This window comes from Pan troglodytes, chromosome 3, assembly GCF_028858775.2.
Source record: "Pan troglodytes isolate AG18354 chromosome 3, NHGRI_mPanTro3-v2.0_pri, whole genome shotgun sequence".
NCBI classification, from domain to species: Eukaryota; Metazoa; Chordata; class Mammalia; order Primates; family Hominidae; genus Pan; species Pan troglodytes.
This window is the reverse complement of record NC_072401.2, coordinates 61080522-61136637: the sequence shown is the minus strand read 5'-3', so window position 1 is coordinate 61136637 and position 56116 is coordinate 61080522. Positions and strand designations below refer to the sequence as shown.

Below are 56116 nucleotides of genomic sequence, written 5' to 3'. Positions count from 1 at the left end.
TTGGAGTAGGAAGTGCACAAACCACCTGCTTCCATTCACAACCAAGCCATCTTTTCCCTTAGCTTATATAGAAGCCTAAATATTGGAAACTTTCAAAGCAAATTTGAGCCTTTTTCCCTGACACTTTATATCCTGCCTTCCATAGCAGGTGCAGGAGGTCTTGGGTCCCTTGGAAGCAGTCCTCTTGAGTTGGGGCTGCTAGAAGAAGATCATCAATGTACTGGAGCAAGACACAGTAACTATTCGGTGGGGTGTAGACTTTAAGATCTGAGGCCAGTGCCTCTTCAAAGATTGTAGCGGAGTTTTTAAATCCTTGCGGGAATCTTGTCCAAGTGTACTGTGATTTACCCCCATTGAAAAACAAAACTAGCCTGACTGGTGCAAACTGGAGACAGAAAAATGCATTCTTTAAATCTAGGACTGTAAATCAAGTGGCACTTGCTGGAATATGTCCCATTAAGGTATGCAGGTTTGACACCACTGGGTGGATGGTCACTGTGGCCTGGTTTTCTGAATGCAAATCCTGTACTGGCCTATGTTCCCCAGACGGCTTCCACACTGGCAAGAGAATGTTGTTCCATGGTGACTGGCATTTGGCTATGATTCCATGCTTATGAAGCCACTCTAAATGTTTGTGGACACCCCGTATGTCCTCAGGGAGTAGCGAGTACTGTCAGACCCGAACCGGAGTTGCTCCCAGTTTTAACTCTATCACCACCGGTGCCTGATTTACACTGGCACCAGTCCAGGAGGACTACTTTCAGCCCAAACTCTGGGAATTTTAGTAAGTAACCCATGCATTTCATTTACTCCTGGTTCCAGAGTCTTTTTTGCATAGTCTCCATTTCTCAGCCTGCAGGACAGTAAGAGTTAACATCATAGCCTCTGGGCAAACTACGTTTAAAGTTACATTCCCTTGCGGCCCAAATGTAATCTGTGCCTGCAGTTTTTGAAGTAGGTCTCTTCCCAGCAAAGAAACTGGACAATTTAGGAGGTATAGGAATTCATTTTGGACTTCTCATCCTCCTATAACACACCTCTTTGACCGACAGGCCACTTTTCAGGGACTCCAGTGGCTCCTACAATAGTTGCACAGTTCTTGGATTGTGGCTCTATAGGTCAGGTCACTACTAAGTGTTTAGTTCTGGTGTCTACCGTAAAGTCCATTAGCTGGCCTCTAACTTCTAATCTGACCATGGGCTCCTCGGGTCCCAAAGAGAAGCAGCCTGGTCTGTCCTACCCTCATATCCTTCAGCCCCTGCCAGTCCAATCAGATCGCTGTCTGGTTCCTCCCTGGTGTGGCAGCCACCAGTAGGTGGCCTTCCTATACTACTGCCCTGGGGTCTCTTTTCCCTCCAGTGGTTCTTGCAAAATTGGTTTTTCCTGTGGCTTTCTTTTTGTCTCTGTGTTTGCCGGAGAAGCTTTCACTTTTTGCTCAGCTCACCCTACAAGCTCCTGTGACTTTCCCTTTAAGTTTGTGTTTACAGGCGAAGCTTTCACTTTGTCTTTGCAGCTGCCAGCACAGGTGATTTCTCTCAGCTCGACCTGCGAGTATCCTGCAATAAGCTGCTAAACAGGGCTGCATTCAGCCATGAGTTAACATAAGGAAATTTGGTCTGAATGCCCTGACTGTCCTCCTTGTTATTATTCTCTGGACACTCATCCTTCCAGTGTCCTTTTCTTTTGCACAGCTCACACTGATCTCTTTCCAGCCTCGGCTGGCCCTCAAATCCCTGTCCAGACTGGCCTCTTCCATGCCCATGTGCATACCCACATCCATGAGGGATGCTGCCAGCAAATCAGCCTTTTTCTTAAGCCTTCTATTAGCCTCCCTCTTTGCCTCCTGATCTTGGTTAATGTACACCTTCATGGCCACTTCAATAAGCTGAGTAGCATTCATCCCTGCAAAACCTTCCATTTTCTGCAATTTTCACTGGATATCCCCCTGGGCCTGCTCTACAAATGCCATGTTCATCATGCACTGGCCTCACCAAGTCTTTTATAAAACTGGCTGGGGCTTTCATCTGCACCCTGATGCCCCTCTGAGATTTTCCCTATATTGATTGCCTGTCTCCCGCCTTCCCTTAAATTTTGCAGGAGTGCCTCTTGGTATCTTGGCAGCTGCTATAGTTGGGCTGCCTCATTTGTTCGGGTTCTAGTGGGGGTCCTCTAGTTTCCAGGAGAGGCATTTGCATAGCCCTAACACAACCTGACTGGAGGTGGCTTGCCTGTTTTTCCTAGCATTTCACCTTAACTTCCTGGAGTGAGGTCTCAGATTTTTCCCTCTCAAGAGAGACTGGGGGCATGTATCCATTTGAGCTTGACTCCTCAGAGGCAGTTAACCTGGGGAAAGCGGGGGTAGATTGGAACATATGGAGGAGGGGTCTCTTTTCCCTCCAGTGGTTCTTGAAAAACTGGTTTTTCCTGTGGCTTTCTTTTTGTCTCTGTTTGCTCACGCTACAAGCTCCTGTGACTTTCCCTTTAACTGTTTACAGGCGAAACTTTCACTTTGTCTTTGTAGCTGGCAGCACAGTTGATTTCTCTTGGCCTGAGCTGTGAGCATTCTTCAATAAGCTGCTAAACAGGGCTGCATTCAGCCATGAGTTAATATAAGGAAATTCGGTCTGAATTCTCTGACTGTCCTCCAACTCAGGTCACCACCTTAAACACACGGCCAATTTTCTCCCTATCTGTAGTACATTTGGCAGGCCAGCCAACACCAAAAGAGGGCTATTCTAATTCACAGAGAGCTCTCAGCATCTGAGGGGTTAACTTGACTCCCTCAACCCCTGCAAAGCCTTTCTTAAAGTTCTTTAACATACATTCCAATGGGGTGGGTTTCGACGATTTTCCTCCCATTTCCCCCCGTTATGATGCAGCACATTCACCTTTCCTTTTGTTTTAGACCGATTGGACCCGGTTGGTCCTACATTTTGCTCGGAGCGTACAGCCTACACTAAGAGATCAGCAGCTCCACACATGTCATTCCCGTTGGTTCCTCCCAGAACTGTCTCTTTCACACGCACTCACACACTTCCCCGCTCCCAGTTCCCTATCCTGGTTGGGGCAGTGAACCGCACTCACTGCATCCAGTTTCCTTCTGAACTAACTTAGCGAGCCACTCTCGCGTCCTGTGTTGGTTGGGGTGTGAGTTTCATCCAAATTGGTGAGCCACTCTCACCGCCCCCCAGCCTCTCTGTGTTGGATTAGTTGTCACTCCCTGGGAGGTGATCAGGCTCCCCTTCTGTCCTTATGGGATAGGTCCTGCCTTGGGCCCCAAAACTTTACCATGGTTCTGAAGAAAGGGCGCCATTCCTGGAACCGTCCTGAAACCCCTCCGGGTTCCCTTGTACTGTCAGGGGAGGGGCACCGGGGACGCGGGAGAGCAGCTCCTTTCTCTGGGCTTAAGTTCCCTTGATGGGTCCTGAAGTTAAGGGTCTCCCACAGCCGAGGCCCCAGACCGCCCACAGGCAAAGAAGCCAGCCAAGCTGCAGTCTCTCAGTCCCATCTGGGTCACCAGGTGTGTAGCAGATCAGGAGGACCCGAGAGAGACCTTGGGGTATATAGAGGAGGATATCTTTATTGAGTACACTCAGACCCAATGGACTTACCATCCAAAGATGGGGCCCCCAACAAAGACAGCACTTGACTTTTATACACACTTTAAAAAAGGGGTGGGCTAACTTGGTGCAGGCTTACGGTGGCACGAAAGCAGGGATACAGAGGGAGAACAATTAATAAAATTGTGACAGGTTCATAACCCAGGATTACACATGACTATTGCTATGCAACCTAGATGACTGTTATCTAGGTTTTGCTCAAAAGAGCCTTGCACTGGTTTATCTTATAACCTTCACTATGGTGCCCAGACAGCTGTAGTTCAGGCGTATTCAGACTTCTCAGGACCTTTGCTGTGCTTTTTAGATAAAGCAGAAATCTTGAGGTTACTAGTTACAGAGAACAAGAATCTGTAAAGTCATACCATAAAACAGAGGAAAATTTGTTTTTCTTCTCCCTGTGTTGAAGGAGTGCTGAGAGAGTCACCAGACCACATTTCTTTGGTGTGTGTCCTGGCTTTTTAGATAGTATTAAGAATTTCCCTGGGTCTGGGCTGCACCCATTGCTGCCTCTGGGACTAGTTAGCCTAATACAGGAAAGCCTATTTCTCTTTTTAATTTTATTTTTCTTTCTTTCTTTAATTTCCTGCCTCAATCTCAGTAAATTAAATTATCCTAAATGTTAACTTTTCAGGGAGAAAATTTTCACCCTTTAACTCTTTACAGAATTTAAGACTCTTAGTTTTCCAACATTATGGCACTGTATTTAATATTTTGTGGGATCTGGGCAAGGGCTGATGCAATCACATCAGCCTTTTCTTCTGTAATGTTATCAACCATCGATCCCAGACAAAACACTGCAATGCTATTTTCTCCAGAGCTCTGGGAAAATGTCCATTTCCTATGAAGAAAGAATTTGCTCCATCACAAAAGAGCAATAACACAGCAAACACTATTGAAAAGAATGCTATGAGCAAATAAGGATGAGATATCAAATATTAGCTGGAATTGCTGGAGTAGAAGCTATGATAAAACATACATAATATGAAATTTTCCAACTTAAGCACTTCTAAGTGTACACATAGTACTGCTAGGTACACAATCTTAAGCAACCAATCTCCAGAACTTTTTCTGCTTTAAAGTTAAAACTCTATGCTGATTAAACAACAACTTTTTATTTTATGGAGTCCTTTTCACGTGGTAGCCACCATTCTACTTTCTTTTCTTTTCTTTTTTTAAATGAATTTGACTAGTTTAGATACCTTATAAAGAGGAATTACAGTGTTTGTCTTTTTGTGACTTATTAACTTAGCCTAATGATACCAAGTTTCATCCACATTGTAGCATAAACCACATAGTGTCTGTCTGTTCATTCCTTTATAGATGCTGGGATTGTACTGTTATGAATATGGATGTGCAAATATGCCTTTGAGAGCCTGATTTTAATTCTTATGGATAAATATCCAGAAGAGGGATTGCTGCATCATATGGTAATCTTATGTTAAATTTTTTGAGAAACTTCCATACTGTTTTCAATAGGACCAATTTTTTAAACAAACCTCATCACTCAGTTCCTTTGGAAGGAGTTAGGTGCTACAACATACATTTCTTCTATTATTAATGCATAGTCTTGCAAGTGTGTGTGTGTGTGTGTGTGTGTGTTTGACTTAGTACATATAATAACAATTAAAATAGCATCTTATACAGTAATGGGGAAAGATACTGTTAAAAAATATGGGACCCAGACTCTTCATTTATAATATTTTAAACACTAATATGGATTCTTAGGAAGACTAATGTTATTTGTTTATTTATCTTTAATTTTATATTGTTATAGTTCTGCTAAATAACTTGTGTTCATTTCAGGCAGCTTTTCTGTTTAGTCATGAGAATTTATTTCCCTGCCTATGAGCACAAAGGAAAAGTTACTTGTGATTGAGAAGACCTTATATATTTCTCTCAACTATATAATCCAACACAAAACATTTTTTCATGTTCTTATTGGACATTTAAATATTCCTTGGTAAAATTCCTGTTTAGATCTTTTAAACATTTTTTGATTAAATTATTTGTCTTTTTAACATTGAGCTGTAAGCTTTCTTTATATAGTTTTTATATAAGTCACTTATCAGGTATGTAACTTGTAAATATGTACTTCAAACTCTGGTTTCTCTTTTGACCTTATTGATGGTGTTCTTTAATGTGTGAAAATTTTAATTTTGATGAAATCTAATTTATCAATTTTATTTTGGTTGCTTCTTCTTCTGGTGTCATATCTAAAAACCTTGCCACATTCAAGATTACACAAAATTTTACTTTGCTGTATATACAGTTGTTTTGGTGCTTTGAAATATTAATGAATTCATTCTTTCAGCAACCCCATGAGGTCGGTAATGCTATGACAATCACTGCCATTTCATTGGTGAGGAAGTTGAAGCAAATAAAGTCTAAGTAACTTGTCCAGCCCCACATCATTATGTAGTGGTTTCTCAGAGGCTTGAATCAAGGCCATCTGGATCCAGAGTGCCAGCTCTTAACCACCACGTTATGCTGACTCTTCTATTTGGGGTACAGATATTTTCAAAATATAATATTCCCTATTTTTCACTTATGTAGCTATATATTAATTGTAATTTTATTACAAATGTATAATTTAAAATATTTAGAACTATTATTCCAGTTATGTATCACTGCATGAAAAATTGTTTTCAAATGTCAGGCCTTAAAATAACTGTAATCATTTTATTACCATCTCTCAGAATCTGTGTTTTGGTTGGGCTCAGTTATCTGTTCCTTCCACAAAGTTTCTTAGGTAGCTACTTTCCTATGGTGCCTCGGTCTATAATTATCTGAAGATCATTCACTTACATACTTAATGATTCAGGTTGAAAGGCTCAGAGTACTAGTGGGCTACCAGGATTTCTTAGGCATATATTTGTGTCTCTCTGCCAAATTGTCATTTATTATGGGGACTACAGATTGAATTGAGGAGGTGTGGAGAGAAAAAGAGACATAAAAACAAGATAGAAAGAGAGAGAGAGAAGCAGAGAGGGAACATGTTGTTTCCAACAGAACTTTGAAAGTTAATCTGCATTATTTCCACTGCATCCTTTTTGTTGAGACAGCTACAAGGTCTGCCAAACTTCAAAGGGAGGGGATATTACTTGACAGGAAAATTGTCAAAGTATTTATAGTCATGCCACAAAATCACAACCATTATAACATTTTGAAGAAGACAGCAGAAGTTATTAAGCAATTGTAAGATTTATAAAATATTAAATATAATAAAATAAAATACAAAAATTTTGTGAATTTAGATTTCTACAGTTCTTGCAATTTTTTAAACATTGTGTTATATTTATCCACAGGTATTTTAAACATGGAACCAGTGTTCTAAAAAAAAAGCTGCAAATGAATGAAATAGTATGTGAGAAACCTGATCAATTCAAATTTTTTGAATAAAACTAATGAATTAATAAAGAGATGTTAATTTTTAGAGCTTCCTGTATTGATTTTATGTATTTATTTCACAAATTAATTTTTGAACCTCATAAATAATATATGAAAATATTGTAAAAAGTTAAATGCTGCAGAATTCTGTAGAATAAAGTCTAAAATTCCCATCCTTGGATTTATGTGTACTCTGCTAGATTTGTTTTTCCTTGTACAAGTTTACATATATTTTATTTCATTGCAAGGAAGGCTTTTTTTTTCTGGAAACTATTTTTTCTATTTAGCAGTGGAATAAACTGTTCTCTGCGATGGCTACACTCACACATTTGTTGGAGGTATGTGTGTTCATTGACTGGAGCCATTTAAGTGCTGGAGGAAATATTCTGTTCATACATGTGCTTATATGGAAGGATTTCTGAATGATGGATTTATAGATGTAGAACTTCAGTTTCAAACTGTATATTGACATTTTATTTTAGAAGGTTATTTCACATTATACTCCCGCAAAAATAGATTTCTCAGGTTTTTATAGGTTGCAAATCTTTACAGCATTAATTTTCCATTGTTTCTATTTTCCTGAGCATCAGGTACTTTATAATCTTTCATATGTTTTCGGTGATTTTGCTTTGAAGTGCCTATTTATATTTTCATTAAGTTTTATATTGGAACATTTCCCTTTTTTGGTTGGTGATCGTAGTTCTCACTAAACAATAGATATCCATCTTTTAAGTATGATGTAGAATAGGTTTAATGTGAATTAATTCAGGCTTATAAGAATGATAACAAAAATTATTAACATTTACCACCTTATTATTTCTGTTTTTCTTTATAAATGTATCAATAGCTAGATGATTTGTATAAAATATTCTCTTATCAATGCTTCCTATAATTTCTTTAACATCAATGTTTTAGTGTGTTTGTGTATAACATGATTTATATATATATGCATACAAATACAAATCTACATATCTAGTGATATATATAGTGATATATATGTGTGTGTGTTTGTGTGTGTGTGTGTGTGTATATATATATATATATATATATATAGTGATATGTATTTAAATCATGCCTTAGGCTCAAGAATATTTGTTGTGAGTCTTGGTTACTTATGGGACTTCTGATCAACAAAGACAACTAGGTTTCTGTCAATTTGGACCAGTTTGATCATAAAGTGCTTCCCTGATGTGCAGATTAAAGGAGGTTTATGGCTTGATTTAGCTATTTTCCACAAAATTTATAAACTTTTTGTATTCTTTGTAGATATATTTTTGTTATGCTAAAAAATTTAGTGTTGCCATATTATATTTATAGGAGGGAAGGATCAAAAGACTGTGGAAAAAAGAAAAAAAATGAATCATGATCATGTAAAGTATAGTTATGTAGAATAATAATTATTATTTCAAACTGTCTTCAATAAACACATTGAATTTCATGACATACCTATTAGATAGTTAAGTGATGCTGTGTTGTGTTTCAAAAGAAATGGACATGTATATGTACATGCATGTTTAGCAGGATTGAAAATTCACTAAGTACCTTTAGAATGCATTTCTTATATTATCACAAACTAATATTAAGAACTTACATTTGCTATTAAAGGTCAAAAAGGAGAATAAAACCTATATGAAATTTAGGATATTTTTTTTCTGGTTCTGTTAAGAATGATGATCGTATGTTGATGAGAATTGCATTGAATTCATAGATTGCTTTTGGCTGTATGGTCATTTTCATAAAATTGATTTTACCCATCCATGAGCATGGGAGGTGTTTCCATTTGTTTGTGTCATCTATGATATTTTTGGGAAGTATTTTGTAGTTTTCTTAGTAGAGGTTTTTTACCTTCTTGTTTGGGTATATTTCTAAGTATTTTATGTTTTTCTTTTTCTTTTTGATTCAGCTGCTGTGAAAAGGGTTGAATTCTTGATTTGATTCTGAGCTTGAAGTCTGCATAGCCAAAGCAAGACTAAGCAAAAAGAACAAATCTGGAGGTATCACATTACCCAACTTCAAACTACTACAGAGCTGTAGCTACTGAAACATGATGGCAAAGGTATAAAAACAGACATGTAGACCAATGGAACAACATAGAGAATCCAGAAATAAAATTGAATACTTATAGCCAACTGATCTTTGACAAAACAAACAAAAACATAAAGCGGAGAAAGGACAGCCTATTCAACCATTGGTGCTGGGATAATTGACAAGCCACATGTAGTAGAATGGTACTGAATTCACATCTCTCAGCTTATAAGATAGATGAAGGAATTAAATCTAAGACCCGAAACAATAAAAATTCTAGAAGATAACATCAGAAAGTCTTTTCTAGACATTGGCTTAGACAAGGACTTCATGACCAAGAACCCAAAAGCAAATACAACAAAAACAAACATAAATCGACGTGACTTAAACTAAAAATCTTCTGCACAGCAAAAGAAATAATCAGCTGAGTAAACAGACAACTCACAGAGTGGGAGAAAATATTCACAAACTATGCATCTGACAAATGACTAATATTCAGAATCTACAAAGAGTTTGAACAAATCGACAAGAGGAAAACAAATAATATGATCAAAAAGTAGGCTAAGATCATTAATTGACAATTCTCAAAAGAAAATATACAAATGGCCAACAAACATAAAAAAATGCTCAACATCACTAATTATCATGGAAATGCAAATCAAAACCACAATGCAATACCACTGTCCTCCTGTAAGAATGGACATCATTAAAAAACCCCAAAATAATATAATATTGGCATGAATGTGGTAAAAGGAAACACTTTTACACTGCTGGTGGGAACATAAACTAGCACAACCACTATAGAAAACAGTATGGAGATTCTTTAAAAAACTAAAAGTAGATCTACATTTTTACCCACCTATCCTATTACTGGGTATCTACCCATAAAAAAAGAAGTCATTATATGCAAAGACTCATGCACCTACATCTTTACAGCAGTACAATTCCCAATTGTAAAAATATGGAACAAACCTAAATGCCCGTCAAGCAATGGGTGTATTAAAAAAATGTGGTATACACACACACACCATGGAATACTACTCAGCCATAAAAAGGAAGAAAATAATGCCATTCATAGCAACCTGGATGCAGCTGGAGACCATTATTCTAAGTGAAGTAATTCAGGATTAGGTAACCAAATATTTTAACTTCTCACTTACAAGTGGGAGCTAAGCTATGAAAATGCAAAGGCATAAGAATAATACAATAGACTCTCAGGACTCAGGGAAGGGTCAGAGTGAGAAGAGGGATAAAAGACTACACGTTGGGCGCTGTGTACACTGCTCGGGTAATGGGTGTGCCAAAATTTCAGAAATCACAACTAAAGAATTTATCCATCTAATCAAACACCACCTATTCCCTAAAGTCTCTTGAAATAATTTGAAATATAAGAATAAAATCGACCAGATGAATATTTTTAAATGACCAGAAAAAATGGGTAAACTGAGGCTCACGGTGAAAGACTGGCTCAAAAGAAGGGTGGGACTGGACCCCAGCTTTCCTGACTTTTAGCCCCGTGTTCTTTCCACCACTCACTCACTCATTTCTTCATTTTTAATTTGTTTTTTTTTTTAGACAAACATGTATTGATTTTCTTGATATCATATGGAAAGTCTGAATTGGTTCATAGAGCAAAAGACTTTGTAAAATAGTTCAATATTACCGTAGGAAGCAGGTAGCAGTTGCTGTATTTCTAATTCCATATACATTCCACTGCGAAATGACTAAAGCTCTAAAAAGTTAAACATTTTGCCATAACTTTTAGGAAAAAAACTGACACTTAAGCAGTATGCACCGTAAAAGCCAAGCAGCAGTACTCATCTCAAAATAACAAAAGCAAGAGAGAGATTTTTATACAATTCAATTGTTTAACAGTTCCTTTAGCAACAGTTAAAATATGAAAATCCTGCTCAAAATGAAGCCAAAGTATTCTGAGTATTTGCAAAACAGTAACGATACTCTTAATACTCTTGTGTTTAAGTACAATATGTGAAATGCACTTAAGCTCAGTAAAAATGTTTTCATGTAACCTGTGAATGGGAGCAACAAATTTCAATATAAGCTCGACAAATTTAAATACAAGCTCATATGGCTTTATACTATTTTATAATTTCGCTAGTACTTTCCTTCTCAACAAAAAGTATTTCTAACCATTAAACAGGTATTAAATCTCTGAAAAACAAATTTTTATTTGACAAGGTAAGTAAGTTTTGAAGAGATTTTCCGTCACAGAAAGAAAGGAATCTTGCTTCATAACCTTTCTTGTTAGAATAAACTGAAGAAGTCTCGTCTATCAGGTTTCCTAGCTTCAAGCTTCAAATACAACTACAGCTAATCTCTTTTTCCCTTCTTTCCAGTTCTAGCAAACTTCCAGACACAAAACATACAACATTTTGTGATGATAAATATCACAGTTGCCACACAGTCCAGCAGGAACCCAATCACATCCAAAGAGTGGTACTGGAACCAGGTGAGGTCACGGGCTGCAACCTGAAGGTGTTTGGCTCCTTTATGGCACATGACAAATTCAATCCAGAAGACTGCTCGATCCAGGGGCTTCACTGGTTGATCATGATAAATTCTTGATAACTTTATAATGTTCTCTTTATATCTGAAGGATAAATGTAGAGATACCAAAAATGAAAGTAAGTTAATTTGCTTGAGCATATCAAGGCCATGTAAGGTTTTTATTTTACTTATTTATTTATTTATTTATTTATTTACTTATTTATTGAGATGGAGTCTTACCCTGTCGCCCGGGCTGGAGTGTAGTGGCGCAATCTCGGCTCACTGCAACCTCCGCCTCCTTTGGGGTCAAGAGATTTTCCTGCCTCAGCCTCCCGAGTAGCTGGGATTACAGGCATACACCAACACACCTGGCTATTTTTTACATTTTTAGTAGAGACGGGGTTTTTCCATGTTGGCCAGGCTAGTCTCAAACTCCTGACCTCAGGTGACCCATCCATCTCGGCCTCCCAAAGTGCTGGGATTACAGGCGTGAGCCACTGCATCCGGCCCATGAAAGGTTTTTAAAGTGTCAAATGATTCAAAGTAAATGTCATAGAATTGACATAGAATTTGAGTAATTTAATTTGAATCATCATAGAAACTTTGGCTTTTAAATTGGAATTTTATCATTGACAAATATTTTTAAGGTAAAAATGGAAAGCCAAGTGAGAAAACTAATTTCTTTCAGGCAAAGCAAATATGAGCCATTTCATTATTATTTGTTAGTTTGTTAATTTTCAGTTTTTTTGGGTACTTAGTAGGTGTATATATTTATGGGTTGAGTGAGATGTTTTGATACAGACTGCAATGTAAAATAATCACATCATGGAGAATAAGGTATTGTTCCTTAAGCATTTATCCTTTCTGTTATGAACAATCCAATTATACTCTTTTAGTTCTCAAACAGGCAAATGAGAACGTGCTCAACATTGTGAGCAATTTTAAGTCCTTTAGGAAAGATAGTGAAAATACAATTATCACTTTTAAGTTCCAAAAAGGAATTGTGTCATGGTGAGTGAAATGCCTCATAGCTAGTCACTCTGCTTCTACCCTACCCTTTTCTCTCCTACTGTTTCCTACCCAGCAGCCAGAATTATATTTTTGAAATAAAAGTCGGATTTTGCCACTCTCCTGATTAAGATTTTTGCCTGACTTCTTATCATATTAAAAATAAAATCCAACTCTGTTATTTGGTCTACAGGACCCTGCAATGTCAAACACTGGCAAGCTCTTCTCCTAACACTTTTTCCATGCACACTAGGTCTTCTAGAGACATTGCCCTTCTATTTTTCTTTAAGTTCCCAAAAGTATTCTCACCATAGCATCTTTAAACATTTTGCCCCCTCTCTCACACTCTTGGAGCATTCTTTCTTGCAACAACCCAAGGCATGCTTCTATCTCTTTTTGAGTCTTCCCTCTAAGTGTTACCTCTAAGTGAGGTTTTCCTGGCCACACTATGATGGAACCTCTAGGATTTTCTCTATTGTTTTATGCTTATTTTGATATTTGATTCCTAGAATTTTAAATACATTATATAACTTATAAAATAAACCTTTAAATATTAAAACCAAAAGATAAATATACACACACTAAGTGAATAGGTCACAAGTATTAGATCATCTTGAACATTATATTGAAGAGAAGATACCAATTTACCTACTGTTCAGATCATGGTATATGATATCACAACCTGTCTAGAATAACTCTCTTTTCCTGAAACATTTAGTCACTACTTTTATCCTTCAATTAAATATTAGCCTGACTTCAAATATAATACATTAGTTTTCTTTATTTATGTAATTGAATTATATAACATACATTCATTAGAGTCTATTTTTTAAAATTTTGTATAGCAGTTGTTATTTAATTCCATTGCTGTGTAGTATTTTGTTGATTGCTAAACCACAGATTATGTCATCATCTTATGACCAATAGACATTGGGGTTGCTAACAATTTTTGAACAATATTAATAATTCTGTTATAAACATTCTTGTATATGAAATGCAAGAGTTCTGTGCCTCCCCTCACAAGATGTGCGACAGCTGTGTGGCTCATCTGTTCAGCCCCCATTCATGTTCAAGCCCCTTACGGGAGGGGGAGCATGCAGACAGGCAGGTGCGGGAGCCTGGGCAAGCGCCCCTGGACTGTGTTCCCACGGCAATATCCAGGGGTGGGTGTCTGCAGCTCCTGAAGCCCAAGTGGGTATGTGTTAGTGTACTCTTTTAGCCTTGCCATGTACTGATGGCTTAAGTGTTAACCAGTTCAGTGCCCTGTTAGTACTCAGTTCCTTGTCCAGCATCCAGGAAGAATCAGGTCGCACACGGACTTGAAGGATGAATGCATGGGTTTTATAGAGTGGTGGAGGTGGCTCTCATTGGGATGAATGGGGAGCTGGAATGGTGATGGAATGGGAAGATGATCTTCCACTGGAGTTTGGCCATCCAGCATCCAATCTCCTCTCCTTTCCAACTGTCTCCAGCTGAACTACTCTTGGCATTCAGAAACTCCTTCTGTTCTCTCTGATGCACCATTCTGCCATTCTTCTGCTCTTCTGTTCATGCTGGGGGTTTGGGGTTTATATGGGTACAGAATAGGGGGGCATTGTGGGCCAAAAGGCAACTTTTGGGGGCTCAAAAACAGAATGTCTGTTCTCATTTATGGCCATGAGTTTTCAGGCTTGAGGGTGGGACCTCTGCTGGGGAACTGACCTCTTCTACCCGGTATTTTCCTGTTTCCTGTCCATGTCATATATAGCACGAGGTTTACATATTTATACATATCTGTTGGGTATATAATTAAAAGTAGAATTGCTGAGATAAAAGTGCATGCATAATTATCATTCACTTCTTGACTTTATTTTTTTATTTTTAATTCTTTAAACTTTTAAATTTATTTTTATTTTTATTTTTTTGAAACGGAGTTTTGCTCTTGTTGCCCAGGCAGGAGTGTGATGGCATGATCTTGGCTCACTGCACCCTCTGCCTCCCAGGTTCAAGCGATGGCTCACGCCTGTAATCCCAGCACTTTGGGATGCCAAGGCGGGTGGGTGATCTGAGGTCAGGAATTCGAGACCAGTCTGACCAACACGGTGAAACCTCATCTCTACTAAAAATACAAAATTGGCCAGGCATGGTGGTGCATGCTTGTATTCCCAGCTACTCAGGAGTCTGAGGTGAAGCTTTAAATTTTTTGAAGTGTATTTTTTTAATTTCCAAAATTAAAAATATTTTAGTTATCATTTTTCCAATCTCCCTTACTTCCACTTAGGCTGAATCATTTACTCTTTATGATATTGAATCTTTTCAAATTTACTGAGTCTTGATTTATGGCCCACTTCAAATAACTATTAATAATTCAACATGCTCTAAGAAAATGTGTCTTCCAGTTGACATATATAGTACATATGTGTGTGTGTGCATATATATATGTATATATATGCGTGCATCATATTACATTATGTTTCCGTTTGTTAACTGTGTTCTTCTAATGTTTTATGTCCTTATTCATTATTTGCTCCTCTTTTTAAAGTCTGTTTAGATTTAATGGAAGTATCTGTATATTCACATTTAAATAAACCACCTTGTTTGATATTTCTTTTATATTGGTCCAACCTGTTTCATGGTACAACCTGTTTTAAAAGTATTCCTTTAGGTGACATCTTTCTTACATAAAAATATTATTGACAGCAGTTATAAATGCTGAATGGATGGTAGCTGGACTGGGTAGGCATTTTGCACATTGCATCCTATGGAGTATACATAAATCAATTATTAAAAATTTAACTTATTAAAATTAAAATTTTTGTTCTTCAAAAACCATCAACAAAAAAGTAAAATGTTAGCACACCCAGAATGAAACAAAATATTTGAAAATTATATATCTGATATAAGATTATATCCAAATATAAAATAGTTCTTAATACTCAATAATAAGATGAGTAGCAAAATTTAAAAATGTTCCAAGGATTGGAATAGGCATTTTTCCAAAGAAGAGATATGGTCAATAAGCACATATAACGATGCTCAACATTTTTAGCCGTAATCCACCTAAAATCCAATCCAAAACCACAATGAAAGATCATTTCACACTCATTAAGAAAGCTATAACAAAAAGATAATAACAGGTATTGGCAACAATGTGGAGGAATTTGAGCCCTCTTGTACTGTTGGTGGTAATGACAAATGGAACAAGTACTTTGGAAAACAGTTTAGCAGTTCTTCATAAACACGCAGTTCCCACATAAGCCAGCAATACCACTTATAGTATCAACCCAAAAGAAAGAAAAGGATGTTTATGCAAAAACATGTGTAGCAATGTTCCTAATAGCCACAATTGGAAACAATCAAAAGGCCAATGAACTGATAAGTGAACAAATAAAATATGACATATCTGTACTGTAAAATATTATAGTGCTGTAAGAATAAATGAGGTATTAATATACACTACAACATGAATTAATCTAAAAACTATTTTAAAAAAACAAAAAATTATGCTCAGTGAAAGAAGTCATTTACACAACACCCTAAACTGTATGATTCCCAATGGCTTCATGACTCATAAGCATTCTAAATATATTGGAATTTTACACTTTAAATAGGTGGGTTTTAAGTCATGGAAGTTATATATAATTATCAAGCCAGTTACAATAATGAAAACAATAAAAATGAATTTTTCAGCAAGAAAACAGTTATACTGTTAGACATTTTAGATATTTAATTAAAGTATTTTATCATATTTCTTCAAGTTTATCCTTCCTTTCCACTGTGGATTGATCATATAATTTCTTTAAAACTGTCTTTTTTATATTATCTATATTACTTTAAAATTATTTTTGTGCAGAAAATTGTTTCACTAATTGGATACTCATTAAATGTGTGGAGTTGAAAACACAATTCTTTAATAACTGCTCAAAAATAAAAGAAGATTTCAGATTGGTTACATCATTTAAATTCTTTCAAAATTACTCTCTTGAAAAAAGGATGAAACTCATACTATTGAGAAGATAAGGTATCTATAAATACCACCTAGTGAAAAAATATTGTTATATTCACACAAAGGGTCATTAATTATTGGCTTCATGCATTGAACAAGTCTGTACTTGACATCGTGTAGAAGTCCAATCTAACAGCTGTGCCCTTGGCCTTCATGTGAGAAATGCTATCAGGTTGATCCGCAAACAATGGAATCCCCACTATAGGGATCCCATGGTAGGTCACCTCGTAGATGCCGTTGGATCCACCATGAGTTACAAAAGCCCTGGTTTTTGGATGACCTAGGATTGGATGAATTTTAGCAAAATTATTCATAGGAATAAAATGAGAAATGCACAACTAAAGACTCAAGTGACAGTATTTTCTAGCTAAAACATTGAACTAAATTAAAATTGTGTTTCAGACTTCAGAGGAAGGAGCACTTATGCTGGAGATGTAAGTGAAAGCTATGTGGTGTGTGTGACTTCAGACTGAAAAATAGTTAAACAAGATTACCAGTTAGACTAAAGAAAAAGTGCAATCTAAATAAAATGTGCCAAAAAAAAAAGAACAGCAAAGAAAAGAGATGGACATGTAAGAATGTGTTCTCCTAAGTGCAGTCATAGAATGTGATATGTGAGATGTGCAAGGCAGCAGGCAGTGGGTTGTTGGTGGTGCTAGGATTGAGGAAGGACAGGTCACACTTCATCACGAAATGTGTCATCACTTTATGATTAAGATTAGGAATTTAATACTACAGAAAATGCAGAGTCACTGGTGATAGCAGAAGGGCTGTTATTTTTAGTGACATTTGAAATAACCCTGCATAAAAAGAAAGAACAAGTGTAAAGTTATAGAAATAGGAGACAAAGACAATCTATGAAGTTACAAAAAATTCTGTGAGACATAATAACACCTGAAATAATAATACTTTGATTCTGACCATAAAGAAGGTGAATGTATATCATAAAATGCCAACAATTATAGCTTATTATTTTCCCCATAGGACTGGAAAATATAATGTTGCATTTTATTTTTAAGTTTTTCCATAATGCAATTTCAATAAGCTTATTTCATGATTAATTATTAATACTCTAATGGGATATTACTAATACATTCAGTATTTGTACTCCAGAGTCATACCAAGAAGGTCATTCTGTGGTATCCACTTGTACACCCAAGTATTGAGTCCTAAAGCATGTGGTTTATTTCCATTAAATCTCCACAGAACCTGTTACAGTAAAGAAAATGTCTTATTCCATGAGTAGAACTCCAAAGTTATAGAATGTTAGAACTCTAAAGAGATTAAGAATGAGAGCAGGGGATGTTAGGTAATAAAACTACTCAAAGACTGATGTAAACAGAATGCTAACATTTCATTTTCTTAACTTTTATAATTAGTTAAGTATATAAGGAAATCAAGATTTTCCAAATAATAGCTTAGAAAAATGAGATTATCAATGAAAAGTTGAAGTATTTAAAAAATTGTTATGCTTTTCAAAAGAAGACCTACATGTGGCCAACCATCACATGAAAAAAAGCTTACCATCACTGCTCATTAGAGAAATGCAAATCAAAATCACAGTAGATACTATCTTGCACCAGTCATAATGGGTATTATAAACCCTAAAGGTAATATATGCTAGTGAGATTGTGTAGAATAAGGAATGCTTATACTCTGTTAGTGGGAGTGTAAGTTGGTTCAACCATTGTGGAAGACAGTGTGGCACTTCCTCAAAAACCTAGAGGCTAAAATACAATTCAACTCACCAATCCCATTAGTGGGTATATATCCAAAGGATGATGAATCATTCTCTTATAAAGTCACATACACATGTTTATTAATAGCAGTAGTATTCACAATAGTAAAGACATGGTATCAACCTTAATGCCCATCAATGATTGACTGAATAAAGAAAATGCAATGGGATACATATACACCGTGGAATATTATGCAGCCATAAACAAAAAACAAGATTTTGTATTTTACAGGGACATAGATGGAGCTGGAGGCCATTATCCTTAGCAAACTAGCATAGAAACAGAAATCCAAATACCACATGTTCTCACTATGAAGTGGAAACTAAAAGATGAGAACACATGTGTTGGGAACAGGCCCCCCAAAATCTGGCCATAAACTGGCCCCAAAACTGGCCATAAACAAAATCTCTGCAGCACCGTGACATGTTCATGATGGCCATAATGCCCATGCTGGAAGATTGTGGGTTTACCAGAATGAGGGCAAGGAACACCTGGCCTGCCCAGGGTGGAAAACTGCTTAAAGGCATTCTTAAGCCACAAACAATAGCATGAGCAATCTGTGCCTGAAGGACATGCTCCTGCTGCAGTTAACTAACCCAACCTATTCCTTTATTTTGGCCCATCCCTTCATTTCCCATAAGGGATGCTTTTAGTTAATCCCGTTTCCCATAAGGGATACTTCTAGTTAATCGAATATTTATAGATACAATGCTAATGCCTGGCTTGCTGTTAATAAATACATGGGTAAATCTCTGGGGCTCTCAGCTTTGAAGGCTGTGAGACCCCTGATTTCCCACTTTACACCTCTGTATTTCTGTGTGTGTGTTTTTAATTCCTCTAGCACCACTGGATTAGGGTCTCCCCGACCTAGCTGGTCTCGGTACACATGGAAACAGAGCAGGGAACAACATACACTGGGGTGTATTGGAGGCTGCAGGGCAGGAGGAGAGAGAAGATCATGTAAAATAACTAATGGGTACTGGTCTTAATGCCAGGGTGAGAAAACAATCTGTAAAACAAACCCTCATGACACAAGTTTATCTATGTAACAAAGCTGCACCTGTACCCCTGAACTTAAAAGTTAAAAAATAAAATAAATTTAATTTTAAACACATAAAAATTCTAAAAAATTATATGTATTAAAAATTTAAATAGTCATTATAATTCTAGTGAGAAAAAGCAGTAACAATCTAGTAATGACCTGTGTTATTTTATGTATTTATACTAGTTTTCATCTTCCAAATTAAGTATTAATTTATTCATTTTTTAGTAACATGGGAAGTAGTTCATGTATTTCTGCTTGTCTGTTAGTTATTATATTAGAGTCTTGTGTCCTCTGATTGACAAAAATGCAAGTTGATAAAATAAGCTACTTATAAGAAATAAATTAATGCTACAAAGGCAGCATGTATAACTTCTTTGGAATTGTGAATTATCAAGCACTACTTCCAGGAGAAATTTCAAGGGAAAATTTTTGAGACAAATTCAGACTATTATCAGTATTGCTAATTTTGGTTGTTTTTTCAGCACTGAAATAAGGAACCTTATTCATAAATAAAGATATAGTTGTTGAATAAATTCAAAATTGTATTTTTCTGAATTTGGTCAACTGATTGTTAACACTTAGACAATGTGCTACAAAGCTTTGACAATAGTGATTAATATGTTCTACTATAGCCAAGACATTTTTATGTTTAAGTTACTAATTTTGGAACTCCCAAGCAATCCTCATAAACTGAAGAATAATTTACAGTGTTTAACTTTTACTTGTTATATCAGTATTAAAATAACTGAGTTTTCAGCAAAAATGTTAGTATAGGTCATTACAAGAAGACTATATCAGATAGATAGGGAACTACAAAGTAATTGACAAATACACATATGTCATCATTTTATTCTATATAAAAGAAAATATGTTTCTACTATGTTCTATGGAGGGGGCATCTGAACCTGTTCCCCTGCCTGGCTTCCTTCTGTTTGACTCTTTCCTATATTTCCTTCTGCTGCCTCCCCTGGGTGGAGTTGTTAATCTCATAGTTAGGGCTGCATCCTTGTGGGGCCACATTTTATACAGCACAGGATTCACCTTCAGGTCAGGATCTATCTCCATCCTTTCTCTTTAATCTTCCTGCTTCAGACACTGGCTGGGCCCAGTCCAGCAGGGGAGGCTGCTTTTTTTCTCTTTCTCTAAATCTACCTGGCTGGGTGGGAACTTGGACTAATCTGTCAACTTAGGCCATTCTTTCTCTGAATAGTACCCTGAACATCACTCAGATAGGCCTATTCCAAAATGTAGAGGAACTCTACGAGGCTGGATTACATGGCAAGCCTAAACTGCATGATGCATGTTAGACATTTTGAAATACCTGCTATTGTTATTGTGCTAGTGAAGTTACCCATTAAAATGTAACTTCTTCTGATAACATCTGTAGCATGTACAATGTCCTTAGGAATCCTTAAACATAAGGATCAAATAACAAGGAAAGAATTTGGTGATATCCTGACCCCAATATCATGGTAATACCAAAACTTTACCTACACCTCTTAATATATTTATTCCTGATCTCAATAGTAGTGCCAAATGTATTTATCCATGAATATACCCTTTGTATTATTTTAGCATCTTCCATGTATATTTCTGATCTTGAACTAATATCTGATAATTAGTGCTTTCCCAACAGCTACATTTCTAGGCAGGAAATTTCTATAATTGGATTCTTTACAGAATTTAACAGCCTCTTTTAGCAGTTTTCCATACCAGTAAGGAAGTTTATCCATCTTTCTGCGGCATCTTGGCAAGAGCTGATGCAATTATATTGGCCCTTTCTTCTTTCATGTTACTGACCAATAACCCCAGAGAAAACACTACCATTTTCTCCAGAGCTCTGGAAAAACTCTTCCATCTCCTGTGAAAAAAGAATTTGTTCCATCACAAAAGAGTATTAGCACAGCAGGCACTACTGAAAGAATTGGTACAAATTACTAAAGAGAGAAAATCAAGTATTAACAGGAATTATTGGAGTAAATTATGTCTTTTAACTGACTCAATCACTCAGTTTCTTATCAAGACAATGTATAATATGAAGATAGCTGGCCTCTACTAAGGGTATTCATGTAAATATGTGTATGCATGCAGCACAGGATGGCTTTGAATACGGCCCAACACAAACTTGTAAACTTTCTTAAAACGTTGTGATTTCTCTTGCTATTTTTTTCTCAGCTCACCAGCTATGGCTAGTGTTAATGTATTTTAAGTGTAGCCCAAGGCAATTCTTCTTTCCCACTGTGGTCCAGGGAAGGCAAAAGATTGGACACTCTTGTTCTATAGGTATATTTTGTGCTTACCATGAGGATTGTATAAAAAATTTTATAATAAACATTGTGTAATAAAAATATTTAAAAAATAAATATGTAAATAAAATATAAATAAAATAAAAATATAGAATTAAATTATTTTATATAATTAATTATAAATAATTATAAATTATAAAAAATAAAGTATAAATAATAAATAAAATAAAAATATTTTAAAATAACGGTCCATTTTAAACCAAAAAAACCTTTAATTATATATGAAAACTCTATTTCTTTACATCTCCCATTTCTACTTTATGTTAGTAATATCACTAGCTATATATTTTATGTTGTGTCCCAATTAATATAAATGTAATGTTACTTTTATGCTTTTCTCTTTTACATTGCATATCAGAATTAAAATTAACATGCATCAACATTAAAAACTTATGTGACTTTATATTTAATTAATTATTTATCTTCACCAGATAGATTTATACTTTTACATTCATTCATTTTGCTACCTAGCCTCCCTCATTTCAACTTGAATGACTCCTTTTTGCTTTTCTTGTAGAACAGGTGTGGTAATAATTACCTTCTTCAACCTTTTTTTTTTAACCTGAGAAAATATTCCATTTTCCATTCTGAATGACAGGTTTGCCAAATGAATGTCTTGTGTGGTAGGGATTTTTTCCTATTTTTCTTTCAATACTTTGAATATATTATGTCGCTTACTTTTGGTTTAAAAAGATATCCTCTTGTATCTTGTTGATATCAGGTGAATTCCCTTTTATGTCATGCTCCATTTTTTCTTTTTCTGCTTCCAATATTCTTTGTCTGTGACTTTTGAAAGACTGATTATAATATTTATTGGTGTAAAATTTTTGAATTAATTTCAGTGTACAGTAGTTGTGTTTTAAAACAATTCTACATCCGTATTTTTTCTCAAATTTGGGAAATTTTCTGCCTGCTATTAATTCTGCCTCAATCTTTTCCTCTTGTCCCATGAGGGCTCTCATAATGCATAACTGGTCAGGTTAACAATATCCCATAAGTGTCAGGCTTTCTTCACTTTATTATCACATTCTTTTTGCTCCTCTCCCTTAATAGTTTCAAATGGCCAATATTTTCAAATTCATGAATTATTTTTTCTAGCTGATCATCTATTGAACTTCTCTAGTAAATTTTTCAATTTAGTTTTTGTATTATTTAGCTCCAGAATTTCTATTTGGTTCCTTTCTATACTTTTTATGTCTTATTGATACTCTTATTTCATATATGTATTATTTTCCTGATTTTTAAAAATGTGTCTGTGTTCTTTTAGCTAATAGAGCATCTTTAATTATTTTTGAAATTTTTGATAGGTATTTAATATATTTTGAATTTTTTGACAAGTAATTAATAGATCTTTGTTCATTCAGGCTATAAAAAATGTTTATTTTGTTCCTTTAAATGGGTCATGCTTTCTAGTGTCTGCATGTTTTGCATTTCTTTGTTTAAATTTTGAGATTTAAAGAAACACCCACATCTCCAAGTCTTTATGTACTGGCTTAGTGTAGGGGAAGACTTTCATCTATCACCTCAGCTAGAGATTCTGGGAGCTTGGCAAACCTTTCCAAGAGCTGTATCCTCTCAGGGCTTTTGAATGAAATTACCAAGTTAAATAGGATTTTTTTGTTTGTTTGTTTTCAGGATTTTGTAATATTTTGCTTTCCCTCTTGCCATTCTGTAGTAATAATGCAGCTTTTTTGCTACTGCTTTAAACTACCACACTGCCTTTATTCCCAGGCATTCAAAAGCTGTGGTTTCTATAAGTGATTTAAGTTCGGTGACAGAAATCAGACCCTTGGAATGTCCCCTAAGGAGCCAGAAAATTAGACCACATTTCACTCTCCTTTCACTCCTGTGGGAAATGTGATGACTAAGGATATTTTTTTCCTGATTGTGTAATACTTTACTGGCTAGAGAAGGATCTATAGAGAGTTTATGATACAACACTTCTTAAGATATTTCAATAAAATTCTTCTTGGCTTTGCTCTTTTCTGGGGTGCTGTAATCTTTTCACTGGTTTCTGGGATTATCACCATGGCAATTTGGTCTATATGATGTTGTTAAGTCTCTTTCTGCATGGGGAAACAGGGACAGGGCATTCTTACTCTGCCACCTTTAAAACAACAATTTTGCCACCACACCATGTGCAAATTTTAAAGACTATGTGATGAAAGTATGGTAATTTGCTGTTATTTGCTAGGTTTAGAAGTGAGATTCTAGGTAATTATTAAAAATTCCTTTGAGATTTCCTTTGTTTGCAATAATTGATATAATTTAAAAAAACAAAAGGTGATATTACCAGAAAATTTCTGAAATAAGATGAGATCAAATAGCATTGGTTTGGTGACTTTATATCATTTATTTGACCTTTGTTGGATACTTAGAATGTGTTAATTAATTTATACACTTTAAAATTTATAACACACACATATAGGATTGTAATTTAATTTGCATCTCATCACACTATGCTCAACCTAAAGTGAACATGGTCCAAAGGTTTGTTAATATGTTAGTGGTGTGAAATTTAGAATATTTATGCTGGGAGCTTCTTACAGGGAAGACAGAACAAACCTGGGCAGGCTCCTGGTTAGAAATTGCTGGTTAAGATAGAACATACTACAACGGCAAGGCCAATTGGATTCTGATTGCAACTGATCTCAAAATTCAATGCCAGATTGATGAAGGAGAGTCTTATGAGCAACAGCTATTGAGAGGCAGAGAATCCCACATACAATGAACGTCCAACCTAAAAAGCTCCAGAGTGTTAGCAGGCTCCACTCCAGAAATGGCTTCCCACCTGTCACAGCATGTTAATCAATTACTGTGTTTAATTACAGAGAAAAGATGAGGCTTAAAACAGATATAATCAGCTTTTCCTAGATTATAATAATATTGTAAAAGTCAAAAAACATATCAGTGTAAAAACTTAAGAAACTTTCAAAACAGTAAACAATTTTATTTATATTTATTGTATACATACACAAGAAAAATACTTATATTTATTTTTATATCATCATTTTAAAATTGAAATTAATTTGTAGATATACCTAATCAACATCTGTAAAAATTTCAAAATTTTCAAAAAGCCAGATGAGCCAATTTATTTATTTAAAACTATTAATAGGCATACACTAAGATTATATGACAGTAAAAAAATGAAAAGATTAACATATTTGCTTATTAGTGTAAACATTATTACACTATATTTAGCTTTGTGTAGAGCTTTACATATCAAAATATTTAATATATAATACTATTTGTTATGCAGGTTTTCTAATACCTTAAATTTTTACTATGTAAGCAATTATTTGATGAAATTACAATTCTCAAAGATTGAGACTGAAAAGCAGTTCACTGATCTTACTTTCAGAACAAGCATCTCTTTATTTTTCTACAGTAAATTATACTTTTGATTATAGAGATAAGAATTATGAGTATTCATCATTTTTAAAGAATAAACATATAAATCTTCCTTATTAAGTGTACTATCAAATAAATTTTATAAACTCAGTAATTATCACCATATATTTCAAATGGTTACTAATCCCCAAAATAATCTGTTCACCTTGAATATCTTACTGACATTTTCTCTATGTGAGAAAAAAATAGTTTCTTTTGTTATTTGATGGCAATCATGAGAAAGGTCTTTTTATCATCAAGAAAACAGAAAAAAATATTGGTTGAGTGATGGCAGAAATGTAGGCCATGACATCTAGATGAGGTCTATGGAAATACAGCAAACTTTTCTAAGCGTAATGCCATGTCATCATTATTAGCAATTTATTTTCTGAGATCACTGATGCTGGCTATGTAGAAGGGCTTATTTAAATTGAAAAAGAAACATCATTATGTTTCTCATAGCCAGCTAATCTCATAGAACACTTACCTGATTTGTGTGGTTTACTGAATTTTGTGAATTTTACGTTTTTTACTTCTTTATATCCATGTGTTTGGGCACACACCAGGAATCATCATATTGCATGTCACCCTATCACTTAAGGTTATAGAAGTAATGACATCATCAAAACAGTCATATCAGAAATAGGAAAATTTAGATGTATTCATGTCCTTGTGTCACAAAGTGAGAGAAGAGAGTAAAGACACCTAGGAAAATACAACGAAAGAATGAGATATACTCACAACTTCATGATCGTGGAATTCTAGGCTATATAGCTAAGATAAAATAACAGAATAGATAACATAAAAATAGCAAGGTTTTCACCAAATTCTATGTGGCTGGAATTAACAGGATTACCCCATCAGGTCTTTCTTGAATTTGGAAAGATCTATTCCCTCTTTTCTATCTTTCTAGTTTTATTAAATTTTTGACAGGAAAATAAAAAACATTTTGTGAACAAGAATATAGCAGTTGCCACACAGGCCAGCAGGAACCCAATCACATCTATAGAGTAGTGCTGGAACCAGGTGAGGTCATGGGCCGCTGATCGCAGGTGCTTGGCTCCTTTGTGGCGCATGACAAACTCGATCCAGAAGACTGCTCGATCTAGGGGCTTTACAGGTTGATCATGGTGAATTCTTGATAATCTCATAGCATTCTCTTTATAACTGGAAGGCAAAAACACACATAGAACTTAGAAAGTTGCAGTTTTGTTTTCATAAAAGACAGGTAGATAAACCGTAGTATATGTTATGCAAGCCAAGAACTTGTTCAGTAAAAGATTGATTCTGGTTGAGACATGAATATTGTTGGTTACATAGTATTAAACAGATATAGTGGAGAGACTGAAAAAGTATATTCTTAACAAAATGGGGTAAAATTAAGATGTGAATAAAAGCTTAGTAAATCAGTTGTTAACTTAAACCTAATATTTCCATGAAGAAAGTTTGACACTCTATGAACTACAATTTCCACAACTATTCCAGTAACAAGGTGATGAATGACTCAATATTGTGGAGTAAAATCCCTTAACATGTCTACCAGGATGATATTTAACATTTTCTGGTATAATGTATAACATAGTCAATGTTAGATCAGTCTGTACAAGCAGTAGTACTTACGAGGAATCGGTAATGACTGTTCTCAAAGCCCTCAGTAAATCTTCGCTTGTCATAGTTTTGAAGTTTATTTCTACAGCTGCTCCTTTGGCCTTCATGTGAGCTATGTTATCAAGCTGATCACCATATATGGGAACTCCCACCATAGGGACCCCATGGTAAATAGCTTCATAGATCCCATTCATTCCACCATGAGTGATAAAAGCTTTGGTTTTGGGATGACCTAGTATGTAAATTGGATGAGAAATGGTGAGATATTTTATTCTAAACTTTTAAAATTATTTAAAGACTACAGATGGGAATTATGAGATAACTCACTGAAGCGTACAGCATTTTATTTAGAAGGTGAGCACATGGAGCATTGCTACTAAAGATCATTTCTGTCTTCAGAAAAATAGGCATTAATTCCTTCTGAATTTCCTGTCACTCTCACCTTAACAATAGAAAGTGTGAATCTATACAATTTTAGTCAATCCTTTAATTATATCTGCTTCAAAAGAGTAAGTAAAATAAAGTTTTATAATTTTAGATCTTTGCTGAATTTGCTTGCTGTTTAACATTTATTCATTTTTTCCTCATCTAGTTCATATTTTTACTTTCTCATAGACCTACCAAGAAGGTCATTCTGGGGTATCCAATCATACAGCCGAGTATTGGCTCCTAATGTGGATGGTTTTTTTCCTTTGTACCTCCATAACACCTATGGAAGAAACACATGTATTTCACAGAGTGAACCACAGGATATTAGCATTCTAAGGATGTAGATATAGTTATAAATTATAAACTCATTGTACTTCAGGTGATGGTTGAGACAGGGGTGTGTAGAGCTACCATGTAAGGACTGAAAGATATAGTAGGACGTTTTACAAAGATCTTTTAAAATAATGTGTACCAGTTGCCTATTAGGTATGCTATTATTATTTTATTATCAATTAAAAATATTTGAGAATGAGAATACCAAAGAATATTTAAAAAATTAATTCAGCAGTGGCTAATCTATTTTTATATAAGAATTAAAAATTTTATAAGTACCTGATCTGTGTGTCATTTTAACTCATGGAGCCAATCTCATTCTACCATCAAATTTACAGTTCCCTGCAGATAAAAATTTGCTCTCAATTATGTGTGTCTTTTGGATAATCGGGTGTCTTTTCTTCTCTATTTCCTTCCTGGCCTCTTTCTTCTTATATTTAATTGTTTTATTGAAGAAGAATGAGCTAGAAAATTACTTATGTTCCACTGTTCAATGATAAATTTTCTTTGAGATTGTACCTTTTTTTTACACAATTTTTATTTGTTGGACACCTATACAAATTTTATACATTTGAAAACAAAGAATGGCATAGATGTTTCAAACTACTTAACAGATAATTTCATAATTAAAATTATAATATTTCAAATTCCTAATTAGTATGCTTGCCTTTATTGAGTTTGAAGTATTTTAGCTAAATATAAAATGAAATATCTTTTGGATAGTTTATATATAGCACTATCTAAAGTGTGAAATTCTAGAATTACAGTAATAATAAAGTTAAAATTAGTGGAGTATCGTAAATAATTACATTACTTAAATAATTGTTACTATACTATAATTGTAATTGACATTTTACTTTTGAAACTTCTAATTATTTAGAAAGACTACATTAATCTGAGCTTTTATTTCTAAGCAAAACTACCCTGAATACAGTTTTTATACACACAAATATGAGAAGATATTCTTGAGATTGATTCTTCTTTATTTTTTTAATATCAGTTTTCCTTTTTCTGGTCCTTTGAAATAATACATGTCAGAATTTTTTTTGGAATCATTGGCACACGTTTTTAGAATTCAAATCCTAAAATATAAGGTAGGGCTTAATTTATTATATCTATTTTATTATAAACAAATGACAATCAAGAAAGTTGTTTCCAGTAACAGCAAGACTCAGTAGGCAAATGATCAGTTATGCCCATGTACACTACTATAATGTCTTACGAATTTTGGTACCTGTTATGCTAAGTGGAAAATGAGATTCAAGACCCAAATAAAACCATACTGTTTCATTATGTGAATAGCTGCTTATCAGGATTGGAGGTTTTACTGACCTTCTGTGGGATCTGGGCAAGGGCGGAAGCAATGATATTAGCCTTTTCTTCTGTAACATTTTGAAATATTGACCCCAGAGAAAACACCACAATACCATCTTCCCCTGAACTCTGGACAAAATTTTCCATTTCCTGAAGATAAAAATTTATCTGCATTACAGAGGCGTAATATAACAAAAATTAACATAAAGGTTACTTACACTTCTAAAATAAAGACTTGAGAAATTATTAATGTGTAGTTATATTCTGTCCCTATATGCTGACACACAGAACTATCTAGTCTCTTTAAAGGACAGTCTATGTATAAAACATATGGCTTAAATACGTAATCATTCATACTAGAAAAGGCGCACAACCAAAACAGTATACAAAAATTTTCAGTAATGAGTACATCTCTTTTCATGTCTGTGTCACGTAGACACAAAATCCTAAAACCAAAATAATTTGCTAAAATATAAAATTATTTGAGGACTGACATCAGCGAGATGGTGGAATAGAAGACCTCCAGCATCAATCGCTCTTAAAAGTACAACTAGCAACTATTCAAATATAAAAATACCACTCTGAAAGCACCAGAGCTCAGAAGAAAAGTGAAAAATCTTATGGGTTCATGGAAATTAAAAAATCCATGACCAGAAAGAAGAAAGATCATTGTGCTGCATCATCCCATTCTCCAAACCAAAATAGCATCACTCGCAGAAAACTTCCCTGTACCTGCAATTACACAGGTGGAAGAAAATAGTTGCAACTGGACATTCAATCTCCATATCAGTGTGTGAATCATTGTGAGAAGCCTTCTTTGTTCCATCCCACAGGAGGTATTAGGAGTGTCAGAAGGGCTGAACCACCTGAGTTGAATTGGAAGCAAAGAGCAGAAGCACTAATCACAGCAAATGGCAAACAGATCTTGGCAGATGCTTTGTGGTCCTATCAGCAGGGAATTCACTGATGAGGACCTAGCCAGCACTACAGTAGTACAGGAGGCACAATCAAAGGGAAGGCTAGAATCTTTGGTTAGATTTTACAAATATCCCAGGTGCTCTTGAAGAGCATTTCTCTGACTCAGAAACAACTATCAGGTTAGTAACTAAGTTCCAGTTATTTCTTAAGCCTTCCTCAACTCAGAAATTACTACAGGTTTGGGTTTAAGTTCTGGCACAGCATTATGTTTTCATGGTCATGATAAGTCTTCCCCAGACAGGAAAACAACAGCATGGAAGAGATTTAGCTCTACTGCACTATTTAGGTTTTGCTATTAACTATAAGCTCTCTTCAGAACAGAAAGAATCCTCAGGGCAGTGATTCAGCTCTGATATTAAGCAGTACACATTTAACACCACTGCATATCACCTTAAAAAGCTGAATCAGGTGGTTATCTTTTTAAATATGTAGACATCAATATAAAGAGCAAGTACTGTTAAAAAAAAAACTGGGAAGTATGACATCTCTAAAATAAACCAATAAAGTTTCAATAATGCACCAAAAGATTTGAAAATGCTTAAATATCCGACATCAAATTCACAATAATCTCTTTGACAAGTTCAGGAATCACATAAACTATAAATAAAAAAACAAAAGAAACTTGGAAAATAATGCAAACATAATATTAGACAATTGAGGAAGAAATCAGAATAATAAAGAGGAAAGTCTACAACAATGAACACACACATCAAAAAAGTAGAAAGATCTCAAAAAACAATTTATGATAACATCTCAAGAAATTAGAAAACAAGAACAAGGAAACTCAAAATTATTAGGAAAACAAGATATTTAACAAAGATTAGAGCAGAAATAAATGAAATAGAAATAAAATACTATATGGAAAATCAGCAAAATATTGAGTTAGTTGTTTGAAAAGATAAAATCGACAAAGCTTTAGCAAGGTAACTGAAAACATAACAAAACGAAACAAACCAGAAAAGACACAAATAAAATGGGAGATTACAAAGAGACAAAGCAAATCGGGCATAGAGGCTCATATCTATAAACCCAGCATTTTCAGAGACAGAGGCTGAAGAATCACTTGAAGCCCAAAGACTGAGAATAGCTTAGTAAGAACCCATCTCTACAAAATTTGAAATAAATTAGCCAGTCTTGATGGTGTATGCCTGTCTCAGCTACTTAGGAATTTTGAGGTAGAAGGATTGCTTAAACTCAGGAGTTTGGGTTTCAGTGAGCTATAATAATGTCACCACACTCCAGTATGCATAACAAAGTGACATTTCATCTCTAAAATCTTAAGGATTCTTAAAAAAAAGGGAAAAAATGACACTAGAAATAAAAAGGACTATAAAAGGCTTCTATGGACATGTATATGCCAATAAATGGAAAAATCTAGGAAAATAAACAAATTAGTGGACACATAAAATAGGACTGGATTATGAAGAAATAAAAACAAGGAGAAATAAATAATGAGGAAGAAGTTTAAATCAGTAATAAAGTCTCATTAAAAAAGCCAGTGAGCTAAGGTCTTCACTATGAAATTCAACAAAATTTAAAGAATAATTAATAACACTTTTTCTCACTCTTCCAAACCATCAAAAAGTCAAAAAGGCAAAAACACTTCAGTATCATCTTGTGAGGCCAGCATTACCCTGATCCCACACCAGACAAGGAGGTGTGTATGTATGTATGTATATATATATATATATATATATGCATAATATATTTGCTTCCAGAGGAAGCTGTATTTGCTGTTCTTCAGCCTCTTCTGGTGATACCAGGCAAACAGGGTCTGGAGTGGACCTCCAGCAAACTCCAACAGACCTGAAGCTGAGGGACCTGAGTGTTAGAAGAAAAACTAACAAACAGAAAGAAATAACATCAAAATCAATAAAAAGGACATCCACACCAAAACCCCATCTGTAGGTCACCAACATCAAAGACCAAAGGTAGATAAAACCACAAAGATGGAGAGAAACCAGAGCAGAAAAGCTGAATGTTCTAAAAAGCAGAGCGCCACTTCTCCTCCAAAGGATTGCAGCTCCTCACCAGCAATGGAGCAAAGCTGGATGGAGAATGACTTTGATGAGCTGACAGAAGTAGACTTCAGAAAGTCTGTAATAACAAACTTCTCTGAGCTAAAGGAGCATGTTCTAACCCATCGCAAGGAAGACAAAAGCCTTGAGAAAAGGTTAGACAAATGGCTAACTAGAATAAACAGTGTAGAGAAGACCTTAAATGACCTGATGGAGCTGAAAACCATAGCATGAGAATGTCGTGACACATGCGCAAGCTTCAATAGCTGATTCGATCAGTTGGAAAAAAAGATATCAGTGATTAAAGATCAAATTAATGAAATAAAGCAAGAAGACAAGTTTAGGGAAAAAAGTGTAAAAAGAAAGGAACAAAGCCTCCAAGAAATATGGGACTATGTAAAAAGACCAAATATATGTTTGATTGGTGTACCTGAATGTGATGGAGAGAATGGAACCAAGTTAGAAAACATTCTTCAGTATATTATCCAGGAGAACTTTTGCAACCTAGCGAGGCAGGCCAACATTCAAATTCAGGAAATACGGAGAACACCACAAAGATATTCCTTGAGAAGACCAACTCCAAGACACATAACTGTCAGATTCACTAAGGTTGAAATGAAGGAAAAAATGCTAAAGGCAGCCAGAGAGAAAGGTCAGGTTACCGACAAAGGAAAGCCCATCAGACAAACGGTGGATCTCTCAGCAAACCCTACAAGCCAGAAGAGAGTGGGGGCCAATATTCAACATTCTTAAAGGAAAGAATTTTCAACCCAGAATCAGATATCCAGCCAAATTAAGCTTCATAAGTGAAGAAGAAATGAAATCCTTTACAGACAAGCAAATGCTGAGAGATTTTGTCACCACCAGGCCTGCCTTACAAGAGCTCCCGAAGGAAGCACTTAACATGGAAAAGAACAACTGGTACCAGCCACTGCAAAAACATGCCAAATTGTAAAGACCATCAATGCTATGAAGAAACTGCTTCAATTAATTGGCAAAATAATCAGCTAACATCACAATGACAGGATCAAATTCACACATAACAATATTAACCTAAAATGTAAATGGGCTAAATGGCCCAATTAAGAGACACAGACTGGCAAATTGTATAAAGAGTCAAGAACCATCAGTATGTTGTATTCAGGGGACCCATCTCACATACAGAGACACACATAGACACAAAATAAAGTGATAAAGGAAGATCTACCAAGTAAATGGAAAGCAAAAAAAAAAAAAAAAAAAAAAAAAAAAAAGCAGGGGTTGCAATCCTAGTCACTGATAAAACAGGCTTTAAACCAACAAAGATCAAAAGAGACAAAGAAGGTCATTACATAATGGTAAAGGGATCAATTCAACAAGAAGAGCTAACTAACCTAAATATATATGCACCCAATACAGGAGCACCCAGATTCATAAAGCAAGCCCTGAGAGACCGACAAAGAGACATACAATAATAATGGGAGACTTTAACACCCCACTGTCGTTATTAGAAAGATCAAGGAGACAGAAGGTTAACACGGATATCCAGGACTTGAACTCAGCTCTGCTCCAAGCAGACCTAGTAGACATTTACTAAACTCTCCACCCCAAATCAACAGCATATACATTCTTCTCAGGACCACATCACACTTATTCTAAAATTGACCACATAATTGGAAGTAAAACACTCCTTAGCAAATGTAAAAGAACAGAAATCACAACAGTCTCTCAGACCACAGTGTAATCAAATTAGAACTCAGGATTAAGAAACTCACTCAAAACTGCACAACTACATATAAACTGAATAACCTGCACCTGAATGACTACTGGAGAAATAATAAAATGAAGGCAAAAATAAAGATGTTCTTTGAAACCAATGAGAACAAAGATACGAAGTACTAGAATCTCTGGGACACATTTAAATCAGTGTGTAAAGGGAAATTTATATCACTGAATGCCCAGAAAAGAAAGCAGGAAAAATCTAAAATCGACACCCTAACATCACAATTAACAGAACCAGAGAAGCAAGAGCAAATACATTCAAAAGCTGGTAGAAGACAAGAATTAACTAAGATCAGAGCAGAACTGAAGGAGATAGGGACACGAAAAACCCTTCAACAAATCAATGAATCCAGGAGCTGGTTTTTTGAAAAGATCAACAAAATAAATAGACCACTAGCAAGACAAATAAAGAATAAAATAGAGAAAAATCAAATAGACACAGTAAAAATGATAAAGAGGATATCACCACTGTTCACATAGAAATACAAACTACCATCAGAGAATTTTATAAACACCTGTATGCAAATAAACTAGAGAATCTAAAGAAACGGATGAATTCCTGGACACATACACCATCCCAAGACTAAACCAAGAAAAATTTGAATCTCTGAATGGAACAATAACAGCCTCAGAAATTGAGGCAATAATATCCTACAAACCAAAAAAAGTCCTGGACCAGATGGATTCACAGCTGAATTTTATCAGAGGTACAAATAGGAGCTGGTACCATTCCTTCTGAAACTATTCCAATCAATAGAAAAAGAGAGAATCCTCCCTAACTCATGTTATGAGGCCAGCATCATCCTGATACCAAAGCCTGGCAGAGACACAACAAAAAAAGAGAATTTTAGACCAATATCTCTGAGGAATATCACTGCAAAAACCCTCAATAAAATACTGGCAAACTGAATCCAGCTGCATGTCAAAAACCTTTTCCACCATGATCAAGTTGGCTTCATCCCCGGAGGCAAGTCTGGTTCAACATCCACAAATCAATAAATGTAATCCTTCACACAAACAGAAACAACGAGGAAAACCACGATTATATCAATAGATGCAGAAAACGCCTTCAACAAAATTCAACACCCTTCATGCTAGTAACTCTCAATAAACTAGGAATTGACGGAACACATTTCAAAATAATAAGAGCTATTTATGACAAACCCATAGCCAATATCATACTGAGTTGGCAAAAACTGGAAGCATTCCCTTTGAAAATTGGCACAAGACAAAGATGCCCTCTCTCACCACTTCTATTCAACACAGCATTGGAAGCTCTGGACAGGGCAATCAGGCAAGAGAAAGAAGAAAGGATATTCAATTAGGAAAAGAGTAAGTCAGATTGTCCCTGTTTGCAGATGACATTATTGGATATTTAGAAAACCCCTTCATCTCAGCCCAAAATCTCCTTCAGCTGATAAGCAACTTCAGCAAAGTCTCAGGATACAAAATCAATGAGCAAAAATCACAAGCATTCCTATACAACAATAACAGACAAACAGCCAAATCATGATTGAACTGTCATTCACAATTGCTACAAACAGAATAAAATACCTAGGAATCCAACTTACAAGGGATGTGAAAGATCTCTTCAAGGAGTACTACAAACCACTGCTCAATGAAATAAAAGAGGACACAAACAAATGGAAGAACATGCCATGCTCATGGATAGGAAGAATTAATATCATGAAAATGGCCATACTGTCCAAGGTAATTTATAGATTCAATGCCATGCCCATCAAGCTACTGACGGCTTTCTTCACAGAATTGGAAAAAACTACTTTAAAGTTCACATAGAAGCAAAAATGAGCCCGCATTGCCAAGACAATCCCAAGCAAAAAGAACAAAGCTGGAGGCATCATGGTACCTGATGTCAAACTACATTACAAGGCTGCAGTAACCAAAACAACATGGTACTGGTATCAAAACAGATATACAGACCAATGGAACACAACAGAGGCCTCAGAAATAACACTACACATGTGATCTTTGACAAATCTGACAAAATCAAGAAATGGAGAAAGGATTCCCTATTTAATAAATGGTGTTGGGAAAACACGCTAGCCATATGTAGAAAGTTGAAATGGATCCCTTCTTACATCTTATACAAAAATTAATTTAAGATGGATTAAAGACTTAAATGTTAGACCTGAAACCATAAAAATCCTAGAAGAAAACCTAGGCTATACTACTCAGGACTTAGGCCTGGGCAAGCGTTTCATGACTAAAACACCAAAAACAATGGCAACAAAAGCCGAAATTGACAAATGGCATCTAATTAAGCTAAAGAGCTTCTGCACAGCAAAAGAAACTACCATCAGGGTGAACAGGCAACCTACAGAATGGGAGAAAATTTTTGCAATCTACCCATCTGACAAAGGGCTAATATCCAGAATCTACAATGAACTTAAACAAATTTACAGGAAATAAACAAACAACTCCATCAAAAAGTGGGCAAAGGATATGAACAGACACTTGTCAAAAGAAGACATTTATGCAGCCAAAAGACACATGAAAAAATGCTCATCATCACTGGTCATCAGAGAAATGCAAACAAAAACCACAATGAAATACCATCTCATGTGAGTTAGAATGGCAATCATTAAAAAGTCAGGAAACAACAGATACTGGAGAGGATGTGGAGAAATAGGAATGCTTTTACACTGCTGGTGGGAATGTAAATTAGTTGAACCATTGTGGAAGACAGTGTGGGGATTCCTCAAGGATCTAGAACTAGAAATACCATTTGACCCAGTTATCCCATTACTGGGTATATACCCAAAGGATAGTAAATCATGCTACTATAAAGACACATGCACACATATGGTTATTGTAGCACTATTCACAATAGGAAAGACTTGGAACCAACCCAAATGTCCAACAATGATAGACTGGATTAAGAAAACGTAGCACATATACACCATGGAATACTATGCAGTCATAAATAAGGATGAGTTCATGTCCTTTTGAGGGACATGGATGAAGCTGAAAACAGTCATTCTCAGCAAACTGTCACAAGGATAGAAAATCAAACACTGCATGTTCTCACTTTTAGGTAGGAAGTGAACAATGAGAACACATGGACACAGGGCGGGGAACATCACACACCTGGCCTGTTGGGGGCTGGGTGGCTGGTGGAGGGATAGCATTAGGAGAAATACCTAATGTAATGATGAGTTGATGCGTGCAGCAAACCAAAATGGCACATGTATACCTATGTAACTGACCTGCACATCCTGCACATGTACCCTTGAACTTAAAGTATTTTATATATATATAAAACTTAAAGTATTATATATATAATATATACATATATAATATATACATATATAATATACATATATACATATATAATATATACATATATAATATACACATATATACATATATATAATGTATATATACACACACACATATATAGCATAGCTATCATCACCAAAACAGTATGGCAGTGGCATGAAAACAGATACATACACCAATGCTATATAGAGTAGAGATCCACAAAATAAATTTATGCATTTACTGCTGCCATAGTATGGATATTTGAGCCCTCCACACTTCATGTTAAAATTTGATCCCCAATATTGGGGGTAGAATCTAACAGAATGTGCCTTTGTCATGGAAGCAGATCCCTCATGAATAGATTAATCCCCTGCCTGGGAGGCGAATTTTTACTCTATTAGTTCCCAGAAGAGCTAGTTGTTTTACAAAACCTGGCACTCCCTCACATCCCCTCTTTATGGTTTCCTCTCTTGTCATGTGACCTTTGCATATACCAGCTCATGTTTGCCTTCTACCACAAGTGGAAGCATCTTGAGAACCTTACAGAGGCCAAGCAGAAGTCAGTGCTGTGCTTCTTGTACAGTATGCAGAACTATCATTCAAATAATTCTATTTGATAGATAAATTTGCTAGTCTCATGTATTCCTCTATAACAACACAAATGGAGGAATATAGCAGCTAACTGACTTTTGACAAAGGTGCCAAGAACACATAATAGAAAAAAGGCAACCTCTTTGCTAGGTGCTAGGAAAACTGCATATCCACATGCAGAAAATGAAACTAGACCTCTATCCCTCACCATATACAAAGTAAGTAAAAATGAATTACAAAGTTAAATATAAGGCCAAACATTATACAACTACTAGAAGAAACTGTAGGAGGAATGATTTGTGACATTGGTCTAGGCAAGGATTTTTTTGGATAGGACTTCAGAAGCACAGCCAACAAAAGGAAAAGTAGATAAATGGGTTATATCAAAGCATTGAGCTTGTGCAGAGAAAATGAAGCAAACAACAGGGTGAAGAGACAATTCACAACACGAAAAATATTTGCAAACTATGAATCTGACAATGAGTTACTATCTCAAATATACATAGAAGTCACATCAGTCAATAAAAATAAATTACTAATTTGATTAAAAAATAAGCAAAAGACCTGAATAGACATTTCTCAAAAGAAGACTATCAGTGACTAAGAAGTATAATTACAAAATGCTCAGAATCACTAATCATCAGGGAAATGCAAATCAAAACTACAATGAGATATCACATCACCCCTGTTATGGCTATTATCAAAAGGCAAAAATAACAAGTGCTAGCAAGTATGCAGAGAAAGAAGATCTTTTATAAACTGTTGAGGGAAATGCAACTTAGTACAATTAGTAAGGAAAACAGTATGGTAATTCCTCAAAAAATGAAAATAGAACTACCATATTATACAGCATTTCCATTACTGGGTGTATATTTAAATAAACTAAGAAGTCATAGAGATATCTGTCCTTCTATGTTTACATCAACATTATTCATATACCCAAGGGATGAATCAACTTAAACATCCATTAATGAAGAAATACATAAAGAAAATATGGAAAAAATTTACATATATATATATGTCCATTCCATTGGATATATATACACACATTTGAAAATCTCTCTCTCTCTCTCTCTATATATATATATATATTCAATGAAATGGATATGTATATTGTGTGTGTTTATATGTATAGATATATATTTCTATTCCATTATATATATATCCATTCCATTAGATATATATAAGCTTTATTTCTATTATATATTAACTTTTTTATAGCTCAATAGCATTCCACTGGAGATATATATATATATATATATACACATTTTCCAATGTTTTTATATATATATATACATTTTCCAATGTTTATATATATATACATTTTCCAATGTTTATATATATATACATTTTCCAATGTTTATATATATATATATATACATTTTCCAATGTTTATATATATATATATATATACATTTTCCAATGTTTATATATATCCATTTCATTAAACATATATTGGAAAAAAAAGAATGAAATCCTGTCATTTGTAGAAACATGAATGAACCTCCAGGGCATAATGTTAACTGAAATAATCCAGGCAGAGATAGCATGGTATCCCTTATATGTGGAATCAAAAAATGTATTCATAATAGAATTAGAGAGTAGAATTGTGGTTACTAGAGGTTGAAGAGATAGTAGGGAGGGCAATGAGAAATGGTGGATCAATGGATACAACGTTATAATTTGGAAGAATATGTTCTGTTATTATATTAAGTTGTTGGGTAACTATAGTTAATAGTAATGTATTACATATTTCAAGATAGCCAGAAAGGAGGTTTTTGAATGTTATCACCACAAAGAAATGATAAATATTTAGATGATGGGTTTATTATCTTGATGTAATTATTACACAACATTTAAATGTATTGCAATACCACAGCATTTCTCTTAAACATGTGCAATTATTACATGTCAAATTTAAAAAATAAAAATAAATATTTAGTGTAAGACAGCCCTAAAATATATCTCAATTAAACTTGTAAAATTATCAGCACAAAAGCTTTTACCTAATAAATTATTACTGTATGAATCTAACTTTTTTAAAAATATGACTTCTATGATTATTTCTATGAGTGTGTGTTTGTGTGTGTGTGTTTGTGTGTGTGTGTAAAACTGGGAGTGTGGGAATAAAGGGTAGAATGGCATGGGAGATTACCTAGAGAATGATGGAAATTGTCAGCTCTCCTTCTGTATCTCTATTTTAGATACAGATGCCATGGCTTAAGAGAGCTTGGTTTTCTGGTATAACTTTCCTGGTAAGTAAAATGATATTAATAATTAATAAATAAAATTATATTCATCAATACACATCTTACTATAAAACCAATAATTTTTCTGGAAATCCTACTGGCTCTGAAACCTTCCTTATAGGATTTTGATTATATTTCCATAAAATGGGAAATGAGGGTTTTCTTTTCACTCTGTAGTGATAGGTAAACCCAGTATTGTTACCATAGCTATTGTGGTAAATTCTTATAATTTTATGTCGTCTGGCTATGCATTTAAAATATAAGTTGAATTTTCCATACCAGAAGCAGGTCTTAGTCAACACTGACACCGTTTAAAATCTTCCACCTCCTTCCATTTCCTCAATGTGTTCAGTCAGGATTTTTACTTACACACTGCCTCCTGGTAACCACCCTATAGGACAACTAGACATAGCCTACTTGGGCTTGAATCACTGATCAGATTCTGTGCAGATATGCCAAAGTGACTACCTTTCAGTCTCAGAATGCCTCCATGGACTTTGTGCCTGCTTGCATTAAACCTACCAATTAAGGTTCCCCATTGGAAACCCACCTAGGTAGCACCCTGGATCCCAGTTAACATTTTGGCACATAGATCCCTCACTCTCTTTCTTGGTCTCCATTCATTGGTTGAATGTGTTTTTCCCAGAGAATTTTCTTCTTCCCAGTGGCCTTACAAGGGATGCTGAACTCTTTTCTCTAGAAATGGTCAAAGAAGACTGTTTCTGTTATTTTATGTGTTTGGTTAAGTTTCTCCCATGTTTTCTCACTTGACCAACACAAATATAACATCCGGCCTTGTCAGGGTTTCCTGTAATGTGGTTACCTTTGTAGGGATAAAGAAGACATAGGTCATACAAGAGACACAGTGGTGTCTTCCAGTGTAAACAAGTTCCCTATAAGAAGAATCTTGGTATAGATTGCACACTTAGGCATTAGGCTGTTCATCAGAAGAAAAAGTATCCCGTAAGAGGTAGATTATGAACATCCATGACTAAATATCCTAGAATCTTGTCAGGTCAAGGCTAGAGCTAATAGCCACTTTTGGGGCAGTGAATTCAAGACATACTTACAAAACTATTAAAAACTATAACAACTATTACTCACTTTTACTTCTCACTATTGTTTCTTTCAACATTCCTTGAACTATAAATTTTTTCCTCTGATGATTTAGGAATATAGTATACAATTTTATTTTCACTCCAAAAGAAACCTGCAGGCTGCAAAATTATTTCTATGAGCTCTACTTTCTCCTGATAACTATCGATATTTAGATTTCTGTCCACAGAGGTTGAAATCTTGTTTTTCTCAAATGGCTTTTATTAAACCTTACCTAACATTCTCACGAGCTCAAAGTGGATAGTCACAACACAGAATTCATCATATAAATCACAAACAAGATGACTTCTAAGCACTTATTTGAGTAAAAGTCATCACTATCATTAAACACTTAAACTTTCCATTTATTGAAATTTTCTTTTATTTCTTGCCTTCCTTCATCACTTATTTTCTCCCACTCACCAACTCCTGTGGAATATATCCAATATGTCTCATGAAAATATGCTTATTTCTGTACTATCATGACAAATATCCTTGTTCATAAGCCCAATTTGATTGTGAGAAAGGCTAGAGCATTCTTTTTAGTGATCTTCATGGCTCCAATTCCCTATTAATTCAATTTATTATCCAAACTATTGTAATACTAGTATTTTAAAATCTATTCTAATCATGACATTCTTCTGCCTACTTTCTCAATATAATGCTGAAAAGACATATAATCACCTATAAGAGCTCCTGTGGCATGGAAAATAAATATGGAGCTGCAAACAGACGACATTCAACATCATCCTTCTATAACTAAGGTTGTAATCTTTCAAGGGAAAACAAGTCATGTCATAAAGTACATAATATTCCTTAATACAATAGTCCTACCTTAGGCAAAGCTTTGGCAGGTTTACAGTGCAATCCTCCAACAAACTCAAAATTAGGTTGGTATGGTTGAGGAAATTCAAAATCCCAATATGTTCGTATTAGCCATATCTCAGCTTTTCCCACAGTCTCACATAATGTAGTGGGCCTTCCTCAATAAAAGAAATAACAGATGAATTAGCATACAATTCAAATAAAAAATTGTATCACTAATTTTTCAGTAAACTATTAAGAAAAAAATAAGTTTAGGTCCTCTAGAACAACATGGCTTTTAGATGTCAAATGGAAGGGGGAATTAATGAAATAATAAAGAAGAAAAAAGAAAGAAAGGAAAAAAGAAGGAAGGACAGAGAAAGAAAGGAGGGAAGGAAGAAAGGAAGGAAGGAAGGATGGAGGGAGGGAAGGATGGAAAGAAGGAAGGAAGGAAGGAAAGAAGGAAGGAAGGAAGGAAGGAAAGAAGGAAGGAAGGAAGGAAAAAAGGACGGATGGTTATATTTAAGTGTATTTTCACAACTTAAAGACACAAATCCAAAATGCAAATGAATTTATTACTCAGTTTTTCCTCTGCAAGTGAATTGCAGATGATAAATGAGTACCACAATATCTTCACCAAATAACATCTCTGTATTTTCTAATCTATAGTCAGGGGTATATCTTTCAATAATCCCACCAGGATCAGTTCCCTTTATCTTGCTGTATTGCATATCATTACTTTAATTAATAGGCTACTGTTTTATTAGGAGAAATTCCTTTACTGATTCTTACCCATGACAATATTCTTTTTGGGTTGTGAAGCACCTATGTACATGCTATGATAATCATACACTTACTTTAGTGTTTCTCTCAAATGATGTGTTTTGAAGGAAAACACATTTTCAAGATTTAATTTTAGGTTTTTAATCAGAAGAATGGCTAACTACAAATAACTAAGTAATTAGTATCTCTTTACAAAAACATATTTTCAAGTGATAAAAAGATAAACTCCATAAGAGAATTTGTTTCTCTTTAAAATTCTAATCAAAGTTGGTGGTGTTATACACCATAGTGTGGAGAGCCTCTTTTTAAGGTCATCACATTTTAATGTTTGAAGTTTTTTCCTAGGTCATAAATCCAAACGCCTTGAATTTGATAGTGAATAAATTTTACTGAAGATACTCAGTTTGAAGTTATCAGAAATTAGAATAGAGCCTTCTCTCAGCTTCCAAGCAAATGCATTTATGTCCTATAGATTTGTTGTTTTCTGTGCCTCACATGCTGCCTGCATTATCAACTTGTAGGTAATATTAATTAATATGATATTTGGTCTCATTTAAGAAAGACTCAGTTTTAAACAATTGGAGTCATTCAATGTTTAAAGGATAAATACACAGTAACAAGGATAAAGATGATCAAAGGAAAGAAAATTAAATTTGCTTTTTATACTAATAAAATAATTTCACATCTTATTTGAAATGCCATACACACATATCTTGGAGATATTGCAAGATAAGTTGCAGTTCATCTCAATAAAAGGAATATGCCAATAAAGTGTTTCACACAAATTTGGGTCCCAGGACATATAAAAGTTATGTTAACCATACCTTGTAGGCTATTAGCTGTGCAATATCATCACGTTTAAAAAGCAATGCACATACCTTAGTTAAAAGTATGGCTAAAAAGTGCTAATAATAAGCTGAGTCTTCAGCAAGTGAGGTTTTTTATTTTTATTTTTTCTGGTGTAGGGTCTTGCCTCAGTGTTGATTACTGTTGATTGATCAGGGCGGCTGGACAATTTTTAAAATTAGACAACAATGAAGATTGTTACATGAATTGACTCCTCTTTTCATGAAAGATTTCTCTGTAGCATATGATGATGTTTCACAGCAGTTTACCCATAGTAGAATTTCTTTCAAAATTTGAGTCCATTCTCTCAAACCTTGATGCTGCCTTATCTACTAATTTTGTGTAATATTCTAAGTCATTTGTAGCCATTTCAACAATGTTCATAGCATTTTCACTCAGAGAAGATTCCAACTCACAAAACCAATTTCTGTGTTCATCTATAAAAAGCAACTGTTTAAAAAGCACCTCCTCACCGGTTTTACAGGTTTTAGTTTTATCATGATATTATAGCAATTTAGACAAACCTTCAGGCCCACTTATAATTCTATTTCTTTTTTCATGACCACCCCATCCCCAGTAAATTCTTCACATGATGTCTTCAATCCCTCAAAATCATCCAGGAGAGTTAGAATCAAATTTTTTCCAAACTCTTGTTAATGTTAATATGTTGACTTCCTCTCATGAACCATGAATGTTCTTAATGGAATCTAGAATGAAAAATCCTTTTGAAAAGGTTTTCAATATACTTTCCCCATTAGTAAGAGCTATAGCCTTACAAAATATAATTTTACATAAGACTTGAAAGTCAAGGCTATATGATCCATGGCATGTAAGATGGAGGTAATGATAGCAAGCAGTCAAACATTAATATCTGTACGTCTTAATCAGAGCCCTTTGGTGACCATGTGAATTGTCAATGAGCAGCAATATTTTGAAAGGAATCCTCTTTTTTGAGCAATAGGTCTCAACAGTGTGCTTAAAATATTCAATAAGCCATGTCATATACCGATGTGATATCATCCAGGCTTTGTTGTTCCATTGATATAACACAGGCAAAGTAGATTTAACATAATTATTAAGAGTACTCTATAATTATTACAAAAAGTAAATGGGCATTGGCTTTACCTTTGTCATCAGCTGCATTAGCCACTACAAGAGATTCAGCCTGTTTTTTTGTAGCTTCAAAGAAAAGCATTGACTTCTCTTCTCTAGCTATGAAAGTTTTAAATGGCATCTTCTTCCAGCAGAAGGCTGTTAGGTCTACATTGAAAATCATTTGTTTACTGTAGCCACATTTACTGAGTATATTAGCTAAGTCTTCTGCATGACTTCCTATTGCTTCACATTGAACTTTTGCATCATGTAGGCAGTTTATTCCTGTAAACCTCATTAGTCAACCTCTACTAGCTTCAGTCTTTTTTCAGCACCTTCCTCTCCTCTCTGAGGCTTCATGCAATTGAATAGTTAACGCTTTACTATGTATTAGTTTTTAGCTAATGCCAAAACCTAAGGTGATGTTGTGGTTGGTTTAATTTTTTTTCTTTTCTTTTTTTTTCTTTTTTTCTTTTTTTTTTTTTGGTAGTGGTTTTGCTCTATCACCTAGGTTGGAGTGCAGTGGAGCAATCATAGCTCACTGCAGCCTTGGACTTCAAACTTCTGGGCTCAAGCCATTCTCCCACCTGAGCCTCCCAAGTTACTGGGATTACAGATATGAATCACTGCAGCTGGCTAGCTAATTTGATTTTCTCTCCAGACAACTAAAACTTTCTCCATATCAGCACTGATAATGGTTATGTGTTCTTATCATTTGTATGTACACTGGAGTAGCACTTTTAATTTCCTCCAAAAACTTTTCCTTTGCACTCACATCTTGTTTAACTGTTTGGTGCAATGGTGTAGTTTTTGGGCTGTCCCAGGCTTTTTTTGTTGCTACAAAGGAATAACTGAGGCTGTCTAATTTGTAAAAGAAAAAGGTTTTTATTTGGCTCACAATTCTTCAGGGTATACAAGAGGCATGGCACCAACATCTGCGTCTGGTGAAGACCTCTGGTTTCCTCCACTCATTGAAGAAGATGTTGGGAGCCAGCAAGTGCAGGGATCAGATAATGAGAGATATGCAAGAGAAAGAAGGTGGATGTTCCTGGCTCTTTTTAATAATTATCTCTCCTGGGACCTAATAGAGTGAGAACTCACTCACCCATTTCCCCAGGGAGAGCATTAATGTACTCATAAGGAATCTACCCTCATGACCCTAACACCTCCCATCAAGCCCCACCTCCAATATTGGTGATCAAATTTCAACACAGGATTTTGTAGGGTCAAGCAAACCATATCTAAACTATAGTACTCATTAAACTTATTCCTTTATATTTTTGGTTTAAATTGAGAGACCTGCTACTTTTCTTTTCACTGGAACATTTAGAAGTCATTGTATGTTATATTACTGTGTCTCAGGGAATAGGGAGGCCTAAGAAGAAGTGGGATGGGGAAACGAATCAGCGGAGCAGTTAGTACATGCACAACATTTATAATTAAGTTTGCTGTCTTATATTGGAACACATCAAGGTGCCCCCAAGCTAATAAACGTGTAACCATCAAGGAACACTGATCCCAGATCACCGTAACAGATATAAAAATGAAAAATTTGAAAAAGCATGATAAATGCCAATATGTGATAGAGTCAAAAGTACACACTTGCTGTTGGAAATATTATGCCAAATTGATTAGCTTGATTCAAGGTTTTCAAAAACCTTTAATTTGTAAATTGCAATTTTTGTGAAGGACAATAAAGCAATGTATAATAAAATGAAATACACCTGTGCGTAAGCACTTATGGAAATAAATCCATGAATTGAAATTGACTGATATCCCTTTTCCTATAGTCGTTTTAATATATACTCTTGATTTAGACTCACAATAGATAATTCTATAAAATATATAATAATCAATAATTTAGTAAGTTGGAGCTACATAATAAATATAGTTATTAAATGAATTTCTTACATATCAAGCTGCTCCATGATTTTTAAAGAATTGTTGGGGAATTTCTGAATGCATGGCCAGAACCCACTTTTGTTTATTGGAAAATGCTCTTTCACCCCTTTGATAACACTTTTGTTTTATTTTAAATTTCAATCTTGTCAGGGGGCTTTTACTATAATCCTATTTTACCAAAATTTGCCAGTGACCTCTATATAGCTGTACCCCTTAAAATTAATATCTGAATGTAGACTTGAGGCCAAGAGATTTGTATTGTTTACCTAGATCCATAAAGCCTGGTAGGCTATCTGCAGCTAGGCACAGCTTACTGAATGGAAAATTATTTAAAGCAAATCAATACATGTAAATTCAAGTCATGTCTAAGGCTAAGGACATTTGAAGTGGGATCCTCTGAATATTAGTTCTGTGAAACAGTCTATGCATAAGAATTCGTTGGAATACATTAAACAATATTTTAGTGTCGAATATAATTGTACCTTTTTTCATGTTTCTACATAATTCTCAAACATATTTGGATAAAAACATGTCTTGCATTGACCAGCTCTGATCACAACTATATGAAAATTGCAAAGCAAAACAACTTTTTACCAGTAAAGCAAAGAAATAAAAATAAGTCAAATAGGTGTATATCAGTAAAGTAAAAATTCTACTATCTTATGCCCCACAAGACCGTAAGTCTTTTAACTTTTTATAATATTTTTTCAAGTTTTTGTGAAGTAATCACCTAAGAAATTAAAGAATTGTAGAAAATGTTCAATTTAATGACTTGAAAAATTAATTCAAAGAAGACATTCTGAAGATTTTCTTAAATACATGATGAGAGAGAAAATAATGATTAGCATTTTATTTCAATAGAAATTCTGTAAAATTCAGACTAACAATCAGTGATTCTCAAAAATATGTGATGTTGATTTGCGCTATTTGGAGGAAATACAAAATATAATCTCTTAGTTATTGATGATCATTTTTAAGTATATTACTGGTATTAAGAAAGTAGGTTATCTTACGCTTAGAACAAATACACTTTCTTTATGAAAAACAGCTACAACATTTTCTAAAAAAACTGATTGACCTGCATATATATGTCATAGACAATGTATGACAATTTTTAAAAATATTTCTTTTGATAACTAAATTAAAAATAAAACAAAAGTTTCTTACCTAATGCCTTACTATAAAACTCTTCCCAAAAATGATAGTCGTAATCCTGAATCCAGAAGTAGAACAAAACTGAAAGCAATGAATTTTTTACTCTTTCCAGAAAGGTCATTCTGTCTGTTAGTCCTGTCATAGGCACAGGTACATAGGAAAGTGGAGCTGGAAGTTTCCCACAGCTTCGCTCCATATTGCCTCCTACAGAAATTCTAAGTGTGAGCACAAAAGGGACTGCAAGCAACTCAGCCATCAGGTCTCCACAGGGAATCACAGGGTCTATAAGCATTACATCGTAGTTGGTTTCCTGTAGCTTCTTCATAAGCGTCTGATTGTAGATAAAGCTCTCACACATCATTTTTAAAGTTCCTCTTATTTCAACAAAAAAATCATTTAATTTTATAACTGATTGCCAGGTTGGTAAGCCTGGCAAGACGTTCAGAGCTAGGTCAACAAATATTTCATTTTCTTCTGTTCTGTCCTGTGGCAGATGGACCACCTCAAATTTCAATGCAGAAGACTTCCTGTAGTCAATTAACAAAGACTTTGAGTGAGTCAATACTGTTACCTCATGGCCTCTCACTATGAGCTCTTCTAGAATGACCTTGACATTAAGCCAATGGCTCATGTCACAGGGCCACACCAGGACTTTCCCACAGAATCCACAGCCAACACAGAAGAGCTGCAGGAGCAGAAATACCAAAGCTGACTTGTCAGACCTCATGATGGCAGTTCCCTCACACACTGATCTGCAATGGTGTTCTAGTTACTAAGCAAGAAGTTGAAATGACAATATAAGCACAGAAGTTAAAAATTAATATTTTAAGAGTAAAGTTCACTGGTGGTTGCCAGTTTAACATGTACTGAAGGTATCAAAAAAATGCAATGTATCAGGGAAAAGTTGTTCCAACCCTCTAGAACTTAGAAATAAAATACATAAATATACTTTTATTACCTGGATTGATGATAAAGAAAAAAATTTTTCAAGTCTTTAGATTTAATAATTCATGTGCAGAAACATGCACACAATCACACTTACATTCATTCCACACTAAGTCCAAGGCATCAGATGGTTTAGGACAGCACATGTTTCACATCCCTTGCTCACAAGGACAATACAAAGATTTACTGAGAATATACTTGGAGAGTTTGGGTAACTATTTTGACTAATTTTATATAATAAGTACAGAGTGTTCAGTATTTCAGAGGGGAAAATGCACAATTGCTTTAATATGAAATAATAAAAGCTTTAATAAGGCATTTGACTTAGGAGGTGAGATGAAAGCTTTGATAGGATTTATTGTTGCCAAAGGAAGCATTTCACAATTGATAGAAGCATACTAAAGTATAGGATATTTGAAAATCATTCCAGTGAGTAGTGGTCACAGAGAAAGTTCAGAGCAGGACGTTACAGAAGAAAGTTAGTTTGAAATTGGAGAACATAATTTTAAATAAAAAATTATGAGTTTGAATCATAATTTATAGGCAAATAATTATTTACTCAAGTTTTAAAGGATAGTCACAAGATCAACCTTTTCTTTAGCAAGAAACTCTTGCATCTCAACACAGAGTGGTATGTAAAGGTAAGAGTTTAAAACAGGGAAAACGATAAAAATTATATATTAGTTACTGAGACATGTCAACCTAATAGAATGAAACATAAATTGTTAATAGTTAAATGCAAGAAATTAATTTAAAATTTGAATTTACTGATAATATCTGAGATAGGAAAAAATGCGTAGGAGAAAAGACATGGTTGTGGTTTCTGTCTTAATAAGCAGAAGTTTGATAATGACATTAGGTAAAATATTATGCACAAAACTTAGAGCAGTTTTCAGAATCAATATCATCTAACTGGGTTATTTTTCCTGTAGTTACTGTTCAAATTTTCAACAACTGTATGTAGATGTGAACAAAAAATAAAATTTTAAGCATCCCCAACCATCTAAACGGACCCTTACTCTCAGCAAAAAGCATTTCAAAGTTAATCTCAAAAACTAGTTGAGGCAATGATGGGAAGTGGGGTGGTGGGATAGGATATACCTCATTATACCCTCCCCCCTTTCTGAATTCAGGAAAAACTCACTAGCACTACCATCAACGCAGACTTTAAAACCAATAGAACAGACTCACTAATTTTGATAAGAAACATTTACAATCTATTCTCTCTGAAGCCTGTTGCTTGACAGCTTTATCTGCATGATAACACCTTGGTATTAACAGCCCTTTATCTTAACCCGGACATTCTTGTCTGTTAATTCTATAACTTAGACAACAATATAACTCAACCAATTGCCAATAGAAAATCCTTGAATTTGCCTATGACCTGGAAGCCCCACTCCCAGTTGTCCTGCCTATCCAGACCAAGTCAATATATAACTTACATGTATGGATTGATGTCTAATGTCACTCTAAATTGCATTAAAACTGTGTAGCCTGAGCACCATGATGACATGTTCTTAGGGTCTCTGGAGGGATATATCACAGGCCATTACTCACTCATATTTGGCTCAGAATAAACCTCTTTAAATATTTTAAAGTGTTCGACTCTTTTCATCAATAACAAGTTGACACTTGAACATGTGGGGCCTCAGACAAAACTCAGGACACCATAAAACTTGCCTGAACTTGAAGCTAAGGTAGCAACAGAGGCCCACTGAATGCCTCTCCAATTTTGAGCTTCTTCTCCAGTGGAACTGGTATGTCCTCTTGAGTCCTGGATCTCCTTTTGGTATATAGTCCTTGATTTATTCTGAACATTTTTTCTTTTTTTCTTCTTGGAGGTTGTCTTTTAGAATCCTAATTATACTTCAGGAGTTCATTCTAAAGGGTCCTCTCCATTGCCTTTTTTCCCAAAGATAAGCTCAAATGGCTTCTCTGCACTTTTGTATGAGAAGCTGAACTATTATTTTCACAGATAAATGAGAGACCAGAGACTGAGCACCTCAGCTCTGAAGAGAAAGGGCATTTTACTCCTCCCAGCCAAGGGGGCCCACTTGGAATGTCTGGGGTGTTAAAACTTCATGATGTATAGTGGCCAAACAGAGAACCCCTGCCAACACAACGAGTTTAAAAAAGCTCATCTAGAAAATGCATGTAAGAGCTGATCACTCAGTGTTTTGAGCCCTCATGGAGGTGATAGATGTCTGGAGAGAGAAATTAATGAGAGAAGAGAAAATAAGGAACCAGTTAGGCAAATAGTTTGGACAAGTTTCTTGGTAGAAGTCCTCCCCCAAAAAATAACAGTGTGGAAGAAATCAAGCTGCAAGCGCAGATAAGGAAGCAAAGTCCAAAGCCTTTGTCTTCTGTGCAACAAGTGAGCTCTGCCTGTACATGGTGGCCTTCAGTGATCACATACCTTTTATTTTCAGGCATACTCGTATAAAGGAACTTGCACAGAGTGCTTGTCTAAGACAGACCTGTAGCTGTATACATAAAGAAAGTTACACAGAACCAGACACATCCGCAGTGACACATACCAAATAAGCAAAATAAAACAACATGCAGTAAGTCAGGCTAAGGACCTGCGTGCACACTAGAGGGAAGAAGTGGAGCTAACAATAATTTGTATATATGCAAACAAGACATCCAATCCTAACCAGTTTTTCATGTCTTACGCAAATGAAACACTCTGCCCCATTAGCTTTCTTTTTTTTTTTTTTTTATAAGAGTCTTTGCATTCAACTGTGAAAGGACAACCCTTTCCAGAACTCCTGGTAATACCTCAAACAACAAAACTGCTCCAGTGACCCTAGTCTGCTTTACTGTAAAAAGTAAAGTAGCGGTGCCTCTTCAAAGACTTTCCTCCTCATCTAATTGAGAATAAATAGTAACTTGTCTTAGAAGCAAAATTTATTCAAAGACCTATGCTAACATTCTTAAATATCCACAAGCCGTAATAAAGAAATCAATGTACTTTATGTTCTTAGCTCCCACAATTTAGCCTAAATATTTGCCCTGGCATGCTTGCACTGGTCCAAAAAAGCGTTAGGTCATAGACTTGTCCTATTGCTTATTTGAAGGTGTTTTTACCTTTCTCAGCATTCCACAAGTTACTTCCACCTTCCTTTGTTCTCCTCTGCCTTTGCCTCTTTTAAAAAGTTCTAAGTTGCTAGCCAATCAGGACAAACACAGAATATGAGGTCTTATTCCTTCCAGTAGAAACAGGACACAGCAGTAAGGTGGATGCATCAAGTTATAAATGACCCTGTATCCTCTGTTTGGTGTACTTTCATGACTAAACTGCTGGTGAGTGCACCCTTTTTGCAGAAAGGAAAAAAAAAAAGAAAAAAAAATGGCCTTGCTGAAGAAATTAAATTTATGTTCAAGTGCTATTTCTTTTCTTTACGGCACTGAAGAACAAGCATTTCAAAGATTCACTAAGACGTGTGAGAAGGCAGAAACAACTCAACGTTAAAACATGTGGAGTCTCACTTACAATCAGCACACATTGATGCACCACACAAAAAACCCTAGGACACAGTTTGGTTCCTCCTTTTAAGAAAAAAAGTGGGAAAATATATAAGAATGAGGAAAGACAAGGACAAAACTCTTTTGGGGCAATTTTTTGGTTTCATGCGGCTCCCATTTGCAAGCATTTGTGTAAAATGGAGAAGTTTGGGGGCCTTCCCAGTCTAATGATTTAGGACCACCCCCTTACTGCTGTCTTATCATTAGTGTTTTCAGAAGATCTGGTTGTTTAAAAGTGTGTAGCAGCTCCCCCCAACTTCCTCCTGCTCCAGTCAGGCAGGACATGTTGGCTTCCCCTTCACCTTCTCATAATTGTAAGTTTCCTGAGGTCTCCTCAGCCATAGTACCTATACAACCTGGGGAACTGTGAGTTATTTAAACCCCTTTTTTTCATAAATTACCCAATCTTGAGTAGTTCTTTATAGCAATATGAGAACAAATGTGAGAACAAAGTAATACAGAAGATGTGAGAACAATGTGACAGCAAACTGATACAGAAAACTAGAGAGGTGGGGCATTGTTATAAAGATACCTGAAGATGTGGAAGCAACTTTGGAGCTTGGTAATGGGCAGAGGTTGGAACAGTTTGGAGGGCTCAGAAAAAGACAGGAAGATGAGGAAAAGACAGGCAGATCCACAGGGCCAGAGCTGCCCAAAGCCTTGAGAGCCCTCCCATTGCACTGGTGTGCCATAGATGTGAGACATAGAGTCAAAGGAAATTATTTTGGAGCTTTAAGATTTAATGAGGGCCCTGCTGGGTTTAGGAGTTGCCTGGGGCCTGTAGCCCCTTGATTCTGGTCAACTTTTTCCTTTTAAAATGGGAACATTCACTCAGTTGCTGTATCCCCATTGGATCTTGGAAGTAACTCTCTTGTTTTTTATTCTCCAAGCTCATAAGTGGAAGGGACTTGCCGTGTCTCAGATTAGACTTACTATTTGGACATTTTGGGTAATGCTGGGATGTGTTAAGACTTTGGGAGTCTGTGGAGAAGGCATGATTTTGTTTTAAAATGTGAGAAGGACATGAGATTTGGGAGGGTTCAGGGCTAGAATGATACAGTTTGGCTCTATGTTCTCACCCAAATCTCATGTTAAATTGTGATATGTTTCAGCTGTGTCACCATCCAAATGTCATCTTGAATTGTAGTTCCCATAATCCCCATGTGTTTTGGGAGGGACCCAGTGGGAGGTAATTTAATCATGAGGGTGGTTATTCCCATGCTGCTATTCTCATGATAGTGAGTGAGTTCTCATTAGATCTGATGGTTTTATAAGGGGCTTTTCCCCCTTTTGCTCAAAGGACATGTTTGCTTCCCCTTCTGCCATGATGGTAAGTTTCCTGAGGCCACGCCAGCCATGCTGAACTGTGAATCCATTGAACCTTTTTTCTGTATAATTTACCCAGTTTTGGGTATGTCTTTATTAGCCGTGTGAGAATTAACTATTACAAATTGTTTTCTTCAGTGCTAGAGGTGGAGGCTGGTAGGAGGTGATTGAATCATGGAAGTGATTTCTAATGTTTTTGCACCATCTTCCTAGTGTTGTCTTGTGATACAGCTCTCATGAGATCTTGTTGTTTAAAAGGGTGTATCACCAAACCCCATCTTCATGCTGCTCCAGGAATGTAGGATATGTTGGCTTCCACTTTACCTTCTTGCATGATTATACGTTTTTTTAGGCCTCTTCAGTCATGCTACCTATACACCCTGTGGAATGTGAGTCAATTAAACCTCTTTTCTTCATAAATTACCTACTCTCAGGTAGTTCTTTATAACTATGTGATAATGGAATATCAGACTTTCTAGGGCTCCAGATAGTTACATATTATGTTCTGTTTTGCACATTTTAAACTGATGGCCAAATTACACTAAGTGAAAATTTAGACCCAAAGGTTTACATGTAACTATAAAGTTTTTATGTTCTCTATTTTTCTATTTTTTTCTACCTGCTTTATATCTACTGCTAGTTTTCTACTGAGGAAAAAAAAATCACTTTTTGGCTAGAACCATTATTTTGGGTTTTTTTTCTTCTTCTTATTATTATTTGTAAACCAGTGAGTTTGTATCAATATCTCATGTCTGGAGTTCTAAAGTAAAAGCTGTAGAATCTTTGTATGAGGGTGTTTGTGTCTGTTTATCTGTACATACGTGTATTTTTTATGTGTTATAGCTATAAGGAACCAAATAAAATTAAAGTTAAGGAGATCTCAGAAATTAAGGAAATAATAAACCTAATGGCTTTTCAAGTCTATGTGAATTAAGTAAAATTTTTAATGAAAAAACTAGCTTTGAAATTATTGGTAAACTAACATTAGAGATGTCTTAAGAATTGTTAGCATTTTTCTTTCCACTTATTGATCAAGTGGTTTCATACTTATTCTTGCCAAATATTTTTGTTTCCTGCCAAATATTGTAAGGTGCCAAAATTTGGCATAAGGTTTATAAAACTGTGAACCCAGCACCAAACTAAATGATCTTTGCTTGTGTAATTTTTAGTAAAGAAAACATTTAATATTATTGGCTTAATGAGAGCAACTAAATCCTGAGTTATTGGAAAAATACCCATATATTTAACCTTAAGTTTCTTAGGTAAATACCTGAAATTCATAGGGTATAAACATAGTTAAAAAAATAACTAAGGGATGACTGTTACACTTTTTATAAATAATCTAGGCAAACTATTAAATACATTTATTATATGACTATGATAAAATGAAAGTCATATAATTTGGAATCTAAAGCTATATTAAATAATAGATATTTGTTAAATGTATGGGTAATTTTTGATTTCAAAAATTATAAGGAAACTTTAAAAAATGTTTTCTTATTAAAAGACAATTATTTTTTCTAGTTCAACAGTTATTTAAAGTGTATATATTATACAAGGCAAAAGAAACTAGGGAATAAGAGATATTTAAAGAAACATACATATAAAAAGGTACCTTTGGTAAGAAAGATTACACGAAAACAAATCTTGTATTGTAAATTTTTGTTCTAAAATAAAATAACAGGTTGTTGAAGAAGATGGATGTTTAAGACAAACCCCAAAGCCAAGTATGTTATGAGTAATCTGTGTAAGTCATAGTAAGTTTAGTAAAATGAAATTTATTTTAAATACATATATGAAATATATATGAGTAAGTTGGCTATAATTAAAAAGAGATTATAATAGTCTTTCTGGTAATTGGACTTTAATATTAAAATTAAACTAATACAAAACTAATGAATTGGTTATAAAAATTATATTAAAATATTGAGTTAATGCAAGAATATTTCATTTTTTAAACTGTGTAATCTGATTAGTAGAAGTTTAGTTTCTGCTATATCCTGCTGCTTCAGCTCTTCCTTCCTTTTGAGAAGGCCTGGGATGGTAACTCTCTCCTTAAACCTTTGTTAAATCCTGTAATATTTCTTTTTATTCATAGTCTGAAGTAAGGGAGACTGTTTTTGAAAACAGACAAATGAAAAACATTTTTTGGATCTGCCTGCCCAGACCAGCTCAGTTGTGGAGACCCTTACCCAGTGGCACTAGAGGAATTAAAGACACAAACACACAGAAATATAGTGTGTGGAGTGGGAAATTAGGGGTCTCACAGGATTCAGAGCTGAGAACCTGGAACAGAGACTTACCCACATATTTATTGACAGCAAGCCAGTGATAAGATTTACTAAAAGTATTGCTTATGCGAAATAAAGTAATGGGCCGAAACAAAGGGATGGGCTCTGGCTAGTTATCTGCAGCAGGAACATGTCCTTAAGGCACAGATCACTCATGCTATTATGTGTGCTTTAAGAATGCCTTAAGCACTTTTCTGCCCTGGGTGGACCAGGTCTTCCTTGCCCTCATTCCAGTAAACTGATAACCTTCCAGTGTGGGTGTCATGGCCATCACAAGCATGTCACAGTGCTGCAGAGACTTTGTTTATGGCTTTGTTAAGACTTTGTTTTGGGGTCAGTTTATGGCCAAACTGGGGGGCCTGTTCCCAACATCTGCCTTTGTCTGTATCTCTGTTATATTTATATATTACTTGTGTCATGTGGAAGTGATATTTCAATATCAAAATATATGAAAGAGCTCTAATCAATTGACTTAAAGAAAAGTTAAGTGCTTATCACACTAACAAAAGCTAGCTTGGATACCTTTGAGTTCACATGACTATAGTTGTATTTGGTAACATTAATTTGGAAAATTTAATCTCAAAATTCTCTCTAATAGTATAAAATCTGAGTCACGTTATGTTAAATTAAGTAACCCTCAGTATGGTCACTGAGAATTTATGTCACTGAGAGTTAAAATAGTTAAAATAGTTAAAATAGTTAGAATACAAAGGTTTTTTGGGTGAGGTTTATAAAAACAGAAGGATGGGTCAGGTGTGGTGGCTCATGCC

General features: G+C 35.0%; 1 protein-coding gene and 1 long non-coding RNA gene across 3 annotated transcripts; one reads left to right on the top strand and one right to left on the bottom strand.

Annotated features, from left to right (window-relative positions):
- The first annotated feature begins 4930 nt into the window (after nt 1-4930).
- On the top strand, nt 4931-7102 carry LOC107974302 (uncharacterized). The gene is made up of 3 exons (XR_001716944.2): nt 4931-5047; nt 5932-6125; nt 6926-7102. It is a non-coding gene; the product is annotated as an uncharacterized LOC107974302 (long non-coding RNA).
- Nucleotides 7103-24551: 17449 nt separating this feature from the next.
- UGT2A3 (UDP glucuronosyltransferase family 2 member A3) lies at nt 24552-48027 on the bottom strand. 2 transcript variants are annotated; one of them, XM_526602.4, is made up of 6 exons: nt 47269-48027; nt 41509-41657; nt 28719-28850; nt 27246-27333; nt 26637-26856; nt 24552-26183 (listed from the first exon to the last, which is right to left on the bottom strand). In XM_526602.4, the coding sequence occupies exons 1-6, from the start codon at nt 47981-47983 to the stop codon at nt 25904-25906; spliced, it is 1584 nt and encodes a 527-aa protein (XP_526602.2). In that variant the 5' UTR covers nt 47984-48027; the 3' UTR covers nt 24552-25903. The 2 variants fall into 2 exon arrangements, with proteins under 2 accessions (XP_526602.2, XP_016807114.1); XM_016951625.4 differs by lacking the exon at nt 47269-48027 and adding an exon at nt 44233-44611 and having other exon boundaries at nt 24690-26183.
- Nucleotides 48028-56116: the final 8089 nt, after the last annotated feature.

Coding starts and splice junctions, on each gene's coding strand:
- UGT2A3 (XM_526602.4), bottom strand. CDS start 47,983: ATGAGGTCTGACAAGTCAGCTTTGGTATTTCTGCTCCTGCAGCTCTTC. Junction 28,851..41,508: donor CTGCCAAAGCTTTGCCTAAG/GTAGGACTATTG, acceptor TTTTATCTTCAG/GAAATGGAAAATTTTGTCCA. Junction 27,334..28,718: donor TTGCCCAGATCCCACAGAAG/GTCAGTAAAACC, acceptor TTTCTTCCATAG/GTGTTATGGAGGTACAAAGG.